At 37.4% G+C, this 72089-nt stretch overlaps 3 protein-coding genes across 3 annotated transcripts; all 3 read right to left on the reverse strand.

The window, feature by feature from the left end:
• Positions 1–24106: 24106 nt before the first annotated feature.
• LOC132226923 (olfactory receptor 4K2-like) lies at positions 24107–25066 on the reverse strand. Its single transcript, XM_059681500.1, has one exon. It carries the CDS (start codon positions 25064–25066, stop codon positions 24107–24109), a length of 960 nt encoding a protein of 319 aa, XP_059537483.1.
• Positions 25067–38985: 13919 nt separating this feature from the next.
• LOC132221802 (olfactory receptor 4N2) lies at positions 38986–39909 on the reverse strand. Its single transcript, XM_059676273.1, has one exon. The coding sequence runs from the start codon at positions 39907–39909 to the stop codon at positions 38986–38988; it is 924 nt and encodes a 307-aa protein (XP_059532256.1).
• A 15370-nt stretch (positions 39910–55279) lies between these two features.
• LOC132221854 (olfactory receptor 4N4C-like) lies at positions 55280–56206 on the reverse strand. The gene has a single exon (XM_059676409.1). It carries the CDS (start codon positions 56204–56206, stop codon positions 55280–55282), a length of 927 nt encoding a protein of 308 aa, XP_059532392.1.
• Between the last annotated feature and the right edge of the window lie 15883 nt (positions 56207–72089).

Consider the following 72089-nt stretch of genomic DNA (forward strand, 5'->3'; position numbering starts at 1 on the left):
ACCCATTTTTGATAAAAACTCCCAGCAAAGCAGAAATAGAGGGATCACACCTCAACATAATTAAGGCCATATATGACAAACCTATAGCCAACATCATACTCAATGGGCAAAAACTAAAAGAAAAGGAACAAGACAGGGATGTGTGCTTTCACCACTCTTACTCAACATAGTACTGGAAGTCCTAGCCAGTGATCAAGTAGGAAGCAAAAAATCAAAGGCATCTAAATTGGAAAGGAGGAATTAAAATTGTCACTATTCGCAGATAACATGATATTGTACATAGAAAACCCTAAAGACTCTGTGGGGAAGCATGGGACTTGGTTGGAAAGTCTGTAAGGAGGATTGTCTGAAAGGTCAGGGGTCTCTGGGGGAAACTTGAAGAAGGCAGCAGCCCCTACCTTGACTTTTCCAAACAAGTCCGAGCACTGGGAGTTTCGCTAGAATCTCTATGTTTAGTCTTCTACACCCAACCTTATAGAAGCATATGCTTTCTCAAGGATACTTACCCTGCTGATTAAGAGGTTAATTTTAGTTCAAGCTGTTGTTACAATAAAAGGCTAACAAGGCAGGCAATCAAGGCTATTTTTGGTGCCTAATGCCAACCAGCCCCTTAGCTTCTCTTTCACAGAAATGTGTGTCAGACTAATCTATTCATCCGTCACTCCGGGTCTCCTGGTCAGTTCCGGCAGCTAGTGCCCCCCGTGTGAGGAGCCAGGAATGCAATGAAATGCAGAAGAACCCTCGAAAACAAAGATGAAGAAAATGAAAGTAACTGCCAAGTAAGTCATTAGAGTCCGCTTGGGATTTCCAAGTTCGAGGGAATCCTTTCTCAACTAAGGTTTCATAATGGGACAATAGTTGTCTTCAGTACAGCAGCAATATATCACAGTGCTGGAACAGTTGTTAAAAGCAGATAGTGCCTCTGTTACAGAAGAACAATTAAAAGCTTATTAAAAATTATTATAATTTATAATCCTTGGTTCCCTGATGCTGGAACACTAGACCTTAATCTCTGGGAACAACTGGGCAGGACTTTAAAAAGAAATCAGGCCCAGGGGAAATGAGTGCCCTTATCATCATGAACTATGTAGGCTCTTGTTCGAGCTGCACAATGCCCATTTCATATAGAGAATCAAAAGCCTATAGAATGACAGGAGGATTTACTACTGCTCCCTCCTCCTGAAGCAGAGCCTGTAGAGCCTGTAATACCTAAAGCCCTTCCATTGGAGGAAGTATTTCCCAATCCTCCACCTCTGATGTGGGAAGGCTCATCAACTAAATCCTCAGTAATGGGGTCCCGTGTCAGGCAAGTCATGTTAGAAGGAAAGCTTTTGGCTTGCCCAGTTATACAAGATCAACAAGGTAATAAAATTAATGAGCCACTCTCCTTTAATACCTTTAAAGAAATAAAGAAAATTTGGTTACCAAAGAGATCAAAGAAGAAATAAAAAATATCATGGCAATAAATGACAATGAAAACACAATCCAAAATTTATGGGACACAGTGAAAGCAGTCTTGAGAGGGAAGTTCACAGATCTACAGGCCTATCTCAAAAAAACAAGAAAAAATGGTAATAAATTATCTAGCCCTACAACTCTAAGAGTTAGAAAGAGAGCAAGAAAAGCCCAGTGTAAGCAGAAGGAAGGAAATAATAAAGATCAGAGCAGAAATAAACAACATAGAGACCAAAACAAACAAACAAACAAGCAAAGAAAATGATCAACAAAACCAAGAGCTGGTTCTTTGAGAGAATAAACAAGATTGAAGACCTCTAGCCAGGCTCACTAAGAGGCAAAGAGAGAGGACCCAAATAAACAATATCAGAAATGAAAGAGGTGAAGTAGCAACTGATCCCATAGAAATAGAAAGGATTATGGAAAAATACTATGAAATCTCTATTCCAACAAAAATGGACAGCCTAGATGAAATGGACATATTATTAGAAAAATATAAGCTCCCAAAACTCAATGAGGAAGAATCAAAAAACCTGAATAGGCCGATAACTACCAAAGAAATTGAAACAGGGATCAAAAATCTTCCAACAAACAAAAGCCCTGTTCTGGATGGCTTTACAGGGGAGTTCTCCCAAGCATTCAAAGAAGAACTAAATCCTATCTTCCTCAGACTATTCCAAAAAAATTCAAGAAGAAGGCACACTTCCAAGCTCTTTCTATGAAGCCAGCATTGCCCTAATTCCAAAACCAGATAAAGACACCACAAAAAAAAAGAGGACTACAGGCCAATATCCTTGATGAACATAGATGCTAAAATCCTCAACAAAATTCTGGCAAATCAGATTCAGCAATACATTAGAAATATCATACACCATGACCAAGTGGGATTTATTCCTAGGAGCAAGAATGGTACAATATCCACAAATCAATAAATGTGATACATCACATAAAAAAACTGAGAGACAAAAATCACATGCTCATATCAATTGATGCAGAAAAAGCATTCGACAAAATCCAACACCCTTTCTTGATAAAAACTCTCAGCAAAGTGGGAATAGAGAGATCATACCTCAACATACTAAAAGCCTTATATGACAAACCTACAGCCAATATCATACTCAATGGGCAAAAACTAAACTCATTTCCCCTGAGAACAGGAACAAGACAGGGATGCCCACTTTCACCACTCCTGTTCAATATAGTACTGAAAGTGCTAGCCATAGTGATCAGACAAGAAGAAGAAATAAAAGGCATCCAAATTGGAAAAGAAGAAGTAAAACTGTCCTTATTCGCAGATGACATGATACTATACATAGAAAAACCCAAAGACTCCATCAAAAAACTACTAGACCTAATAAATGAATTTGGCAATGTAGCAGAATACAAAATTAACACCCAGAAATATATGGCCTTTTTATACACCAATAATGAACTCACAGAAAGAGAAACGAAAAAAACAATCCCATTTACCACTACACCAAAAAAATTAAGATACTTAGGAATAAACTTAACTAAGGAGGTAAAAGACCTGTACTTGGAAAACTACAGGACATTGAAAAAAGAGATAGAGGAAGACATAAACAAATGGAAGAACATACCATCATGGATTGGTAGAATCAACATCATTAAAATGTCCATACTACACAAAGAAATCTACAGATTTAATTCAATCCCCATTAAAATACCAACAGCATACTTCAAAGATCTAGAACAAACTCTTCAAAAATCTATCTGGAATAATTTCTCTGAATAGCCACAGCAATCCTGAGAAAGAAGAACAAAGTTGGAGGGATCACAATACCAGATATCAAGCTATATTACCAAGTCACGGCTCTCAAAACTGTCTGGTACTGGCACAAGAACAGACATATAGACTAATGGAACAGAACAGAGAACCCAGAAATCTACCCAAGCCATTATGCTCAATTAGTATTTGACAAAGAAGGCAAGAGCATACAATGGAGTCAAGACAATCTCTTCAATAAATAGTGCTGGGAAATTTGGTCAGATAGATGTAAAAAAAATGAACCTTGATCACCAATTTACACCATTCACACACAAAAACCCTCAAAATGATTAAAGGACTTAAATGTAAGACGGGAACCCCTAAAAATCTTACAAGACTCCATAGGCAGCAAAATAGCAGACATATGACATAGCAATATCTTTACAGACACAGTTACTAGGGCAATGGAGACTAAGGAGAAAATAAACAAATGGGACTACATCAAAATAAAAAGCTTCTGCACAGCAAAAGAAACCATCAACAAAACAACAAGAAAGCCCACTGCATGGGAGAACATATTTGCCAATGATATTTCAGATAAAGATTTAATCTCCAAATTTTACAGAGGACTCATACAACTTAAGAGGAAGATAAACGATCCAATCAAAAAATGGGCAAAGGACCTAAATAGACACTTTTCAAAAGAGGACATATAGAAGGCCAAGAATATGAAAACATGGTCAAGGTCACTAATCATCTGAGAGATGCAAATCAAAACAACAATGAGATACCAACTCACACCTGTCAGAATGGCAATCATCAACAGATCAACAAATGACAAGTGCTGGCGAGGATGCGGAGAAAAAGGAAACCTCGTGCACTGCTGGTGGGAGTGCAGACTGGTGCAGCCACTGTGGAGAACAGTATGGAGTTTCCTCAAAAAGTTAAAAATGGAACTCCCATTCAACCCAGTAATCCCACTTCTAGGACTATATCCCAAGAAACCAAAACACCAATCAGAAAGGATGTATGTACCCCTATGTTCATAGCAGTACAATTTACAATAGCGAAGATTTGGAAACAGCCTAAGTGCCCATTAGCTGATGAGTGGATTAAAAAATTGTGGTACATCTACACAATGGAATACTCCGCCACTATAAAAATGAAGAAACTTTTACCATTTGCAACAGCATGGGTGGAACTGGAGAGCATTATGCTAAGCGTAATAAGCCAGTCGGAGAAAGATAAATATCACATTATCTCACTCATATGTGGGATATAATGATCAACATAATTTGATGAACAAGAATAGATCCAGAGACAAATGGCAGGGGAAGGGAAGGGTTAGAGAGCAACCGAAGAACTTGTATGCATGCATATTATCATAACCAATGGACACAGACACTGGGGCAGTGAGGGCTTGCCTGGGGTGGGAATAGCTGGGGGTGGGAGATCAAGCAGGGAAAAAAGGAGACATATCTAAAACTTTAGATGGTAAATAAATAAAAATGCAACAGCAAAAAAAAAAAAAGAAATAAAGAAAAGTGTTAGAGAAAATAGGGCTAACAGTGCATTTACAAAAGGACTCCTTAATGCTTTGTCTGAAAATTATCACATGACTCCTTGGTACTGGCAGATTTTAGCCAAAACAACTGTAGATACCAGTTAATATCTATTATGGAGAGCAGAATATAATGAGATCTGTGAACAACAGGCTATTTGTGGGTGTTCACTGGCCACCCCACCTGGGAACCCTCTGGGCCACACCTAGCTATGAGTCCCTGGCCACTGTAAGACATCTTCTGAAAGATCCATAGGAAGAACTCTGATTTATTAAGTCTTGTCTGGCAGTTGTGCGTGCCTATAGATATGCATAGAGTGTCTCTTTAATTGCTGCTTTATGTCTTTGTTGTTTAGTTTAATTTGTTTAATGATGGGGCATATTTCACTTTGCTAGAGGCCCCAGATACTTATAATGGGCAGAACCCGAGGCAGGGATTACAGGAACTTCCCAGCAGCTGCCAAGAACTCTTAATCTTGGTCATCTTCCTGGTCTCCCTCTCAAGACATCAGCCACTAGAAACTCTCAGCTAGTAGAAGTTCTTGTCTGTCTGTAATGTAACTTGGCTACTGATTGATGTTTTTTGCTTGCTCTCTTATCTTTAGGGGACTTTGTTTACACTTCATCATTTTATGAATATAGGAAATCCTCTGTCTCTACTGTTTGGGTTTTGTGCCACTCAGAATCCATTTGCTGGGTGAAATAAGATTCTAAGGCTAATGTTCCAGTTCACCCTTTTGTGAGTACACATTCATTAACTGTAGGGGTTTGTTTGTTTCTATGTTTAAGATCTCTTCTTATATACAAGATTGCATATTATTGGTCTACTCAAAAATAAAAATATGGGAAATAATTATTTAAACTCCCCAAGTATTTATCCTACAGGGCTGGAGCTACAGAAGAACCCTTGAATAGCTGCAGAAGCGGCAGCATCAGGGTAGGGGGAGGGGAGCATTCTCCTCATAAACAAGTAAAAATGGTACTTTTACACTAAAGCCATTCAAGGCCCAGAAATCACTGCAGTCCTGGGGAAAAACCCCAGGACCTGCTGTCTCCCCACATACACACCAGCCTTTCTCCAGCCTCATGAGAGTTGACAAGGTCATGTTATCTTTATTATGCTTAAGAATATAAGTATATTTTCCATTAGAAAAATAAGCCTATTTCTAAAAGTAAAGGAAAAAAAAGTTTTTCCTGTATTTGCCTAAGAAGCAAAGGTTTTATATACATACTAGAGGCCCAGTGCACAAAAATTTGTGCACTTGGGAGGGTCCCTCAGCCCAGCCTGTGCCCTCTGACAGTCTGGGACCCCTCGGGGGATGACCACCTGCTGGCTTAGGCCCACTCCCCAGGGGACTGGGCCTAAGCTGGCAGTCAGACATCCCTCTGGCAGCCCGGGAGCCCTTGGGGGATTTCCACTTGCCAGCGGGGAGCAGGCCTAGCTGCAGTTGGACATCCTTAGTCCTGCTGAGGAGGCAAGAGAGGCTCCCACCACCACCACTGTACTGGTAGCTGTCAACCTGGCTTGTGGCTGAGCAGAGCTCCCCCTGTGGGAGCGCACTGACCACCAGGGGACAGCTCCTGCATTGAGCGTCTGCCCCCTGGTGGTCAGTGTGTGTCAGAGTGACCAGTCATTTCCAGTCGCTCTGCTGTTAGGGTCAATTTGCATATTACCCTTTTATTATATAGGATAGAGGCCTGGTGCATGGGTGGGGGCCAGCTGGTTTGCCCTGAAGGGTATCCCGGATCAGGGTGGGGGTCCCGCTGGGGTGCCTGGCCAGCCTGGGTGAATATGTGAGGGCCATTTTCAAACTGGCCACAACCCCTATAGGGGGGAATCCCCACTGGGGTGCCTGGCCAGCCTGGGTGAAGGGCTGAGGGCTCTTTTCAGGCTGGCCACACCCACTTCAGGGTGGGGGTCCCCCCTGGGGTGCCTGGCCAGCCCGGGTGAGGGGCTGATGGCTGTTTGCAGGCTGGCTACTGCCCCTTCAGGGTGGGGGTTCCTGCTGGGGCGCCTGGCCACCCTGGGTGAGGGGCTGAGGGCTGTTTTCAGGTTGTACACACCCCCTTCAGGGTGAAGGGTCCTGTTGGGGTCCCTGGTCAGTCTGGGTGAGGGGCTGATGGCTGTTTGCAGGGTGGCCACAGCCCCCAGCCATCCAAGCTCCCAGTGGAGGCTGGCTGGAAGCAGGTATCTGGGATTTATTTAGCTTCTATAATTGAAACTTTGTTGCCTTTTGCGGAGGCCACAGCCAGCCAGGGCAGGCGGGAAGCTTGGCTTCCTCAATAGCTGGGGCAACCAAGCCTCCTGCTTGCTCCAGCTCCGTGGCTGCCCACCACCATCTTGGTTGAGTTAATTTTCATACAGTTGCTCTGATTGGCTGGTGGGCGTGGCTTGGGCATAGAAAGGTACAGTCAATTAGCATCTTTGTCTTTTATTAATGTAGATTATTAAAATAATTGTTATATTAATCAGGAACTTAATTACTTTAAATAAATAAGTTACTTAATATTGTTTAATCTTACCTAATAATAAACAAACATGTAAATTGACCATACCTTCGCTATGCTAACCAGCTAATCAGGAGAATATGCAAATAACCTAAGAAAGATGGCGGTTAATTTGCATACATAGGCTCCAAGTGGAGCAGCAAAGCCTTATGGCCGCAGGACAGGCAGAGCAGCGAAAGCCTCATGGCTCAGGGGCTGGCTCCAGCTGGAATTCGGCTAGAGCGAAGGCCTGGGTGCCGGGTGCCGGAGGAAAACTGGTGCAAGCAGCCAGGGGAAAGGAAGGCCTATTGCATGAATCTCTTCATGCAACAGGCCTCTAGTAATAATAATAATATAATGTATTTGACTACCTTCCCAGGGTTTGAATTTTAAGATTTGCTTTCTCTCCTCATAAAGGAAAATTTTATACTTAAGGTATATGGGAAGCTCTCTGTCAAATAAGGAAATAATAATTATATTTTATTTATATATGCATTTGTTATAAGTTATAATGTTGTAGAATATTGTGTTTGACAGAAAGGACAAGATTCCATATCATTTACATTACTCTATAAAGTATTTGAATTTATAGAAATACTAGGAGGAAAAATCAAAAGAAACAACAATATTATTATAGAGCTGAATAAATAGAAAATAATTATATAGTTTTTGTAAATTTTATTGAAATTATTGCTAATTCTTAAACTTTTTGTTTTTCAGATATAAGGAAGCATTTTTAAAGCAATTTGGCAAATTATATATTTCTCTTCCTACCTGTCCCTCCCAATATCTATGCATTACCTCCTCCAATTCCTCTCTATCTATATATATAAAAGCCTAATATGCAAATGGTCCCCTCGGGAGTTCGACTGACTGGGAGTTCGATTGCTCACTATGACAGGGAAAAATAAAACTAGATCACCAACTTACATAATAATAAACTCAAAATGGATAAAAATCTTCAGTGTGAGTTGCAAACCCATAAAAATACTACAAGAAAACATAGGAAAATATCAGGCATATCACATAGCAGAATTTTCACCAATACATCTCCTAGGGCAAGTAAAACAAAGGAAAAAAATGAATAGCTGGAACTACATCAAACTAAACAGCTTCTGCACAGTAAAAGAAACCATCATCAAAATGAAATGGAAACCCACTGTATGGGAGAACATATTTGCCCATGACACATTAGATAAGGAGTTAAATTCCAAGATATATAAATAACTCATACAGATCAAAAAGAAGGAATACAAATAACCCAATTAAAAAATGGGCACAGGACCAGAATAGGAACTTCTCCAAAGAGGACATATAGATGGCCAATATACATATGAAAAATTCTCAACATTACTAATCATCAGAGAGATGCAAATTAAAACTACAATGAGATGTCACTTCACACCTGTCAGAATGGCTACCATCAATAAATCAACAAACAAATAAGTGCTGGTGAGGATGTGGAGAAAAGGGAATGCTACTACATTGCTGCTGGGAATGCAGATTGGTACAGCCACTATTTTAATTTACTCAAAAATTAAAATTGGAACTACCATTTGACCCAGAGATCCCAATTCTAAAAATATATCTTAAGAAGCCTGAAACACCAATCAAAAATAATGTATGCACCCCTTGTTCATAGCAGCATTATTTACAATAGCTAAGATCTGGAAACAGCCCAAGGGCCCACCAGTATATAAGTGGATAAAAAAAAAAGCTGTGGTATATTTACACCATAGAATACTATGCAGCTGTAAAAAAGAAGGATTTCTTACCCTTTTTCACAGCATGGAGGGACCTGGAGAGTATTATGCTAAGTGAAATAAGCCAGTCAGAGAAAGACAAATATCACATGATCTCACTTATAAGTGGAATCTAATGAACATAATAAACTGATGAACAAAATAGGCCCAGAGGCATGGAGACATGGAACAGGCTGACATATCTCAGAAGGGGGTTGGAGGTGGGGTGGGGGGATTGAAAGAGATTAACCAAATAACTTATGTACATATATGCATAACCAATGGACATAAACAATAGTGCAGTGAAGGCCTGGTGTTGAGCAGGGCTTGGAGGAGGGCTTAAAGGGGGAGGGGGAATTGGGGGACGTCTGTAATACTATCAACAATAAAATAAAATAAAATAAAATAAAATAAAATAAAATAAAATAAAATAAAATAAAATAAAATAAAATAAAATAAAATAAAATAAAATAAAATAAAATAAATATATATACTTGGAAATGTATGAAACCTTCAAGTTCTAACCACATTGTGTTCACCAGTCTCTGAAAAATGTATAGCCATGATGACATAGAACAAGGATCATTCATGTCTGCATAACTGAAATGAAGAACTTTCATTCTGGACAATCTGTATTAGAAAATTGAAACAGGTTATGTTCCTCTGTAGCCATTTTCCTTCCACTCATGACCTATTCCCTTTTTCTACCCACTATAAAGAGATCAGGGTCCATATTCCTTTCCACTATTGTGTTCCCACCAATAATCAATCATGATTTTCAAACATTGCTCACTCAGTCTTTCACTATCATCATGATGTTTTGAAAAAGGTTACTATTCCCTTTGTCTTCAAAACTATGATTTAATCATGTGAAATATAAAACTGGAAGCAACAAATAAGCAAGCAGGACAAATAAAAACTCATAAACTCAGACCGCAGTATGGTGGTTACCAGAGGGAAAGGGGGGTCGGGGTACTGAAGGGTGGAGGGGGTAGTATATGGTAACGAAAGGAGACTTGACTTAGGATGGTGGGCACACAATACAATATACAGATGATATATCATAGAATTGTACACTTGAAAGCTATATGTTATTAACCAACTAGAGGCCTGGTGCATGAATTAGTGCACCAGTGGGGTCCCTCAGCATGGCCTGTGGGATCAGGCCGAAACCAGCTCTCTAACATCCACTGAGGGGTCTCAGATTGCAAGAGGCCACAGGCCAGGCCAAGGGACCCCACCAAGCCTAGGGATCAGGACCAGGAAGGGCCACGGGAGGTTGGCCAGCTGGGGAGGGACCATAGGAGGGCTCCAGGGCATGTCCAGCCTGTCTCACTCAGTTCTGATCAGCCGCACCCCAGCAGCAAGCTAACCTACCAGTTGGAGCATCTGCCCCCTGGTGGTCAGTGCACGTCATAGAGAGCAGTTGAGCAGCCTTAGCATATCATTAGCATATTACGCTTTGATTGGCTGACCAGATGACCCGACGACCGGACACTTAGCATATTAGGCTTTTATTATATAGGATGCCACCCCAATAAATTTAATTTTAAAAAACTTGTTGGCAGGTAGCTGTGCAATTTTTAAAGTACTATTTCACAAACTGAAAGTAACTATTAAAGTAGCTTAATGATTATTTCTTTTTGTGAATATTTGCATTTACTTGTAAGAAAATTGCTAAATCATAAGAATCAATCTTGAATCAAATAAAATAAAATATCTGGAAAGACCATGAGGAGATATCTGACCCCTGCGAACAGGAGAGTGATAAAACAGGGAACTAGCTAGGCTGTTTTTAAATTATTTCACACCAAAAAAATCACACTTGGAGTGTAAGCACTGTATTTTTTCCTAGTTCTCCTCCTGTCAGAGTACTTCAAGAAAGCAGAGTGAATGGCCTGAAATAATTAGACAGTTGTAACTGAATTCATATTGCAGGGTCTGTCTTGGGAAATTCAGATCTTCTATTTCCTCTTTTTCTCCTTGGTCTATGCAGCCACAGTAAAGGAGAACCTCCTTATTTTGTTTACCTTTATGTCAGAGCCACACCTACACTCTCCCATGTACTTTCTGTTGGGCAATCTCTCCTTTATTGACATGACTCTAGCCTCATTTGCACACCCAAAATGACTGCAGACTTCCTTAGTGAGCACAAAGCCATCTCTTTTGAAGGCTGCATCACCTACGTATTTTTTTCTGCAAACTCTTAGGGGATTGTGCTGCTCTTATCCATATTTTTTGATGGCTAAGTGACTATATGTAAACCTCTTTGTTACTTAAGCAACCATCAGCTGGAGATTGTATGTTGGGCTTGTGACACTTTCCTAGATTTTTAACACCTTCCATGCTGAGACAGATAACATTTACTATGAATCTGCCTTCTGTGGACCCGATGAACTGGGTAGCTTCCTTTGTGACCACCTCTTGTTGATTAAACTTGCTTGCATAGATAGATACATTCTGTAGTGTTCATGATTTCAACCCTGATGTAATTGCCCTGATGTGCTTTATCCTCCTGGTGATCTCCTCCACCTGTCATCCTGGTCATCATTTGGCAACTTCCTCTGGTGGGTCCTCAAAAGCCCTTCCCACTTGCAGTGTCCACTTCACTGTTGTGACCCTTTCCTTTTGCCTGTGTGCTTTCACCTATGTGTGGTCTTTCTCAAGTTTCCCAGGAGACAAAGTGGTCTCGGTATTTTATACCATTTTTATTCCACACTTGAATCCAGTGAGCTATACCCTTAGCTCTATCTCCTCTTCTATTTCCTCTTTTTCTCCTTGGTCTATGCAGCCACTGTAAAGGAGAACCTCCTTATTTTGTTCACCTTTATGTCAGAGCCACACCTACACTCTCCCATGTACTTTCTGTTGGGCAATCTCTCCTTCATTGACATGTCTCTAGCCTTAGAAACAAAGACATCAAGAATTCCATAATACACTTACTTAGCAGCCATATCTTTAAGGCTGGGAAGACTGGTAACACTCCTTGATTTCTCCACACAAAAACGAAATACCTGTTCAGTATTTACCCCCCTCTTTCAGTTGGTCAACAAAGTGGTGCTATTGCAAGAAATCAATTAGTTCATGGTGGAACTATTTATTTAATCAGTCTCAGCATTCACTGAGTTCTGGTAATATTAATTGTTCCTCACATAACATAGCATTTACCACAGGGAATTATCAAACCTATACTCAATGTTTTACTAAACAAGGACCCACTTTTTAGAATATTCAACGTTTTCCAGTATAAGCATTTATTTGAATATTCCTCCCCCTAAAATATTCATGTTTTAAGAAAGAATAAATTCTTTCCCAGTCTCTTATAGTATCTTAGAGGCCCATGTGAAAGCACCAACACCTAGTAGTATAGTACCCTGTACACTAAAGTACTGATAGATTTTATTTTTTACTGCTGACAAAGATGCTGATGAATAAATTATTTTAGTTCAAAAATCGGAAAAAAAATGGAGAATTCTTGGTAAGTAAAAATATTTACTATTTAATATATTGTAATCCATCTTTGATTAGAATAAAAATATACAAATCTTATTTATCTTTAGTCTCTAAATTCCCTAGAGTGGCATTCACAATTTTAAAATAGTATAGTAACTCCAGGAAAAATCCTTTTAGTCTCTATTAAAGATTTTAAGGATCCCAGAGTCATATACAACACATCCCATCCAAACCCCCATTCCACATAAAATGAAAATAAGAACCAAAAACACAGTAGCTTTTTCAAGGTCATGCTAAAACGAAGCAGAATAGGTCGTTCATCTACAAATATAGCTATATATTTGTTTTCTAAGCAGTAACAAGTTATTTTGGTGCCATAACATTTAGTGTATCATTTTTGTAATCCAAAGCCATGTCATAAATAATAAGATTCAGAAGGATCTGAACCATTTTCGCCATGGTTTAAACACAGAATTTGACTTAAGGAACAAATTAAGAGTGGTCCTTCAACATATTTGATATAGCTAATAACTAGAGTTTTTAAAACAAAACATTTATCTAATAATATCTACTTATTTTATGGATGATGAAATTGAGAACCAGGAAATAAAGTGACTTTCCCATCATACAGCTGTATGATGACAGACTCTAGCCTAGAAGGTACCCCCTTTCTCTCTCCATTAAACAAAACCTAGGTCATCTTCAAGAGCATTTTGCTCATTGTCAATCTGAGAGCTACACATAAGAGAAATGATTAATGCAACAAGTGAACTACTGTAACCAAAACTAATTATCCAATTTGGGGGCATTATCAAAGTATATATATGATAAATAAATAGATTGTAAAGAGTTAAAAAGAGCCCTAACCGGTTTGGCTCAGTGGATAGTGTCAGCCTGCAGACTGAAGGGTCCCAGGTTCAATTCTAGTGAAGGGCATGTACTTTGGTTGCTGGCACATCCCCAGTAGGGGGTGTGCAGGAGGCAGCTGATCGACATTTCTAACTCTCTATTCTACTCCCTTCCTCTCTGTAAAAAATCAATAAGATTTTTTTTTTTAAAAAAAGTGTTGAAAAGATTTAATCATTAGCTTAAATGCATAGAAAGACAGATGGATAAGTGAATATATGAGCAGCAAGATAGAGATACAGTATCTTGATGATTATAACAATAAAAACAGTTCTCTAAATTGAATCTTTATCTATAATTATTCTTTCAGCTGAGGATTCATGGACTGTAGTATTATGCAGAAGGGCAAAGTGAAAAATGGTTTGGAGCCAAATAGACTTAAATTTGAGTTGTAGCTTTGCCACTTCCTGGGTTTTGAGAAGTTACCACAACACTCCAATCCTCAATTTACTGTAAAATGTTGAAGAGAAACAGAGAGGAAGAGATGGTGAGAGATCAAGAAATAGATAATAGATAAATATTTATGATCATAAAGAAATGAATACACTGCTTAATATATTGTGTCACTAGTCTGTATGTTGAATTATATAACTGTAAATTGCAACTCTATTACTTGTTTAAAATTCTTTGAAAAGTTATTGAATTTGGTAGAGTTGAAAACGTTTTTATATTATTAAAACATATGGTTAAATATGTTTCTTGTGATGAAGTACAACCAGTTTAATGTACTAATGTGTTTAATGATTACTGGGGAGATCTACTGATGAATTAATGTTAATGAAAAAAATAATTTTAAAATCCTTTGTTTGTTTATCACTCTTGAATATTATAAATCTGTCCTGTCACCTTCCCAACCCATACGCACCCCTATGTTCATAGCAGCACAATCTATAATAGGTAAGATTTGGAAACAGCCTAAGTGCCCATCAGCAGATGAATGGATTAAAAAGCCATGGTGCGTCTATACAATGGGATATTAGGCAGCTGTTTTCAAGTTGGGTTGTTTATATTTCATTCTGATCAATAGCATATGATTGACTGATCAGAGTAAGAAACGTTGCTTTTTTTTCTATGTCAAAGAATTTTGTGTTCCACTTTAGCATCCTAACATACACATTGTTAGAATGAAGGCAAATAAATGTCATGGGTTCTATTATATAAAAATTAACATGTGCTCTAAAATAAGGTTTCATGCATTAGGAATGCATGATTAAAGATTATTTGACTTTGGGTGGTGGGCACACATAGCAATATATAGATCAAATATCACAGAAATATGTACTGGAAACCTATATAATCTTATTAACCAATGTTAATAAATTTTATTAAAATTATTTTTAAAAAGTAGGAATGCAATGTGGAAAATTAATCCCAGAGACAAAATCTAGTTGAAATAAACACCAACCTAAGAAAATTTTAGTAAAGGGCTATCCTATTGATCAGGTCCTCTCCCTTCCTGCCTCATAATCGCGATTGACATTCAGTCATCTGCACATTCTCTTTTATTTTTCAACTAGAGGCCCATTGCATGAAATTCGTGCACTCAGGAGAGGGGTTCCAGAGCCCCGCAATCAATCACCCCAATGAGGGAGGCCCTGCCCACCCGTTGCAGCCTGCCAGTCGGTAGCTTGGGCCTCCTTCTTTGGGGCGATTGTGGAGCCCCCCAATTGATCGATTGCTTTGCCAGCCAGTGGCATGGACCTCCCTCTGCAGGGGCCCCCAACCAATCACATCGCACCTGCCTTCGCTGGCCTGGTGCCAGTGGATGTCATAGCGTGGTCTTCCAGAAGGTTATCCTGATGGTCGTTCTGTTCAGTTGTTCTGTCGATTTGCATATTACACCTTTATTATTATAGATTGATTGCCATAGAGAAGAAGCCTAACACTGAGTCCCAACGGTTGACTGTTAAAGATAAACTTAGCAAACAATTTCAGGATGCTGAACATAATTTCGTGATACTGTGTCTTCACCTCCAAGAGCCATTAGCCTAACTAAAACTGTCTGTAGTCATTGTGTTCTTCTCTTCCTCACTTTCTGTCTTTCTTTTTGATTGAGGATTCTTTGCAGTGTTATGCTTTGATTCTCTTCTCTTTATCTTTTCTTGTATCTGCTTTAGACCCTTTGGTTGTAGTCTCCATAAGTCTTGAAAAAAGAAAAAAAAATATTGTTAAAACAGTCTATTTTGAGCTGATAACAATGTCACTTCATTGCTTACAAAAATTCTACACTTTCACTTCCCACACACTCTAGAGTATTGCTGTCAGAATTTAAGCAGATAAAACAGCATGTGCAAACGCCCCAACAGAATCAAGCCCAGCAAATTGGTAGAAAAGGAAAATTGGTGTTCGAAGGGGAGACAAATGCAAAAGGGGGCTGAGGAGGTAAGCAGAATCCTGATATTCGTGTCCTACTACACATTGTAATACATTGTTGTATATTCCCCAATCACATTGGCATTCTTTTTCTGGGATCTAAAGAAATGAAGCATGTCACATTATAAGGCTTTAGTAATACATATTTGAGAATAATGCATATATCATCTTCATCAACAGTGTAATGAGCAATGTCAAAATCAGAATATTTCACTCTTGGAGAGACAAGTGCTGAGCAGTATTTACTTCACCAGGGATGTCCAGGTTTCTTCTGTAATCCTTCCTGCTGCTCCCCCCACCCCAGGTATTCTCAGTCACCTTAATGTAAAGGCTTCCAGCAACTTCCATGTCATCCCCCAATAAAAATTCATCCACATACCATCAGGGGAGCAAGCATCAATAAACCAATAAGGTCATTTCAGGGTATGGAAGGAGAAGGAATTCTGGGAAATAGCTTCAATGTGCAAGATGATGGAAAAAGAAGAAAAAAGGCAAAAAGGGCTCCTATTCCCAGAAATTGCTGGGCTAACAGTAGCAAGTCAGCTCTCTAAGTTTCAGTATGCTGGTCAATTGAGCTAATTAAAGGTTATACAGGAGAGATTGGAAAGAGATAAGAACTGGGATAACTTTTCTTCTGTAACTCCAATATAAAGTGCAGCCACATGTTTAGGATATTTTATCAGCCACCGAAAAAATAAACAAGAAAAAACTTCCATCAAAGAAGAGTTTTCATCATAAATGGGTGTTGGATTTTATCAATTTTTTTTTCTGAGAAGGCTGTAAAAGGTTCTCAAAATGGGAACTGGATAAAAGTTGTCCCGTTGCTTACAGCCTGCCCTCAGTGCTTCACCATTACCTCTGCAATATGTATCTAGCATCCAACCCGCTGGCCACTTTCAACACAATGTCTCTTTCCACTACCACCAATTTTACATCTTGTTCTCTAGAAAGAGAAAACGACATGAAACTCCTGAGTTCACTAGTATTTTTATCATTCTCTGCTTTTGTCTGTTCTGTTCCTGCCCTCTGGCATACTTCCCCCCAACTTGGCCTTTCCGGTCTCAGACTCAACACTTTGAGAAGATTTCTCCGACTTCTGTAGGCACATTTGGACATGTGTTTGCCAAAGTCTTCATATTACTGCAACCTTACATCATGTTAACTATGATACATTTTATTAGCTTTCTTCTTATTAGGTATAATCTCTTTAAGCATGGGTATAATATCTTATTATTCTCTTTATAAAGGACAGAGAAGTTCCTGATATGTAAAAAGGGGCAAAAAACATTTCTTGGATTATCTTTACTGAGAGAGGAGAATTGGGAGCTATCTATTTGACAAAGGCAGAACATTCTACTTATGACAATTCATCTTTACTGACTAATGCTGAGCTACTTCAATAAGAGGCTGATCTTATCCGGATGCAATTAAAGATACACTTGGAAGAACAAATGTAGCTTTTCAATGTATAATGAAATGCAAACAATTAAAAGCAGATTTCTATTGAAGTGCAGTCAAGGAAAGAGAATCAGGACAGAGAAGGAGAAAGACATTAGAAAAAAGAAGTATAGCTAGAACTTCTAGTACTATGCTGTATAAGAGTGGTGAAGGCGGATATCCCTGTCTTATTCCTGGTCTTAAGGGAAACACTTTTAGTTTTTAGTTTTTGCCCATTGGATATGATGTTGGCTGTAAGTTTTTCATATATAGCCTTTACTATGTTGAGGTATGATCTCTCTATTCCCACTTTGCTAAGAATATGATCTCTCTATTCCCACTTTGCTGGATTTTATAGAATGCTTTTTCTGCATTTACTGATATGATCATGTGATATTTACCTTTCATTTTGTTTATGTGACATATCACATTTATTGATTTGCAAATATTGTGCCAGCCTTGCATCCCTGGAATAAATCCCACTTGGTCATGTTGTATGATATTTTTAATGTATTGCTGGATCTGATTTGCTAATATTTTTTGAGGATTTTAGTGTCTATGCTCATTGGGGATATTGACCTATAATTTTCTTTCTTTGTAATGTCTTAAACTGGTTTTGGTCTTAGGATATAATTGACCTTGTAAAAAGAGCTTGGAAATCTTCCCTCCTCTTGAAATTTTTGGAATAGTTTGAGGAGGATAGGTATTAGTTCTTCTTCTTCTTCTTCTTCTTCTTCTTCTTCTTCTTCTTCTTCTTCTTCTTTTTTTTTTTTTTTTTTTTTTTGAGTATTTGGTAAAATTCACCCGTGAAGCCATCCAGTCCAGAATATTTTTTCTGAGAGTTTTTAAAATTATTATTACTGCTTCAGTTACATTAGTTGTGATTGTTCTGGTCAGAGGGAGCTCTTACCTTTATCAACAGCATGGATGGACCTGAAGGGTATTATGCTAAGCAAAATAAGCCAGACAGAGAAAGACAAATATCACATTATCTAACATGTGGTATCTAGTGAACAAAATAAACTGACAAACAAAATGGAACTGGTAGCATGGATTCATGGAACAGACTGGCCAGCACCCAAGGGGAAATGGGTGGGGGTGACAGGATAAAGAAGGTGAAGGGATTAGCTAAAGAACATATATGCATATTCCATGGATACAGACAATAGTTTGGTGAAGGCTGGGGATGGGGGTGAGGGAGAAGTGGGTGGCAGTAGGCAAAGGTATGGAGGTGGGGAGGGAGACACCTGTAATTGTGTCAACATTAGAAATTTTTTATTAAAAACAAAGAAAGAAAGAAAGAAAGAAAGAAAGAAAGAAAGAAAGAAAGAAAGAAAGAAAGAAAGAAAGAAAGAAAGAAAAGAAGTGTAACAGATTTTTATATTGCACTTTGGCTTATATTTCACAGGAATAATTTTTCAAAATATCAGCGTTCCCAAGTGTTCAATAAATGCTGCTTGTTAAGATTTAGCCGTCAAAGGTTGGAGGCAAGAGTGGATTATCTCAAAGTGGGGATTAGAGCTGGACAAGTTATAGGCATGGCAATGGAAAAGGTATATTAGACATTTTAAGTTCTTTATTAAGGGTGACAAATACTTGAGGTAATACACATGAATGGAGTGGTCTGGCGGAAAACAGGAGATGAGATATCTGGTACTCTCCTTATTGAAAAAGAGTTACAGCTTAGAATTGTGGCTCAATGTTGGAGGATTTATGTTTGTTTTTAGGTTTTTAAGAAAATCCATCAAACTATATTTCTAAAAATATTTTTATTGATTTCAGAGAGGAAGGGAAAGGAAGACAAAGATAGAAACATCAATGATGAGAGAGAATCATTGATTGGCTGCCTCCTGCATGCCCCCTATTGGGGACTGAGCCCACAATCTGGGCATGTGCCCTTGACCAGGAATTAATGCATGAACTCCTAATTCATGGGTCTCCACTCAACCACTGAGCCACATTGGTTGGGGCAATCAAGTTCTATTTTTTATGTGAAAACTCCCACTAATTTTATTAATTAGTTTTATCCTATCCTATATAATAATCCTATATAATAAAGAGGTAATATGCAAGTTGATCATCAAGGCCTCGCACAAGATGGCCGCCACAAGATGTCTGGCAGGGGAGGGCAGTTGTGGGCAACCAGGCCTGCAGGGGAGGGCAGTTGGGGGTGACCAGGCCTGCAGGGGAGGGCAGTTGGGGGCAATCGGCCAGCAGAGGAACAGTTAGGCATCGATCAGGCTGGCAGGGCAGTGATTACAGGTGATCAAGCTGGCAGGCAGGAACAGTTAGGGGCAATCTGGCAGGCAGGCAGGAGAGCAATTGGGAGCCAGATTCCGGATTGTGAGAGGGATGTCTGACTGCCGGTTTAAGCCCAAATCCTGTGGGATCAGTCAGACATCACCCAAGGGGTTCCAGATTGAAGAGGGTGCAGGCTGGGCTGAGGGACACCCCCCCCCCACACCAGTGTATGAATTTTGTGCATCAGGCCTCTAGTCTATACTAATAAAAGCCTAGGTGGTCCTCACACCCTCAAGCACAATGTCGTCACAAGATGGCTGCCACCAGATGGCCATGCGCACAGTGAAGGCAGGGCCCGGCAGATGCTCCGAGTGGTGAGGCCTGGGGGTCCCGTGGCTCCGCACGGTGCAGAGGAGGCCGGTCCTGGTTTCTCTGCCACCTCGTGCGGAGGAGGCAGGTTGCAGCAGAGAAGGGCAGTTGTGGGCGATCAGGCCTGCAGGGGAGAGTAGTTGGGAGCGATTGGGCTGGCAGGGGAGCAGTTAGGCGTCAATCAGGCCGGCAGGGGAGTGGTTAGGGGGCGATCAGGCTGGCAGACAGAAGGGGTTAGGGGCAACCAGGCAGGCAGGCAGGTGAGCAGTTAGGAGCCAGCAGTCCCAGATTGGAGAGGTTGCAGACTGGACTAAGAGACACCCCCGACCCATGCATGAATTTTGTGCACTGGGCTTCTAGTTTAATATAAGGATAATATGCAAATCAACTGAAAGGCAGAACAACTGGTCGCTATGATGCACACTGACCACCAGGGAGCAGATGCTCAATGCAGGAGTTGCCCCCTCATGGTCAGTGTGTTCTCACAGGGGAAGCACCGCTCAGCCAGAAGCCAGGCTCATGGTTGGCGAGTGCATGGCGGTGGTGGTGGGGGGAGCCTCTCCTGCCTCCAAGTCAGTGCCAGTGGGTGCATCCCCTGAGGGCTCCCAGACTGCAAAAGGGCACAAGCCAGGCTGAGCGACCCCCAACCCCCAGTGCATGAATGTCACCCACTGGGCATCTAGTTTCTTTATAAACCTTTGAGGGAAATGAAAACATACTGGGAATGCAGGCAGTTGCAGCTTGCAGCCTATTGACCTGCAAAGCTGATAAATTAACCTGCTACAAACCACAAACCCAGTAAGTGGTGCACAGCTGAATTCAGGTCAGGCAATCTGTCTTTCATGGGGCTACTCCCCATTCTCACTCCAGGAGTTCTTAGTAGTGTGATCGCAAGTATGTGCACACACACACACAAATGTACCACAGACCCCTTTGGAAGTTCAGTGAAGTCCAAAGTTTTCTCATTAGAATAATAGTCCAAAACCATGAAATAAAATACGTAAGAGCTCAAAGAAAACCAATTATATTGAAATATATTTATCAAAATGAGCAATGAGGACATAGGAATGAGCTTTATGACTGAGAAGTGCCCAGATAGGGACTAGATGTTAATCCTAGAACTTCAGAAATATTTTAGCCAGATGTAATGTCTGATGCTATAATTTTATGATTCCATTTTTAACAATTTCCTGGACAATACTTTCACCATGTCTTTAAATAATAGTTCTTTTATATTTTCATATATCTAAACAGTATTTCTGCCTTTAGATAAATGTATTTACTAATGTGCTGTATATAAAATGAATAGATAATTGTCATTATTCATTTTCCATTTGATACTTTTAATAAATCCAGTTATAAGAATTTAAAGCATTTTATTACTATATTTTGAATAGGCAAAAGACACAAAATATGTGAATAACACTTCACCACTTTTTACTTATGTACTTTTATTTTAAAATGTTATTGTAACAAAACAAAATAGTGGCCTATTAAACATTGTGTATTTATTATTTTTTTTCTTTCACACACTCTTGAAATATATTTCAACTTAAAATGAACAAGAAACCTCAAAAATATAATACTTCTTTTGAAAAACACAAGCATACGAAAGACAACATTAACTATAGAAATACACAAAAAATTAATAATTGGCAGAAATTCAATATTTCAACATTAGTTAATAGTAAATAAATTGACACATCCTATTGTAGTTTTAAAACCATGCCCTTTAAGTTCAAGTAAGCACATCTATTTCCATTTCCGTAACCCTATGATTTTTTACATAAAATTTAACACAATTACAATATTATTAATATTTATTAAGCCTTTAATGAGTGCCAAGTTCTGCTATTTTATTACATGTGTTTTGGCTTAATTTCACAAAATCTCTAATGATTAAATACTATGTGCACAGTTCATAGATTAAGAAACTGAGTCTTGGAAACATTAAAAATACTTGCTCAAGATTGCACAATGAGAAAGTGTAGCACTGGAATGCAACCTACAGCAGATTGATCCTATCTAATTGCTAAAAATGTGTCCTTAAACACAGAGGAACAATCTTGTACTTTAATGACACCCCAGAACCCAGCAAGGGCTTAAACAAAGAACGTGCTCAAGAAATAATTATTGAACTAAAAATTGAAATTTTAGAAGTGAGGTGTATATTTAAAACAAAGATGATAATTTTTGCTGAATAATGGGAATGCGGCATAAGTCCATTTCTAACTTACCTTTTTGCAGTCTTCTGACTGACTGAAGCAAGAAGGAATAGCTTATGATTTGATTAAAAAATGAACTAGTATTTCAAATTTCAAATGTGGTTTTATATGTAACATTACATTTCTGCATAAACTTCTGCATATTATTTAACCAAAGATATTAAATATTTGGCTTGGAGGTTATTTGACCTAAAACACATAGAGACCTTAAAGGTTGAAGAAAAATGTAAGAAACTATGAATGCCATTTCTGATTTTGCAAGAGAGAGGCTTGTGTTTTCCTCAAAGTACTTACAAAAGTGCCTGCATCCATGGTGACAGGCTGTTTCCTGCATCCTTTTCATATACTTCAGTCAATTCAAGAAGATACAGCCTATCAGTGTTGTTATCCATAGAAATCTCAAAGTTTCAGGCAATTAAATATAGTCCCACACCTCCATGCTAGCAATGGAAAACTGAAAAGTGTTCTATTTATTTTTCTGCCATATGTCTTAACAAGCTACAGTCTTAAAGACATGCTAAAACTAAAATATCAAATTTTGTGTGCTTGTGGATTGGTCTGAGTGCAATTATTCTTCAAAGGCATACTACTTAAAAATCAGATGCATTTTGTGTCACAGTCCATGGGGATGGGAAGGGAAAAGCTAATGATATTTTTAGAATCCATTCTGTCCACTTTATATAAAATAGTTACATCAAATAATTAACCCACTTTTATTATCCTTCTATTAGCTATTAAAAGGGGACAATGAGGTAAAGAGAATCTTCCAGAATAACACAATTAGGAAATGGCAGATCCAGGATTTAATTCTGAGGTCCATGTATGTTTGGAGCATTGATCTTTGCCCCTTACAGTGATTTAGCCTTGAGCTAGCTCTATAAAACCTCAGGACTTCAGGTTCTTTAGCTGTTAGGGAAATGGGTTGGTCAACTGATTTCCAAACACTGTCTCGTAATAAAAATGTATTTAACATATTAATAAACCAAGTTAGGGAGAATTCTACTCTATATTTGTTAAATTATTTTCTTCCTTGCCCTAACCTGTTTGGCTCAGTGGATAGAGCATCAGCCTGCGGAATCAAGGGTCAGGTTCGATTCTGGTCAAGGGCATGTACATTGGTTGCGGACACATACCCAGTAGGGAGTGTGCAGGAGGCAGCTGATCGATGTTTCTCTCTCATCGATGTTTCTAATGCTCTATCCCTATCCCTTCCTCTCTGTAAAAAATCAATAAAATGTATTTTTTTAAAAAATTATTTTCTTCCACAGGTTATGTTATATTGAAAATAAGACCCAAAACTCATACTAAGACTAATAATACTTTTGAATATTTTATTTGAGATAAAAATGTCACAAATTTAACAGTTAATAATTTTCCAAATGTTTTATCTTAGAATTAAATGAATTCATCATATCTATGATATTCAGCCAGGTTTTAATGACTTAAACTTTTAAAAGTTTGATTAATTATCTGCTATATCAATTATCAAGTGTGATAATTATGTGCCTATTAAGAAACCATATTGTTAAATTTCAGGACCTCCAAACTGTTCTCTTTTGTTCAAAGTTGACTCAGAACTCAAACAATTAGACCCATTAAATCAAGATTGTTCAACAATATTCAAAATAATCTGTTTATTATCTCAATTTTTTCATGAAAATATTCTGCTGCTATGGAAAAAAAACACAACTTATTATGCCCAAAACTCTAAGTTAAAGCTCTACATGTGGATACCATCAGAGTACCACAAAGTTATGCAGCTGAGTGATATGTTCTGAGTTAAAATACTAGTGAAGAATATTTTATCTCAGCCTTCTCTAAGTAGTCTTAATCTAAGTATGTTTATAGGGTTCGATCTATAAAACCTGAATTCATGTTCACAAATTTGATGTGTACATTTTTCTATGGGAAAAAAATAGATTTTTGACAGATTTTTAAATGGATTCATAATCTTAAAAGGATTGTAAACATTGCACTGACTTTTAAGCAAGATATTTTATATTTTTCAACCTTGGCTTTTTATTTTCATGAATTTAGACTAAATAACTGAAAAGGCAGCTAGTGAGTTTAATTTTTCTATTGCACCAAGGACAGAACTCAGGATACGAAATCTCAGACAGGAGGTCTCTGTTCACTGCACTGGATATCTTGGGGTCCTTTTCCCAAGATATAAATATTGATTACTTAGTTTCTTCATCACAGCTGTTTTCACTTCCTGATTTCTCAGAGTATAGATAAGTGGATTCAAAAAAGGGGTGAAGATGGTATAGAAAACAGAGAGAACTTTGTCCACTAGGAAGTTTGTGAAGGGCCACACGTAGATGAAGATGCAGGGCCCAAAGAACATTAACACAACAATGAAATGTGCAGTGCAGGTAGAAAAAGCCTTAGATGATCCTATGGAAGAGTGGTCCTTGATAGTAACAAGAACAATAATGTATGAGGTGAGCAAAAGCAGAAAACTTATAAGAGCAATCACACCACTGGTTGAGATCATGAAAACCCCAAGGACATATATATCTATACAAGACAGCTGGATGACCAAAGGAAGGTCACAGAAGAAACTATCTATAACATTGGGGCCACAGAAGGGTAAATAGAGAATAAAAGCTAACTGGCTCATTGTATGCAGGAAGCCCACCATCCAAGAAGTTACCACAAGCCCAACACATACTCTTTGGCTTATAATAGTTGAATAATGGAGAGGTTTGCATATGGCAATGTACCTGTCAAAAGACATGGAGATCAGCAGCACAATCTCAGTCCCAGTGAAGAGGTGCAATAAGAAGATCTGAGAAATGCAACCCTCAAAGGAGATGGTCTTGCGTTGAGCAAAGAAGTCCATGATCATCTTTGGAGTGGCAAAAGAGGACAGGCACATGTCAATGAGAGACAAATTGCTGAGTAGGAAGTACATGGGGGAGTGAAGGTGTGGGGTGGACAGGATCGTGAACAAAATCAGGCAGTTACCCAACATGGTCATTAAATAGAAAATGAAAAATATCACATTGAAGAAAATCTGGAGCTCAGGAGAATCAGTAAGTCCAAGTAACACAAATTCAGACACTCTGGAATGGTTGAACCCCTCCATTGATCTACAGACTTTGCTCTAAAATGACAAAATGGAACAGAATGATAGAGCTAGAAAATGTGACACTTCTATAAGTACATAATAAGGAGTTATGATATTAGTTAATACTTTACTAGAGTATTGATTATTGCCTAAAATCCAACTAATAACTATCTCAGTAACAATTTTTTCTTTTTGGAATCACTTAACAATTGCTATGAGATATCAATTCAAATGGACAACTTCTTGGTTTTGACTAGCATTAGTACATGTTGGTTTATATTCATCACATACCCACACTATAATTTCCTGTTCTGAATGTTATATAATCAATATTTATAGAGGAAGATTACACTGAGTTAGTGTGCTCTACATAATAAACCAGATAAATAAAAAAGTTAAATAAAGGTGGAAATAGCAACAGTTTCTGTTAAACCAAAAGAAAAAAGCAATTATATTGAATCCATTATTGTTGAGCACTGGATTTAAATAACAGTTTAACATGATTTCAGAGGACTAACTTAGTTTACAAGGGTGATAAATGATTTTTCATTTAAGTGAATTCCCAATCTTCTCAGCTACAGAAAAATCCAGTTTCATTCTCATTTCACTTGCCTACTTTCAAAGTGTTTTGTCAGTATTGATAAGTACTATTTTTATCTATTAAAATTTAAATGATAAATTAATTTCTAATTCCATAAAACTACTGATGACCAAATGATATATCCATAACATATGAGAGTTATTCTCAACCTTGTTACTTCATAATCTCATAGAAACATTTAAAAAAAGAAGAAATCCCTCTTTCAATTTTCCTCATGCTGCTCAAATACATTTATTTTTATTGATTAGGGAAAAAAAAAGTTTTAGGACTGGGCCAGGAAATGCATAAGATGAGTGCTGGGTATCTTGTAGTACCAGAATATAAGATGCTAAAAACAAAACAAAGCAAACAAAAAACCCACATTGATGGCAGCATGTCAAAGTGACACCAGAGCCAACTGAAAGAGGACTCATTTCAAAATTGACTTTTCAATTTAGAGCACATTTCAAGTTCTGCAAATATGTCCTATGGCACTTTTCATCTAGGCAACCTCCCTTTTTCCCATTTGGAAAAATATATGGTTTCACCCTCATATACTTTACATATTCAAATTGTTCTATCAATATTGATGAATATTTTTTTGATTTCTCAGAGAACAATATTCCAGAAATCTTAAAACTGAACTGTGGCAAAAGGGCTAATGGTTAAAGTATTCTTGACTTGCTCTGTGATCTTGATCATTCCTCAGTAGCCTCTCAGAGATTTGCTTCTTTGTCTGTGAGAATTAAATTAGGTGGTTTATATAAAGCAGTAAAAATATTTTCTGGGTAAGATTCATGAACTCTCCAGGTTTCCCAAAGCAAATTTAAGAATACTGTTCAAAAATAATCAGTTTGACTTATTGTATTAATACTAGTAGTAATAATTGCAGTAAAAATATTCTAAGTTTCAATTCATAAATTAGACACAGATATATGCTTCCAAAACAACTTCATCTTTTTAAAGTTAAATTACTTATTTTCATATGAAAATTATATGAGTACCTTAATGTATTAAATTCACTGAAAATTCTCAGCCTTATATATTTAAATATTTCTCCTACTTTCCTGACTTAATAATGTAGTTATTAATGAGAGCGTGGAAACTCTTACTATATCCAGTTTACATACATAATAAATGTATTATGTATTCATTGTCAGTGAATAGAGTTGTCAGGTTTTTACCTCCTCTCGTTTCAGAAGGGTACCTCCAGTACCTATTTAGTGGAATTATTCATCCTTATAGACAAATTATATATATATATATATATATATATATATATATATATATATATATATATATATAAAATTTTCTTTACTACTCCTCTATTATTTTTGCTTTATATAATTATAAACAAATATTTTTTGCTAACTGAAGAACACAAACTAAAATTGCTTCTCAAGATCCTTAATATTATTTCCAGCTGTTAACCTACCAGCTACTCATCAGGGATCAAAAACACCACATCCTCCAAGATTCACAAGCCTACTGAAATCACCATAGTCCTTAGTAAGCATCAGAAGTGTGGAATATGGATATATATTTTCTCTAGTCTTGGTATGAAAGCCACTCGAAGACAGCAACATTTAGGAGATCAGGGATTAGACACAACGATCTATTTGCAGTGGGAGTTATTAAAATGTTTAGCAACTTTCCCCAAAGTTGCAAGAACTGTGAGGAGTGTCTTTGCTATTGAAAGTGAAGATGCATATCATGTTGAGATAGTGTGATTACAGAAACAGCACAACTGGCACTGGACTAGGAGGAGAGCTTTGCAAAGCCATTTAAGAAGTATTTAAGGAGCAAAAAATTGCTTTGAATATGGAAATATTGCTACCTTTCTGCCCCAGTATTCTATGTGCCAAAGTTGGAAAATTACTCTTTTTATGGTAAGGACATTAAAAATTAGTACAGGCTAAAAGGTATGATAGCTGCTGCCACAGGTGGCTGAAATCTGAGGAAGAGGTAGGGCAAGTTGGAAAACCCAAAGTACCTGGAAGAAGTGAAACAGTTACTATGCAAGTACCCTAGAGGGATGATGTAAGAATTGAACTATACAAACAAATGTAAAGCATTCAGCACTATACCTGGCACAGAGGAATTGCTGGATAAAATATGGTAGAAGGAATAGCGGAGATTTTAATAATTATTAATATTATTTTTTGAAGTGTCCATGAAACATAATCCAGGAAAATACTAGATGTGGATTCTCAACTTAAAACCATAACTGAGAATCTTGCCATGTTTACCTGAAGGCCAATCATTTATCTGTGACTTGCTCTCCAAACCCAACTTTCTTCCCAAATAGCTCAGTGATTTGAACCCTTCACAACTACCATACCTACTCTACATTCCCCACAGGACTAGCAAACCAGCCCAATGTAGTCTTCCCAGCTGATCACATTCCTTTATGACTCTGAAATAAGAAAAAAAGTGACTAAATCTTTAAGATCTTTAAATGTTTTCATCTGTTAAAGAGAGAGAAAGGAAATGACTAAAAAGACCCCCAAAAAGAAAGAAAAATTAAAAAGCCAACCATCACACACAAAGATGTGGTAAAATGTAAAGTATTTGCCCTGGTTTAAAACAAAAGGTAAGTGTATATCATTATTACTGGAGTTATCATGGAAAAGGCAAGAAAATTAACAGAAAAATAAAAAAATTAAAGATAATTTAGGAAAACAAACAATCCAATTAAAAAATGGGCAAAGGACCTAAATAGACACTTCTCCAGAGAAGATATACAGAAGGCCAAGAGGCATATGAAAGAGTGCTCAAAGTTACTAATCATCCAAGAGATGCAAATTAAAATGACCATGAGGTATTACCTCACATCTGTCAGAATAGCTACAATCAATCAGTCAACAAAACAAGTGCTGATGAGTATGTAAAGAAAAGGGAACCTTAATACTCTGGTGGTGGAAATGCAGACTGGTGCAGTCACTGTGGAAAACATTATGGAGTTTCCTCAAAAAAATAAAAAATTGAACTGCCGTTTGACCCAGTGATCCCACTTCTAGGAATAAATCCTAAGAATCCCAAAACACCAATCAGAAAGAATATATGCACCTTTATATTCATAGCAGCATTATTTACAACTAGTGGCCCACTGCACTAAATTTGTGCACATTAAAAGGGAATTATTAGAGGAAATATTTTAATATTGCTATTTGCCCTTTCTCTATAATACAAGTGTCAGAGATGAAAGAAAATTAGTAAAATGTATATGAAAATCTCCCTCTTGTCAGAGTGTGGGGTGCGCTGTGGGGCCCAGAGTCAAGTCCCCACCCATCCACGCATGCCTTGAGATTGCACAAGACCCAGACCCAGCCGGCCCCACCCCCATCAAGCCCCGCAGGGTGGGGGGCACAGCCTCAGGTCACCCGGCCCGGTGACAGGCAGGGGGCACAGCTTCAGGTCCCCTGTCAAGTTCCACCACGTGGGGGGTGCAGCCTTAGGTCCCCCAGCCTGGTGCTGAACAGGGGGTGTGGCTTCAGGCCCCCTGAGTAGCCTCAGGTTCCCTGGCCCTGGCGCCAGGGTGGATGGCGCGGCCTCCGGTCCCCCGGCCTGGCCTCAGGTCTTCCGGCCCTGGTGCCAAGGCAGGGGCCACAACCTCAGGTCCCCCAGCCCCAGTGTGAGGGCGCGAGGGCACAAAGGCATGACAACCATTTGCATGTTAGCTCTTTATTATATAGGATGGCTAAGATCTGAAAACAGCCCAAGTGCCCATCAGTAGATTAATGGATAAAAAAAAGCTGTGGTACATTTACACCATGGAATACTATGCAGCAGTAAAAAAAAAAGAAGGATCTCTTACCCTTTGAGACAGCATGGAGAGACCTGGAGAATATTATGCTAAGTGAAATAAGCCAGTCAGAGAAAGACAAGTATCACATGATCTCACTTATATGTGGAAGCTAATGAACAAAATAAACTAACCAACAAAAGAGGTCCAGAGGCCTGGAAGCATGGCACAGACTGACAAATCTCAGAGAAAAGGTGAGGTGGGGGGAATAGATTAAACAAAGAACTTATATGTGTGTGTGCGTGGCCCATGGGCATGGACAATAATATGGTGGGGGCCTGGGGTGGACAGGGGCTGGGTGGAGGGAGGTGGTGGGGGAATAGAGGGGACATCTGTAGTACTCTCAACAGTAAAAATAAGTATAAATTTTTTAAAAGAGCATGAAGAGCTTCTGGGGCATTATGAAACGGTTCTGTAATTGGTTGTGGTAGTGGTTACATGATTTACACATGTGCTAAAATTCATAGAACTGCATACCAAAAGAAACTAAAATCAATTTTACTTTAAGATGATTTATAAAGTAGAATTTTAAAAAGCAAAATCAGGAAATTCAGTACAGTGGCCAGTTACAAAATAAGCAAATAAAACCGATAGCTTCTTATAAATCAATTACCTGTTAAAGTATATAATAAAACACAGCCTATTCAGATGAACATTAAGATATACAAATAGGAATAATATGAATCAGGACTATGTTGTATTTGTGTGACAACAAACTATATTACTTTATAAAAAAAAATAAAACAACTGGAATAAATTGAAACATATACTGTGTTATTGGATGGAAAAAATCAATAACATTCAATACATAAAGTCCTATAACCGCTATGTAAGTTTTTTGATTTAACAAAATAATTTTCAAAATATTTCTAGAAGAAAGTCAGATGTGAGTAGTAAAGAATTAGAAATAATATTTCTAATATGCAAAAGTATTATAAAGCCACAATATTTAAATGACTCATGAGAAGCATGTGATACAATGAAAAAATTAATGTAAGGGACCTGAGAGTACTGAAAAATAGATATAGATGCAAAAATATGTAAGAATTTATAATATTACTAGTGGCCTGGTGCACAGATTCATGCACATTGAAAGGAAATTAATTAGAAGAAATATTTTAATACCGCTATCCACCCTTTCTCTATAATAGAAGTGTCAGAGAGGAAAGAAAATTAGTCAAATGTATATGAAAATAATATATAAATTGATTAATAACTAAACAACATGATATAACAACAAAGACATGATATAAAAACAACAAAAACATGATATAAAAACAACATTGATAAAAAACAATGACTGATAAATTGATTAAACTTATTCTAATATCTCCCTGTATACCACATTAAGAGTAAAAAATACTTTCAGAGTGCTTGACTAACTTCCCTTGTGATAAAGTATTTACAAGTTTAACTTTAACATCACACGCTCTTCGAACTTGAAAGAAAGCAACATGTAACTGACCATGTCCGAAAACGGGGTTCAGGTAGGAATATTCCTACTCTGTCTAGAATTTGTCCTTGTGATTTATTTTTTTAAATATATTTTTTATTGATTAAGATATTACATATGTGTCCTTATCCCCACGTTACCCCTACCCCCCCCCCCCGCTCATGCCCTCACCCCCCTCCCCCGTTGTCCATGTCCATTGGTTAGGCCTATATGCTTGCATATAAGTCCTTTGGTTGATCTTTCCCTCTTACCCCCACCCTCCCCTACCTTCCCTCCAAGGCCCTACAGTCCAATCAATGCCTCTCCATCTCTGGATCAGTCCTTGTTCATCAGTTTATGTTGCTCATTATATTCCACACATGAGTGAGATCATGTGGTATTTATCTGCTCTCCAGTTCCATCCATGCTGTGGCAAATGGTAAGAGTTCCTTTTTCTTCTTCCTCTTCTTAAAGAATACCTTTCAGCATTTCATACAATGCTGGTTTGGTGGTGATGAAGTCCTTTAGCTTTTTCTTATCTGTGAAGCTCTTTATCTGACCTTCTATTCTGAATGATAGCTTTGCTGGATAAAGTAATCTTGGTTGTAGGTGCTTGCTATTCATCACTTTGAATATTTCTTGCCACTCTCTTCTGGCCTGCATGGTTTCTGTTGAGAAATCAGCTGACAGTCGTATGGGTACTCCCTTGTAGGTAACTGACTTTCTTTCTCTTGCTGCTTTTAAGATTTTCTCTTTGTCTTTTGCTCTTGGCATTTTAATTATGATGTGTCTTGGTGTGGTCCTCTTTGGGTTCCTTTTGTTTGGCGTTCTCTGCACTTCCTGAACTTGTAAGTCTATTTCTTTGACCAGGTAGGGGAAGTTTTCTGTCATTATTTCTTCAAATAGGTTTTCAATATCTTGCCCTCTCTCTTCTTCTGGTATCCCTATAATTCTGATGTTGGTACGCTTGAAGTTGTTCCAGAGGCTCCTTACACTATCTTCATATTTTTGGAATCTTTTTTCTTTTCTCTTTTTCGGTTGGGTATTTTTTGTTTCTTTGTATTTGAAATCTTTGACTTGATTCTTGGGATCCTCTTGTCTGCTGTTGGATCTCTGTATATTATTCTTTATTTCAGTCAGTGTATGCTTAATTTCTAGTTGGTCCTTTTTCATATCCTCGAGGGTCTCACTAGATTTCTTGAGGGTCTCACTAAATTTATCAGCGGTTTCCATAAAATCCTTGAAAAACCTTATAAACGTGGTTTTGAACTCTATATCTAGTCGTTTGCTTTCCTCCATGTCTGTCATTTGTGACCTGTTTCTTTGTCTCCGCATTTTTTTATGCTTCCCTGTGTTGGTAGAGTGGTTTTGTGTGCTAGGTGTCCTGTAGGGCCCAGTGGCTCAGCCTCCCCCGTTACCTGAGGTAGACACTCTTGGTGCACCCCCTTGTGGGTTTTGTGCGCAGTCTTGTTGTAGTTATGCCTTGATTGTTGTAGGATCACTGGGAGGAGTTTACCTCCAGGCCAATTGGCAGTGAGAATCAGCTGTCTGCAGTGGGAGAACTTCTGTGCTGAAGACACCCTTCTGGGGCAAGACTTGCTTCAGTGGGGCTTTGGTGCTCACTGAGTCTGCCCCCTGGGTGTGTCCCTTATGGATCTGAGGAGTTGTAATCCGGATGGTCCCCCTCTGACCACTGGGTACACTGGCTCTTGGAGGTTACCCAGCAGGAGCTATGAAGAGAACTGCAGATTCCCCTTCCTTTTTTGGAGTTTGGAGGTGCCCTGACGAGGCCCAGCTGTGAAGCAATGCAAGCTGCTGTGGGGCCTTGGGCCTTCTCTTGGAAGTTCTGGGTCTGTGGCCCAGCTGCGGTTTGTTAGTTAATTTTCAGGTTGCAAAGGGCCAGGGCATTCATATGCAAAAGCCTCTGCAGCAGCCTGCGTGGGGCGGGGTCTCAGGGAATCAAAGGGCGGAGCAAGGAACTATGGCGGATTCTCAGTCCTGCCCTATGGGGCCGTGCGCGTCTCAGTGTCCGGATAATTGCTGCAAGCACCTCTGAGTTCTGAGTTCTGCCTGCTGCCAGACAGTCCAGTATCTCCCCGAATGAGTCCTGGGTCCCCAGAGACTTCCCGGAACTGGAGTTCAGAGCAGTCGGGAGCTTGTGACTCCCTCCCGATTCAAAAAGACAGCCGTGTCCTCAGGTACCAGCCCCTTTCCACGCACTCCCGAGCCTCCGTACCTTTGCACTTTACTTCCGCAGCTCCTGACCCTCAATGTGCTTTTCTCTTTCCTTCTAGTTGTAGAATTTCCACTCTGCCAGCCCTCCTGTAAGTTCTGGACAAATGTCCGTTCTGTCCCTTTATTGTGTTTAGAAGTTGTTGTAGGAGGCAGCAATCTCGGCATTTCCCTATGCCGCCATCTTAGTTTCTCCCTTTCCTTGTGATTTATTAATAGTCATCGCAAATGCTGGCATCACAGGAAACTGTCTTCAAATTAATTTAAATGGGAGGCTGCGGGAAGCTACCGCTTGCCAATACTGTTAGTGCACCAAGGAACGTGGAAGGCCAATGGACCTTGGGCGTTAGCAGAGCTGATGCTAAGCACTGAGTGTTGAGATAGTGGTGGCTCAAGGCAGTTTCCTAACCTGATAATCCTTTTACTGTTTACCAAACTTTACCTTTGATATGCCTGTATGCATTGCTAAAGGGCAAATGTGTATTCCAGTAAATTAAAAGCGGACCGGCCAGAGGTCAGGGTGTCTCTTCAAGAAAGAGGTCTCTACCTGGCCCCCCATGCCTTCTAAATTCATATTTCTTGTATAGTATTTTCATTTGTGCATCAGCCCCTCCTTCAGATCCTGAAACCCACCATGCAGGTTGTGGCAGGAGGCCAGTGTCAGACAGGGACAAATAAATTCTTGGAATTAGAACAACCTCTCCTTCCACAGATCCTGTTAATACTTCAGCTTTGATTATATTAGGTCACAATCTTTTGATAATAAATCTAGTACGATTACAAAGATCCCATTTACTATTAAGATTTCTCAGTAGCATGATGATTGCACCTACTTTCAATTTTAATTTACGACACAGCATTCCTGAAGGAGTAATACTATTAAAATATTCATGGGAAATTTTCCCTTTTCCGCATCATCCATTGAATCGATGGAATCATCATTCAAATAGGTGTGAAAATCTCCATCGATTTTTAAATTGCCAGTGTCCATCATATGTACAGGCTGGCCAGTCAGTCACTTAGCCTTTTATATAGATAGATAATGTTTACAGTATTATAACCTTAATTGGCAAAAGAGATTTTTCAGATAAAATTAAGGCTGCTGATAAACTAAACTTAGAATAGGGAGATCATCCAGCATTATCCTGGTAACTCAATATAAACACAAGAGTCTTTAAAAGTGAAAGAGGGATTTTGTAGATATCAATGAAATAATTCTAAAATTTATAAGGGAAGACAATAATCTTGGAATAGCCAGCCCAGAACTAAAAAAAGCACAAAGTGGCAGGACTCACACTAACAACTTTAAGACATATCCTGAAGACACTTTAATCAAGACAGCACTGTATTAATGAAAGAATACATAGCTCAATGAAACACACTACATAGCCTAAAATAGACCCACACAAGTATAGGCAATGATCTTTGACAAAGGAGCAAAAGCAATTCAGTGAAGAAGAAGGTGTTTATTGTGCCGAGCCAGCTCAGCCAAGGGTTCCGCAAGCCTGAGGGAGGGTGGCACAGGATGAAGAAGTGACAGACAAAGAGAATAAGCTGGGTCTGGATCTTCCTGTGCCTGGCTGAGTCCACAGAGAGAGATCCAGAGGCAAGCTGAGCCTTTATTTTATAGCCAGAGGTAAACAAGGTAGTGGTCACCATAGTTACAATGTTCTTGTGAGTTTCACTTGTTTTGGCAGCACTTGCTACATCTCCCTCAGCCCATTAGCTTCCCAGATAAGATCTAGGGAGCATCATAAGGTCAAGCCTAATTATACTAAGAGGACTGTGCCCTCTAAGCTGGGACTTGTTTGTGGCTTTGCCAACAAGTCAGTCCAAGGCTTAACCCTATAGTCGGGCCCTACAGTTTATACCTGTAAAACTGACAAAATTTTAATATTAGATATTTCTGAGTGGTTGAATTGTATCTAATTTTCACATTATTTTAAATTCATTTATTTAATAAATATTTATGAGCACCTACTTTCTGCCAGGCAGTTGACAAATAACTCCCTGCTTTCATGGATATTGGAAAAAGACAGGCAATAAAATAAATATGTGGGACATATGTCATGTTAATAGGTGATAAATACTGTGGACAAAAGTAATGTAGGGAAGAGGGATATGGAGAATTGTGAGAGTGGGTTGCAACTTTTAAGAGGGTGGTCAGGGAAGGTCTCACATGGAAAGGTGATATTTAAGGAAAGGACTGAAATAAATTATGAAGTGAGTCATGCCAATCAACACCTTCAGAAAGCACATTCCAGACAGAGGAAACAGTAAATCCAAAGTCCTGGGAGGGGCTGGGACAACGTGGCACATTCTAGGAGCAGGAGGCCAGTAGGGCTGAACAATGTGGAATGGAGTAGGATGAGAGGTCAGAGAGAGGAACGGGGGAGGAGTTTTGATATAGAAAGGGTTGGGTTGTATGGATTTTTATGGTAGATAACAAGGAAGGACTTCAGCCCTTTAAGTAAGATGGGAGTTATTGAGGGTTTTGAGAAAAGGAGGGTGATGATGTGACTGTATTTTAAATAGGTGATTCTAGATGCTCAGCTAAAAATAAACTAAAATAGGACAAGAACAAAATTGAGACTAGTAAAGAGGCTACAGCCATAAAAGATGATGGTTTGGGCTCAGATGGTAGAATTTGAAGGAGAGATCATCTATTCTAGCAGTTTTATGATGGCAGAGCTAATCCATACTTGCTAATACATTGCATGTGTAATATGAGAGAAAATGTTTCTAAAATATTATGAATCCAATATTTTGGACTAGAGATTGGAAGGGTGGAATTACAATTCACCAAGATGGGTTGTGGGGTGGAGAGAAGGGTGTAGTAAAGATGAAGCGTCAGTCTGGAATATTATGTGTGAGGCGACACTAATACATTAAAGTTGAGCTGTTGCAGTGGCATAGGATGCTGGCTCTGGGACAGGAGCCTAGAGTTCACAAGAAAGATATGTATAGAGTTAATCAACATGTAGTTGAAATTAAAAGCTGGACAGCTAAGGAGAAACTCTCAAAGAAAAATGAGAAAACAGCTGGTTTAGTGGAGGGAGACTATGAAAGTGGATTCCTGAGAAGGCAGTGACCCACTGTGTCAGATGCTGCTCAGGAATCAAATACAAGACCTAAATAAAGATCATTGATATCATTGACGATCGTGACAAGAGCTGTTTTATTGGCCTGATCAGATGAGTTGAAAAGGAAAGAAATTGGAAGCAGAGGGCATAAACATGCCAGCCTGAAAAGGCTAAATACTGTATATTCCAACTATATAACATTATGCAAAAGGCAAAACTACAAAGAAAGTCAAAAGGTCAGTGGTCACCCGAGGCTTGAGGTAGAGGGAAGGGAGGGTGGAATGTACAGGCAGAGCACATAGAATTTTTAGGACAGTAAAACTATTCTGTATGATACTATAATGGTGGACATATGACAATGCTATTTGTCAAAACCTATAGAAATGTAAACCAATGACATTTTTAAATAATGTATCAGTATTAGTTCATCAGTTGTAACAAATGCTCCACACTAATGCAAGATATTAATAGGGAAAAATACATGGGTGTTGTGGGGGGCAGATTATATGGAAACTATATTTTCTGCTTAACTTTTCTATAAAGCTAAACTGTTCTTAAAATATCTACTACTTTTCTTAAGTATAAACAAGTTTGAGAGCTTTGCTGTAAAGAGGAGAGAAATGGGGTAATATGTGGAAGGAGAAAGGTGACAAAGGATTCTATTTAAGGTGAAAGAAATGAGCTTATATGCTGAGGGGGAAATTCAATAGGGAGAAAAAAAATAATGGTGCAGAAGAGCCAGAGGAGAATTACCAAAGTAAATGCCCTGAGAAGTAAAGAGTAGATGGATTCTGAAGCTCAGATGAAGGAATCGGCTTCTGTAGGAGAGTATTTGTCACCCAGTCTCAGGAGAGAGAAAAGGAAGCATGGTCCAGGTGCAGGTGTATGGGTAGATGTAGTGGTAGGAGCTTGTGGAATTTTCTTCTGCTCCTATTCTCAGTGAAATAGGAAGTTAGATGATAAGCTAAGAGTGAGGATGGGAAAGAAGAAATTAGAATACTTTCTATACTCTGAATATTTTTACCATGCACATGAATTATATTCATAAACACTGTAATTTTGATTATTTTTAAAAATAAAAATTAGTCCCTTGTATTTTTTGGTAACAGATTTTCTTTGGATGCTGCCCACTCAGTGTATTCATGAGACTTGATTTGGTTAAGTTAATTAGGCAGGGAGGCAGTAGCAGAAAAGGCTTTGTTTGGCTAGAGGAGACCTGATAGGTACACATTGGCTCTGGATCATCATCTTGACCCCATCCCAGTTCTGTGGCTAACGTGGTGGCATTTTTCTGACAACAGATAGCAAAGATTGTAGGCAAAACCACTGTCTTGATAGTCTAGGTCTTTGTATTGTTCTAGAAGTCATCTCTGGATGCCCAGCATACTGTATGTTCTTCCGGACTTTTCAACTATTTTGTAAGCACAAAACTGTGTATATTAAATCATACTGTGTTTAAAATAACTAGGATGCAATAGCTTCCCGACTGGTTCATTAAAGAACTATCATCATTATACTCAGTGCGAAATCAACAGAGGATGAGATCAACAAATAGCTATGAGTCATACAAATCTGCTAGAAGTAATCATGACATTCTGGAGAAAAGAAAGTGAAATGTTTCCATCACCTTTTCACATAAAAATGACCAGCTTGCCCTAACCGGTTTTGCTCAGCGGATAGAGCATCAGCCTGCGGACTGAAGGGTCCCAGGTTTGATTCCAGTCAAGGGCATGTACCTTGGTTGCGGGCACATTCCCACTGGGGAGTGTGCAGGAGGCAGCTGAGCAATGTTTCTCTCTCATCGATGTTTTTAACTCTCTATCCCTCTCCCTTCCTCTCTGTAAAAAATCAATTATATATATATATATATATATACATATATATATATATATATATATATATATATATATACACACACAAAAGAAAAATCCTGTAAAAAAAATGACCAGCTTTCTTTTCCCTTTCTCTAATTATGGGGAAAATATATTTATAAACATAATTTCCCCATTGGTAGGTTTACAGTTGTGAGGATGCAAAACACAAAGTTTATTATTATATTATTATTTATTAGTGATTGTATTTTTTTCCAAAGGAGGAACTGAAAAATCTACTTTTGCTCCACCCTTATTGATATTTGCACAGAATTACGTGTTTACAGCCCTAAGTAATTTATAAAACTATGTTAGAGAAATCACTGTTGCTTCAAACCTTAGAATGACATTATTATTACAAAAAAGTAACTCTATACTCAGTTTATAGACCCACATGTATGTTATACACCCAGCAGTATCTCTAACTTTAACTCTAATTGTTTACACATTCACTTATTATATATCAGTCAATTTGAATTTTGTTGTGTTTCTTAAATATACCTAGTTCATACTATCTTCAGATTGTTGCACTACCTGTTTTCTCTGCCTAGAATGCTCTGCCTGTAGATATTTGTATGGTTTGCTTTTTTGGATATCAACCAAAATATTACCTCCTCAAGAAGACCTGTCTTGATAAACTGAAAGTAAACTGATTACCCCCTCCGACTTCACACTCTCTATAAATTTTTCAGGACAGTATTCTTCCTGAAACCATGCTATTTATTTTCTATCTTAATGGCTGTCTATTTCCACCAGAAGTAACTTTAGGAAATCAGTAACTTTACTTATCTCATTAATAACTCTTTCTCCAGTGCCTAGAATAGTTCTGACAATGGGAGATGCTCAATAAATGAAATGTTTTGGGAATGTATACATTAATTTCAGAAGAAATTCTCCAGTCTTGATTTTCATATTCTTCCCTTCCTCCCTTTCATCAGGCTAAGTGCTGGTTAAGCAACCTCTTCATGGAAGCTTTTATTTCCTGATTGCGAAGAGTATAAATCACAGGATTCAATAAAGGGAAGATCACAGTGTGGAAGAGAGAAACCACTTTGTCAGCTGGGAAGGCTCTGAAGGGGCGAGTGTAGATGAAGATGGCAGGTCCAAACATGATAAGTATAATAATGACATGAGTAGTACAAGTGGACAGGGCTTTGTTCTTCCCCTCAGCTGGCGACCGATGGACCCGACAGATGATGACTGCATAGGAGGCCAGAAGGCCCAGGAAGCACAGAAGAGTGAGCAGGCCACTGTTGAAGACCATCAGGAGTTCCACCACAAAGATGTCTGTGCAGGCCAGCTTGATGACCTGTGGCACATCGCAGAAAAAGTTATCCAGTTGGTTTGGGCCACAGAAGGGCAAGCGGAGGATGAGGGCCACCTGAATGATGGAGTGGACAAAGCCTCCTAGCCACAGAGCCAACAGCAAGGCATAGCAGGCTCGGGGGTTCATGACAGTTGAATAGTGTAAAGGACGGCAGATGGCGATGTAGCGGTCAAGGGCCATCACAACAAGGAGTAGCCCTTCCCCCCCTCCAAGGAAGTGCAAGAAAAAGAGCTGAGTGATGCAACCCTTGTAAGAGATTACCTTCTTCTCAGAGAGGAAGTCCACCAGCATCCTGGGAGCCACAATGAAGGAGTAGGATGCATCCAGGAATGCCAAGTTGCCCAGGAAGAAGTAGAGGGGGGCTGTGAGGCCAGGGTCTGATCTGATGGTGAGAATGATGAGGAAATTTCCAGGGAGGATGATGAGGTAGAAAATTAAAACTAGCACAAAGACCAGCAGCTGAATATTTTGAGACTGGGTCAGACCAAGGAGGATGAATTCAGTGACCACTGTGCTATTCTCAATTGCCATCTCCTCTGCCTGCAGTACATTAAGAAGCAGAATTTATTATTATGATTATTTCTTCCATAGACTCTAGTTTTTCTCCAGTAAAATATTTTACATGTCTATTGCTTCAATTAAAAACAACATGTTTCAGCCCTCTCCAATATCCTGGTTAAACTCTGAACCTTTCCTTCTTCCAGACTTAAAGCAGGAAAGCAAATAAAAATGCCGTTCTTAAAGCCAGACTCATTCCCATTCACCAATGGGCTTCCATAGAACTGCTCTCCACTTTAAGAGTCTGGCATTCTAAACCTTGTGATTCCTACCTTTTTGAGTTATATGAGAAGCTTCTGATTGATATACAACATAACTCCAATTAGCAAGGTCTTTGCTCTTTTGTGGTTGTACTGTGCTTGAGGCTTAGCCAGTTTCTTGGAATTAGAACCCTCATTCATTAACTCAAAATTTTTACTAAGTATTTTCTCTCCTCAGTTCCTCTGAATTTCATGTTCTGCCAGCTAACTCTTTGCTTTGCTCTCTGTGTTCTCTTAGTAATAATCTTTTTGCCCTTCCTCTGGTATCATTGTACTACCCTAACTCCAAACTGATCATCAGGATCCCAACAAATACTCTACTTTTCACCTAACTTAGAGGTAGTAACCTATCTGTATCCCTGATTAAGTACCACCGTGTAACCATTTCATAACTTGTTCATGTAGCTTAATGGTCATTATCTGAATCTCAATTAGTTATTCTGTACTCCAAATCTTCTTTCTCTGAGTCTCAGTATGGTACCCAAGGGAGAGTCTTTCAACAAACCATTTAGTATAATATAAAATTTTCCAGTATAAAAATATTAAATTAATTATCTCAAATCATAAAAATTATAGCATAAAAGAAGTGGAAGTAATAATAAAGAACCTATAGTCTAATCCATTCCTTCCAAAAAAAGAAAAATAAGATGACTGTGGTTACATTATTTAAGTTTAGAATGAGATATTTTTCATTATATTGACCAGTAATAGAAGAATGAAAGAGTTTACTATTTAGTTTAAACAAATAAAGAAATTATTTACACAGCTTTATTAATTGATGATTTTGCATGTTTGAATAACTAAAGATAATATTTCTAGTCTAAAATCACTCCTTTACAGAGCTTAGAATTAGAAGTTGAACCGTATATAAAAAATAGAACACTAGTTATTGTGGGGAAAAAATCACATTTAAGGCTCAGTCTGTTTAGTGCTGGGGGCTAATTCCAGAAGGGCCATATGATTATCCATTGATGGGTGAAAAGAAAATATTATTTTATAAATATTTATTACATGTATATAGTTAATCACATCTATGCATATCAGTGCATTTTAATTTTATTCTTTTTAAATATTTATAATATATATTGGTTATAATGATATATATATGCCTTATAAGTAAATATGCATATATCTTAGGTACATACTCAAAATATTTTTTGTTATGGGTATGAAATGTTCTTAAAGTTTGCAAATTGATAAACTACAGAAAAATACAATATAATGTATACCAATGTTCCCCATACTATTTAACTAAATAGTGCAGTTGTTTTAAGTAAGTTCTATGGAACATAAGGTGCAAAGAGGAGGGAAATCTTTGACAGAAAATGTTACTGAGTCAGTACTTATAAAATAAAGAAAAAGAGAAGGCTGAGGGTGAGAAAAAAAAGAAAAGAAAAAAGCAGTAAGTCTGTATAATGCATTGTTTTAAAGTTACATCTTTTAGAAAACATTAAAAGTATCTACATTAACTATCCCTAGTTCTGAACAGAGTGGTTAATATATGTTCTCATGTACTACTACTAGCAATCAGAGGAACTTATGAAAGTCATACCTCAACATTTCAACAGATATGAATACAAACACTATGCGCGTGAGCGTGCACACGAGAGAGAGAGAGAGAGAGAGAGAGAGAGAGAGAGAGAGAGAGAGAGAGAGAGAGAGAAGTGAACCCTACACAAAATTTAATTTAAAAAATATTTTGTAGGCTCTCCAATTAGCTTCTCTGCTTACTTCTTTTCTCCATTGAGACAGCCATTTGTCTCAACATTGTTCCATTATCTGCCTATAAAAAATACACTTAGGAATGTTAGTCAAGAGCCCTCTTCTTGTGAATTCTATAAGCTCACTCAGAGTGGTATTTCATGATGTGTTTGTATTTAATAATATCTCTAAGACATCAGAGGATTTTTGAAGGGCTTTGCAATTGAAGGTTATAGGCTCTTCCATTCTCCCCTATTTTTCACCTGTTTTTTCCACTCCTATCTAACCAATGGGATTCCATACTACCTAACATACTTGATCCATTTTCTTTCCATCTCCCATGCTCATCTATGTACCTTCTGTACCTGTGATTCTGAAATGGTGGTTGTCATAGAGAGAATTTTTCTAGGTAAAATAAAATGTTTCTTTAAAAAAGTTGACAAATTACAGCCCTCTTCAGAATAAAATACACAATTTTTACCAAATTAATGGGAAAAGTTTTGTCAGAAAAGGCTGAAACAGAAATCAAAATCCTTGCTACTATATCTCTAATTTTCATTGCCATTTAAGCTAATTCTGAGATTCATCTGACTCTGGCAATAAAGATACAGTAGAGGAATAGAAAGGTGAGGGAGATGGGCTCTCCTTATTCTTAGGATGGAGACAAAAACATTTGCAGGCAACACTGGGCATGCCTGGAGTACAAACAAACAGTGGTCAGACCAGCTCCTGGAACCAGGTGTTTAGAAGAGACCCAAGGAGTACATTTCTCCATTTCTGTGAAACATTTCTTCATGCGTCCTTTCTAATTTTTCCTCTTCCCTTTCACTCATCAATAAGCCTATATTTTACTAATTTATTTTTCTGTTTGGTTATATTTTCCCTGTTGATTTATTGTCTCTTATAGTCCCCTAATTTTCTTTCTCTATTTGTTTTGTTTTCTTTAAATCTAGCTCTATCATTTTCTCTTCCCTCTCCCTCACAGAAAGTTTTTCACTCTTTCCACTTGTCCTCATGTTCATTGCTACTCAATTATATCCCATGCCTATCTTGTCATCATTTCTGAAAACAGAAACAAAACAAACTTTACTGTTGTTTGCTTTCAAGCAAGAATGAGCAACATGTGTGCTTTCCACCATCTCCCATTCTAAACATTTGGTCTATAAAATAAAAATGTATAATTCATTCTTCAATACTTACCTTTTTCTCTTGAATGGTATTTTTCCTGCATATAAGTGAAACCCTTAAAATGAGATGATTTTTTTCCTTTTTTTGTTTGTTTTTGGACTTTATTACCATATTTAGAGTCTAGCTTATTATTTGTTGGTAGCATCTGTATGGTAATTCACACACCACACCCTTCACACATTTTAAGTACACTTGAATAGTTCAGCATTTTCATATGAAAAGTAAATTTCAGTATTATTCTAATGAAATGAATATATGTAACAAATTTTCCAAAAATTTGAGTATAGTATCTATCAGCATGTTGATTGAAGCTTGTACATTATTTAAGTATAAATTAACAAGTTCTATATATACTTAAAAACCTGGATAAGGTTGAATAATATGATCAAATATTTAATTAACACTGATGCTGATGATAGACATATAAAACACTGAGCAAATGTATAGGTCTTGAGCCAGGAAATTCCCACATCAATAAAATGGAATGGTTAGAGTAAATTATCTCTGAATGTCCTTCAAATGCTAGCTTTTAAAGCAATGTTAGAAATATCCTTGGTTTGGGATCATTTTATCTGATCCTAATGCCTTGGCTCAGCAATTCATTAACTTTATGACCCTAGAAAAGTCACTTACCTTTCAAAAGTCTGAGTTTTCATCTATCAAATAAATAATGTGTTGACTCTATTTGATAGATGAGGATCTATTTGATGAGGATCAAATGAGGTGACAATGGTAATAATAAGTAATTCATTCAAGTATGTTTCAACCAAAACCGAACCTGAAAACATTTAGCTGTTAAGAGGTAGCTCCATTAGACACATATCTCCAAAGAAGACATACAGAAGGCCAACAGAAATAAGAAAAGGTGCTCGACATCACTAATCATCAGGGAAATGCAAATCAAAACCACAATGAGATATCACCTCATACCTGTCAGAATGGCTATTATCAATCAACAAATAAATGTTGATGGGGATGTGGAGAAAAGAGAACATTTGTGTCTTATTAATGGAATTGTAAATTGGTGCAGCCACTATGAAGAATAGTATGGAGGTGCCTCAAAAAATTAAAAATGGGCCGAAGCCGGTTTGGCTCAGTGGATAGAGCGTCGGCTTGCGGACTGAGAGGTCCCAGGTTCGATTCCGGTCAGGGGCATGTACGTGGGTTGCGGGCACATCCCCAGTGGGAGATGTGCAGGAGGCAGCTGATCGATGTTTCTCTCTCATCGATGTTTCTAACTTTCTATCTCTCTCCCTTCCTCTCTGTTAAAAATCAATAAAATATATTTTTTAAAAAAATTAAAAATGGAACTACCATATGACCCAGAAATTCCACTTCTGGGTATTTATCTAAAGATATCCAAAACAGTAATTTGAAAAGATATATGCATCTCTATGTGCATTGCAGCATTTATTGACAATAGCCAAGATATGGAAGCAACCTAAGTGTCCATTGATAAGCAAATGGATAAAGAAGTGGTAAATATATACAAAGGTATATACTTAGCTATAAAAAAACAACAACAAAGAAATTTGCCTTTTATAACAACATGAATGGACCTAGAGGTTATTATGTTAAGTGAAATAAGTCAAATATATAAAGATATATACCATATGATTTCACTTATATGTTAAGTCTAAAAAACAATATAAGTTAACAAAGCAGAAACAAACTCATAGATGCAGAGAACAAACTGATAATTTCTAGATGGAAGGGGGCTTCGGGGGATGGGTGAAAAAGATGAAAGGGATTAAGAAGTACAACTTGCCTGTTATAAAAAAGAATAGTCACAGGGATGTGAAGTTACAGCATAGAAAATATAGTCAATAGTATTGTAATAATTATGTATGGTGTCAGATAGGTACTAGACTTACCAGGTGATCACTTCATAAGTTAAATCAATAGCCCCTATGTTGCACACATGAAACTAATATATTGTATTCCAACTGTTACTGAAAAAATAAATTTTAAAAATAAGTAAATAAAAAAGCAAGTGAATAAATAAATAAGAGGCAGCTCTATTGAATGGAAAGATTTGCCACTAGGTCTTTTCTCAATGTCTTTAGAGTAAACCTTTGGTAATGGTAGCGGCATAAATCTGAGCAATTAATAGAAGAAATTGTGGCAATGCATTAAAGCCTTGATGTAAAATTACCAAATGCAGCCAGCTATTTGTCCACAAAGTTTTTCTCAGTTTCACAACTTTCTCTCTAACTGCCAAAGTTCTATGTTGATCAATAATAGAACCATAGGCAATAGAAGAAACACAAACATATTGGGTGAAAATTCAGAGATCTGGGCTAATCTGCAAAACTATAAAATCTGTTAAATTTTTCTCTGGAGCCTTTAGCCTAACCTGTCTGCACCTTCCTCCCTTCCATCTGTACTTTACAAAGAAAATAAAACATGTCAGTATTTGTATGCTCCTTGGTTTTAACACCAGAGATCAACTCTCTGAAGCCTATTGATACTTTACTTAATTGTGGTAATAGAATGGGAGTTTTGTCCACCATTAAAGTAATTCTAAGGAATCAATAGCAGACAGAGATCTACTTGGGGAAGGGGAGTTGAGAATGCCACACTACTAAATTTTAGACCTTAGCCTCTGGCTATACCTCCTGAAACTCTCACCTCTATTGCATTGCATTCCAATGCAGCCAGTAGAAAAGTTGCAATCTTCTTATATTGTCTTCTCCTTCTTGTTTCAAGTCTCCTTCTGAAAATTCGAGTCTCCAAAAGTTTTATATAATTCTCACAAAATAGCCATCCTCCCATCCTGATGAAACATTAACTGACCATTCTTGTCATTGTTCATAAATATTTATTCTCACATAGGGGAACTTAGATTTTGAAATCTCCTTTACCTCTTTAAGATGCAGTGGAGAAAGTTCTTTGGAGAATTGAGACTACCACTACTATACTGAATACCTCCAAAGGGAGTTATTAGAATGTCAACTAAATTAGGCAATTTTAGACCTTAGCCTCTGGCTATACCTCCTGAAACTCTCACCTCTGGCTATACCTCCTAAAACTCTCAATAATATTGAGTGCAATATATTTTAAAAATTAAAGTTAATGTAAAAATTATAAACCCATTATCAAATTTTTTCAAATGAAGACATCAACATGGCAGATTTTTTCTTTTCCCTCAGGTTCCAACATGGCTCAGCATGACACTATTACTGATCCTGCCTTTATTTAAAATTTGGCATTTATGCCCAGTTAGTGTGGCTCAGTGGTTGAGCATTGACCCATGAACCAGGTTATGGTTTGATTCCCAGTCAGGGCACATGCCCAGGTTGCAGGATCAATCCCTGTAGAGGGCATGCAGGAGGCAACTGATCAGTGATTCTCTGTGAGCATTGATATTTCTCTCTCTCCCTCTTCCTTCCTCTCTCTGAAATGGATAAAAATATATTTTAACAAATTAAAAATAGCCATAACCGGTTTGGCTCAATGGATAGAGGGTCGGCCTGCGGACTGAAAGGTCCCAGGTTCGATTCTGGTCAAGGGCATGTACCTTGGTTGCAGGCACATCTCCAGTAGGGAGTGTGCAGGAGGCAGCTGATCGATGTTTCTCTCTCATCGATGTTTCTAACTCTCTATCTCTCTCCCTTCCTCTCTGTAAAAAATCAATAAAATATATTTTTTAAAAATTAAAAATAATCTTTTAAAAAGTGAGAAAAGCAAACATATTGTTTTCTTCCAATTGGAAAATGAAATGTTTAAAAATGGTATTTATTTTGTTCATCATGGATTTTTAAAAATTAATTTTAATTTTTTAATGTTGACCCTAAAAAAAAGTAATGTGGCCCAGTCAGTAATGCATGTGTAAGATTCAGGAGATGGAATATAAATAATGCTCATGATGATTTTCAAGGCATAATTCTTCTTAAAGAAAATGGAATATTAAAAACCTCAATTAATATTTGAAAGAAGGAAGAGAAATGCAAAGGAACAAAGAAGAGATGGGATAAACAGGAAACAAAAATTAATGTGGACATAAACTCAAATATGAACAATTATGTATTTTACATAAGTATTTTGCAAAAATATAAATTTTTATCTTCTTTTAAATCCTTTGTACTATTGTTGTCACATATTTAACTTCTACATTAGTTATAAGTCTCATGGTACTTTATTATTTTTAATTTAAGCAGTAAATTATCTTCATAAGTAAAGATAAAGATAGACTTTTTTCCATATTTACATACTTACTACCACTTCCATATCTTTTCATTTCTGCCCATAAAATCAGATTTCCATCTGGTATATTTTCCCACCAGCATGAAGAATTTCCTTTAACACAACTCTTGTGTAGGTCTACTCACAATGAATTTTCTCTCAGCTTTATGAATATTAAAATGCCTGCTGCACTTTATTGAGAAATATATCTTTGTTGTCAAAAGTATTATAGATGTCCCCTTCCCCACCCCCACCATTGACCACCTCCACCCAGCTCCAGGCCTTCTCCACATGTCTGTCCATGGGCTATGCATATCTATATACATAAAAACCTAAGCTACTCTTCGACTGTTTGACCATTCGACCAGTAGCTATGATGCACACTGACCACCAGGGGCAGACACTCAACACACAGGCATGGAAACATGGAACAGAATGATGAATCTCAAAGGGAAGGGAGGAGGAGGAGGGTGGGAAAAGATTAACCAAAGATCTTACATTCATACTAAAGTCCTCGTGTACAGATTCATGCACTAGTGGGGTCCCTTGGCCTGGCCTGCAGGGATCAGCTGAATCCGTGCACCAGGCCTCCGACATCCCCTGAGGGGTCCTGGATTGTGAGAGGGCGCAAACCAGGCCGAGGGACCCCAGTGGTGCATGAATCCATGCACCGGGCCTCTAGTATGCATGTAAGTCCTTTGGTTAGTCTCTTCCCCGCTCCTTCTCCCCCTCCCTCTGAAATATGTCAGTCCTCTATAACCTTCAATGTCTCTGGATTTATTTTGTTTGTCAGTTTATTTTGTTCATTCGATTCCACATATAAGTGAGATCATATGATATTTGTTTTTCATTGACTGGCTTATTTCGCTTAGCATAATACTCTCCAGGTCCATCCATGTTGTCTCAAAGGGTAAGAGATCCTTCTTTTTTACAGCTGCATAGTTTTCCATGGTGTAAGTATACCAGTTTGTTTATCCATTCATCTACTGATGGGCACTTGGGCTGTTTCCAGACCTTAGCTATTATAAATAATGCTCCTATGAACATAAAGGTGCCTATATTCTTTCTGATTGTTATTTAAGACCTCATAGGATATATTCCTAGAAGTGGGAGCACTGGGTCAAATGACGGTTCAATTTTTAATTTTTTGAGGAAAATCCACACTGTTTTCCATAGTGGTTATACCACTCTGCATTCCCACCAGCAGTGTTGTACTAGGGTTCCTTTTTCTCCACATCCTCACCTGCACTTGTTTCTTGATATATTAATGGTAGCCATTCTGGCAGGTGTGAGGTGGTACCTCATTGTCATTTTAATTTGTATCTCCCTGATAATTAGTGATGTTGAGCATTTTTTTCATGTCTCTTGGCTATTGGTATGTCCTCTTTGAAGAAGTGCCTATCAGGTCCTCTGCCTGTTTTTTGATTGGGTTGTTTGTCTTCCTTTTGTTGAGTTGTATGAGTATTTTTTACATTTTGGAATTTAATCCCTTATCAGTTGTGTCATTGGCAGATATGTTCTCCCATACAGTGGGTTCCACTTTCATTTTGATGCTGATTTCTTTTGCTGTGCAGAAGCTTTTTAGTGTTACGTAGTCCCATTTGTTTATTTTTTCCTTTGTTTCTCTTGCCCTAGGACCGTGGTTGGCAAACTGCGGCTCACAAACCACATGCGGCTCTTTGGCCCCTTGAGTGTGGCTCTTCCTAAGCTTTAGGAGTACCCTAATTAAGTTAATAACAATATACCTACCTATGTAGTTTAAGTTTAAAAAATTTGGCTCTCAAAAGAAATTTCAATCATTGTACTGTTGATATTTGGCTCTGTTGATTAATGAGTTTGCTGACCACTGCCCTAGGAGATGTATCTGTGAAAAGTCTGATATGTGAGATGTCTAATATTGTGCTACCTATGTGTTCTTCTATGATTTTTATGGTTTCTACGCTTACATTAAGTCTTTTATTCATTTTGAATGTATGGTGTAATTTGGTAGTCTAGTTTCATTATTTTGCTTTTATCTTTCCAATCTTCCCAACACCATTAATTGAAGAGACTGTCTTTACTCCATTGTCAAATATTAATTGAGCACAAATGCTTGGGTTGATTTCTGGGGTATCTTTTTTGTTCCATTGATCTATATGCCTGTTCTTGTGTCAGTACCAGGCTGTTTTGATTATAGAACTTTATAGTATAGTTTACTATCCAGTATTGTGATCCCTTCAACTTTGTTCTTTTTTTTTTCCTCTCAAGATTGCTGCGGTTATCCAGGGTCATTTTTGGTTCCATATGAATTTTTGGAGTGTTTGTTCTAGATCTGTGAAATATGTCATTGGTATTTTAATAGGGATTGCATTGATCTATAGATTGCTTTGGGTAGTATGGCCATTTTAATGATGTTAATTCTACCAATCCATGAACACAGTATATTTTTCCACTTGTTTATATATTCTATCTCTTTTTTTCAATGTCCTGTAGGTTTCTGAGTATAGGTTTTGTTATCTCCTTGGTTAAGTTTATTCCTAAATATGTTAATTTTTTGTTACTGCAATGGTAAATGGGATTATTTTCTAGTTTCTCTTTCTGAAAGTTCATTATTGGTGTATAAAAATGCCATCCATTTCTGGGTGTTAATTTTGCATCCTGCTATGTTGCCAAATTCATTTATTAAATCTAGGGTGGTTTTTTTTTGGTGGAGTCTTTAGGATTTTCTATGTATATTATTATGTCATCTGTGAATAATGACAGTTTTTCTTCCTCCTTTCCAAATTGAATGCCTTTTATTTTTATTTCTTGTCTGATTGCTGTGGATAAGACTTCCAGTACTATGTTGAATAAGAGTGGTGAAAGCAGACATCCTGCCTTGTTCCTGTTCTTAGGGTGAATGCTTTTAGGTTTTGCCCATTGAATATTATGTTGGTTGTAGGTTTGTCATATATGGCCTTTATTATGTTGAGGTATGATCACTCTATTCCCACTTTTCTGAGAGCTTTTATAAAAAACTAGAGGCCTGGTACACGAACTCATGCACCAGTAGGGTCCCTAAGCCTGGCCTGTGGGATCGGGCTGAAACTGGCTCTCTGACATCCCCTGAGGAGTTCTGGATTGCGAGAAGGTGCAGGCCAGACTGAGGGACTCCACCAGTGCACAATCAGGGCCAGGGAGGGATGCAGGAGGTTGGCCAGCCAGAGAGGGCCCATCAGAGGGCTCCAGGACATGTCTGGCCTGTCTCACTCAGTCCTAATTGGCCAGATCCCAGCAGCAAGCTAACCTACTGGTGGCAGCATCTGCCCCCTGGTGGTCAGTGCATGTCATAGTACTGGTTGACCAGTTGACTGTCTGCCACCTGGTGGTCAGTGCACATCACAGCGAGTAGTTGAGCGGCCTTAGCATATTATTAGCATATTATACTTTGATTGGTTGAACGAAGGACCAGACTACTGGACACTTAGCATAATAGGCTTTTATTATATAGGATGGATGCTAGATTTTTGTCAAGTACCTTTTCTGTATTTATTAATGTGATCATGTAATTTTTGTTTTTCAATTTATTTATGTGATATATTACATTTATTGATTTGTGAATTGTATCAGCCTTGCATCCCTGGAATAAATCCCATTTGGTCATGATGTATAATCTTTTTAATATATTGCAGATCCAATTGCTAATATTTTGTTGAGGATTTTAGCATCTATGTTCATCGGAGATGTTGGTCTGTAATTCACTGTCTTTGTAGTGTCTTACCTGGTTTGGAGATTAGTATAATGCTGACATTGTAAAAAGAGCTTGGAAGTGTTCCTTCCTCTTGGATTTTTTGGAATAGTTTGAGGAGAATAGGTGTTAGTTCTTCTTTGAATGTTTGGTAAAATTCTCCTGTAAATGCATCCAGTCCAGAACTTTTGTTTGCTGGAAGTTTTTAAATTACTGCTTCAATTTCATCAGTTGTTATTGGCCTACGCAGGTTTTCTGATTCTTCCTGATTGAGTTTTGGAAGATTGTCTTTTTCTAGAAATTTATCCATTTTTTCCAGATTGTTCAGCTTGTTGGTATATAGTAGTTCATAATATTTTCTTACAATCCTATGTATTTCTGTGTTGTCAGTTGCTTCTTCACATCTTTCATTTCTGACTTAATTTATTTGGATCCTCTCCCTTCATTTATTGATGAGTCTAGCTAAAGATTCATCAATCTTGTTTATCCTTTCAACCAGCCCGTTTAACCAGCTCTTGGATTCATTGATCTTTTGTATTTTTTTTTTTATCTCTATGTCACTTATTTCTGCTGTGATCTTTATTATTTCCTTCCTTCTACTTATTCTGGGCTTTTCTTGTTCTCTTTCTAATCCTTTCTAATAAACTGCCGCGTTCGATAGTTTATTAGAGCTTTTACTTATTTCTTGAAGTAGGCTTGTAATGCTCTGAACTTCCCTCTTAGGCTGCTTTTGCTGTGTTCCATAAATTTAGGGTTGTCATGTGTTTATTTTTGTTTTTTACCAGGAAGTATTTTATTTCTTCCTTGATTTCATTGGTAACCCATTCATTGTTTAATGTAATTTTTAAAATTTTGTTTTCACTGGATGTAGAATTCTAACTTGACAGTTTGTTTTACTTTAATAATTTTTAAAATGTAATTTCATTGACATGGTTTCCATTGTTTCTGATTTAAAAAATCAACCACCATTCTTATTGCCATAGCTCTTAACTGTCTTTTTATCTTATGGCTACTTTTAAAGGTTTTTTCTTAATCATGCTCTTATTTGTATTTATATTGCTTGGATTATCCTCAGTTTCCTGGATATTTGGGTTAATGTTTTTATGAAATTTGGTGAAATTCTTGGCAGTTATATTGTTATTCTCTTTGTTACCTTCTTTCCTCTTCTTAGTTAATTATTTGATATTTCCCCAAAGTATATTAACACTATTCATGTTTTTTAATCTTTTCTCTCTGCCCTTCACTTTGGGTTATTTTTAAAAACCTATCCTCAAAATCATTAGTCATTTTATCTGTAGTCTCCAAAATGTTGTTCAACTAATCTAAGGAACTTCTTTTGATTTCAAATATTGTTCTCTTCAGTTATACCATATTCATTTATATTTAGGGTTTGCACTTCCCTCCTGAAATCCTCATCTCTTTATATATTATATATATTTATAATACTCTTCAAAAGGCTTTGTCTGATAATTCCATTATATGGTTCAACTGACAGTCTTTGTCTACAACATTTTTCTATTATTTATGAGATAGTCTTCTCTGTTTTATTTTCGTGGCATCGCTTCTAATTTTTTAAATTATATTCTTTACACAATAATTTAGTGGAAGATAAAGAAAAATACTTACTTTATTTTGCTCAGTTTTTCACATAGTTAAATACCCTTCTTCTGTCCTGAAATTAAAATGCTCATCTAATCATTAGAATTCCTTCACGCTCTAGTTGAGCTGAGGCTTGGAATCATCTTAATTATATTAAATTTAGCTCAGATTAGTTTTATCTCCAACATCTGCCAAGTGCCACCAAGGAACTAATATCTTTGATTTTGTCAGTATTTGCAGCTGGGAGGGATTTCAGTCACAATTTAGATAATTTTGTTTCCCTTAGGATTCAGCTCTGTAGACATCAACATTGAATCACTACAATAATATCTAAGGATGCGCAAATTTCCTCTGGTTTTCATTTCTTCCTCCACTGCCCCTTTACTGAGCAATCACTGATAAAGATGTCTGGGGGCAGGAATTTTTAAGTGAGCTCTTTATTCTTGTGTTTGAAACTTTTTATAAGATTCTAATCTGGCTAAATCCCACGTGTCATTAAAATTCAGCTTGTTTTTTTCTCATTCCTAAAAAAATATCTCAATCGATGGCAGGATCACTTTTCCATCTGCCAATATCCAGACAGATAATTTCCTGCTGATATGGAAGCTGCCATGGATCTCTGTTCATCTATACAGGCCTTGTCTCTCTATGGAGCTCAAGACAATAAGGCTTCCTTGCTTCATTCACTCTTTGATCGTCTTATAAAAAAGTACAATTTTGATTTTGTGCTTCTCTTTTTTAAAAAAAAAAATTTATTGAATTCAGAGAAGAAGGGAGAGGGAGAGAGAGATAGAAAAATCAATAATGAGAATCACTGATTGTCTGCCTCCTGCACACCCCCTACAGGGGATCAAGCCTGCAACCGGGGCATGTGCCCTTCACCGGGATTGAACCTGGGACCCTTCCGTCCACAGGCTGATGCTCTATCCACTGAGTCAAACCAGCTAGGACAATTTTGTCCTTTCCTAATTGTTGCTAAAGCATGAGCAACATTCTTCTACAAACTTACCAGAATCTGTGACCTTTATTCTCATGGTTGGTTTTTGAGAATAAAATTGTTTTTATTTTTATATTTACAAACCTTTCCATTTTTCCTTCATTAATTCATTATTAGTTTTGATTGCACATATTTCCTTCTGAGCATGTATCTACTTCATATTCACTTATAAAGCATTAAGTGAATTAACTTCTTATCATTTATATTAATTTTCGTAGTTAATGGGGTTTTTAATTTTAATTTTTATGTATGGATGCCTCCTTGTACCATCCTGTGGTAGGAAATGAACATTCAATTCCATTTCCATTCAAACCTCTATAATTGTGCAGATATTAATCCACACATCCATATGTGGTGGGCAGAATTTCATCACTTTTTTACCTTGGCCTATACATATATTTTTTAACATGTCAACTGTAACTGTTTTTCATTTTCTATTTTTATATTATACTTCTCTGAATTTTCTCATTTATAAGATTATAAATCTACCAATGGACATAGACACCAGAGGGGTGAGGGCATGAGTGGGGCAAGGGTGGACAATGGGAGATAAGGACACATATGTAATACCTTAGTCAATAAAGAAAAAGAAAAAATATTATAAATCTATAACCCTATATTTACCACTATTTTTTGCCTTGTTTAGTTTTCCAAAGAAGCTGTGAACATATGAACCTTTGTATCTAAGGTTCATATCAAATGTTTTCATGTGAAACTTGAATTTAGAAAAAAAATTAATTGGAAAGAGGCAATAACATGAAAGGCATATCATGCTCCTGATCCCAGACCACAGCTAAGTGATATGTTCCTTCAGTCAGGAGCTAGCAAAGTGGCGTCTTGTTTTCCCAGACTTATAACTATTGGAGGTATAGATCACTGGGCAGCTTAGTTTTATTGGCAGTTATGTGTATTTTTTGGCAATTATGTCTGGGTGCCCAGCATAGAGAGTGATTTTCTACCTCTTAAGACAATTTCTATATACCTAATTTCCTACATTAAACCCTATTGTAGTAAAAACTAGTTTGATTTATGTAATCTCCAATAGAATCTGTAGTACTAATTAACTATCACTATCATAATCAGAGTGAAATTAATTAAGGACAAGTTTTAACATCCAGGGAGTATTTGTAAAAACCCACTAGTAATAATCCTGAAGCTCTAAAAAAATTAATAAAATCAATGTCATAGTATTTTTCCATAAAATCAATAATCTTTGTATCTTATCCCTCTACTAAATTTGAGCAGAGGGGAGGAAAATAAATATAGAAAAACCATATATAGGTCTGCAAATAATATTTTGTTCTTACTGATGTTTTTCAGCTTATTGATCTCTGTCCAGAATCTAATGTTGCTCAGTCTAAACCAATGAAAAGATCATTGTGAATGAGTGACTTTCTTGCGTAAAATATTAAGATGAACTCTTACTGCAATTAGAATAGAATAAAACTTCTTATCTTATCCTAAAAGACCTTTGTGATTTGATCCTTATAGTCAGATGAAATTTAACTCCTCTATCACCCTTTATACATCAACCACTCTGGTGTTTCTTTTATAGTCTTCAAACACATCATGTTTTTTCATAACCTTCCCTCATTGCCTATAATAATACCTGACAAATGGGAGGGAATCAATGAAAAAATTATATTTATTAAATTAATAAATAATGTACAGCCAACTTCCCCTGTTCTGACTTATTATACAATCCATTCAGCAGACTACATATTGACTCAATAACCTCCTCATGGCAGATTTCACTTCCTGGTTGCGAAAGGTATAAATTACAGGATTCAACAAAGGAATGATCACTGTATGAAAAAAGGAAACCACCTTATCCACAGGTAAGGTCCGAAAGGGGCGAGTATAGATGAAGATGGCAGGTCCAAACATGATAAGTATAATAATGACATGAGTAGTACAAGTGGACAGGGCTTTGTTCTTCCCCTCAGAGGACGACCGATGTACACGACAGATGATGACTCCATAGGAGGCCAGAAGGCCCAGGAAGCACAGAAGAGTGAGCAGGCCACTGTTGAAGACCATCAGGAGCTCCACCACAAAGGTGTCTGTGCAGGCCAGCTTGATGACCTGCGGCACATCGCAGAAAAAGTTATCCAGTTGGTTTGGGCCACAGAAGGGCAAGCGGAGGATGAGGGCCACCTGAATGATGGAGTGGACAAAGCCTCCTAGCCACAGAGCCAACAGCAAGGCATAGCAGGCTCGGGGGTTCATGACAGTTGAATAGTGTAAAGGACGGCAGATGGCGATGTAGCGGTCAAGGGCCATCACAACAAGGAGTAGCCCTTCCCCTCCTCCAAGGAAGTGCAAGAAAAAGAGCTGAGTGATGCAGCCCCTGTAGGAGATTACCTTCTTCTCAGAGAGGAAGTCCACCAGCATCCTGGGAGCCACAATGAAGGAGTAGGATGCATCCAGGAATGCCAAGTTGCCCAGGAAGAAGTAGAGGGGGGCTGTGAGGCCAGGTTCTGATCTGATGGTGAGAATGATGAGGAAATTTCCAGGGAGGATGATGAGGTAGAAAATTAAAACTAGCACAAAGACCAGCAGCTGAATATTTTGAGACTGGGTCAGACCAAGGAGGATGAATTCTTTCACCACTGTGCTATTTTCTATCTCCATTTCCTCTGCCTACAGAACATCAAGGAGTAGAGTTTAGTTCCATCTTTTTCATCTAGGTCATACTTCTTCTATAACTAACATCAGTGTATGCCTCATCTATATGATGTCCTCATTTTCCCACAACCTAAGACATATTTTTCCCTTTATTTTTTTACATTATTTAACTTCAAGAGTGTGGTCTTGAAGCCACACGCTTTTTCTGCTTCAGTCCTATGCTTCTATTTATGTTCCCTCATTTGGGAGTCTGGAATGCCTCTGTCCAGGATTGATTACTTGCATTAAGCAAATGAAAATTTTTCTGATTGAGAAAAACGTAACCACAATTATTAAGTTCTTTAGGTTTCTTTTATTTAAATGGTGCTGAAGTGGAGATTGATAGCAAAGAGAAATGACAGAGCTTTTTAAGGTGACAGATTTGTTCTATACCTTAATTATAATGGCACAAGTCTCTATTTGCCAAAATTTATTGAACTATTAAACTATACAGATATTTGAACATTTAGTCAATTTGAATTATACCTTAGGAATACCTACCTAAAAAGCTAGGAAAAAAAAAACCCAAACCTGTATTTACCTGAAATATTTCATTTTTCTCTATAGAACATCAGCCTTTCAACTTAATCTACATAAAAAGAATCTGGACATCTGTAATATTTTCAACAATAAAGATAAATCTTTTAAAAAATAATCCTGATTATTCTGGAGAAATTAAAATCTGAGGCTCACCTGTACAGTGGTCTCCATATTGAGAATGTGCTCACCCAACAAACATTATAAATTACTGGTATGAAAACAATAATAGTAAAATTTCTATACATATATTGTTATATCCCATTATTTAAAGTTTATTTTTAGAAAATTCTACAGCTTATATAGAAACAATCAATATAATTGAATATAAAATATACAAATTATATATATGTATATATATATATATATATATATATATATATATTGCTAGTGCACACTCAAAATGGCTTATTATTGAGATAAAAATTTTAAAAGGTTGACAACTCAAATTAGAACAAAATATAAAACAATATTTCTCATGCTTTCAGTTACATGATACACTTGGGGGTTTTTTGTTTGTTTTTTTAAATATATTTTATTGATTTTTTTACAGAGAGGAAAAGAGAGGGATAGAGAGTTGGAAACATCAATGAAAGAGAAACATTGATCAGCTGCCTCCTGCACACTCCCTACTGGGTATGTGCCCGCAACCAAGGTACATACCCTTGACCAGAATCAAACCTGGGACCCTTGAGTCTGCAGGCCGATGCTCTATCCACTGAGCCAAACTGGTTAGGGTGGCACACTTGTTTTTAAATCGTGTTGTGGAACATGGAGTGTAGAGAGGAGGGAAAATAAGGTTCCACTCACTAATTGCAAGGGGAGCCAGAATAAAAGAGAAGAGATGGAAAGAAGGAAAAGAAAAATAGAAAAGTCTCAAATCAAAAAAATATTTACAATAACACATATTTAAAACAAAAATATCTGCTTTGTGTATGTTAAAATCTAAATATATTAATAGTAGAGGTTTTCTTGTATAGTCAAAATTAGGAATTATGAAAAACATATTTTACATCACAAAGGCACATATATGTGAGTACAAATTTATGTGCACACACATGCATACACCTATACACCAGCACACACATTGCTTCCTAAGCAAAACTGAAGCATGAAAATTTACAAATGGAAGCATTGAAATTAGCTTTTCTGTTCCCTTCATCTTCTCTCCCCCCCCCCCATTTCCTTCCTTCCTTCTTCCTTCCTTCTTTCCTTAGGCATTTATTGGCTTTGATATTTATCATTCCTTCCATGTATAAAACTTGCTGTTAGATAAGTATCAGGAATCCCTCTGAACTTACTCCTAAGTATTGTACATCTTGAAAACTATTATACTGTTAGTTTTTGCACACTCTTGCAAACATTGAGACTGTCCTTAGAACATAGAAGAAACCTTTAAGTACCTCTAAGATTAAAAGTTGCAGACTCTTCCACTGTGCTTTGTGTTTTATTTCTTATCATGTATTTCTGTTCTATTTCTTTTTCCACATTATTTAACGGTCAGTTAAATAACTCACTCTTTAACAGATGGGATTCATTACCATCTAACATCCCTCACTTCTTTCAATTTATATATGATATATAAACTTAAGGCCAAGTATTACATCCCTAAGACAATTGATATTTTTATAAGGGCTTTATAAAAGTCATTCTAACTATTAAGAGGAACTAGAGCTATACTACTAAAAAAACAGATAAAAGGCGCTGTTATATTGTTGAATTCAGATTTCATATAGTGGTCTCTTTCTCCTGTCATTCTGATCATTTCATTTCAAGACAGCATATGTCCCACCCAAAGAGTTGTATATGTTTCCATTTATTTCTTCTCTTTGTTCCTTATAAATATGAAGAATGACAAAAGCATTTACCTCTCTAGCAATGTCACCAGATAGGAACCAAACCCAGAGCAGGTCTGCTTCAGGCCAGCCTGTAGAGTGTGGCTTCTTGACTTTGTGCAGGAAATAGTTCATAATATGAGTCCAGGTGGTTTTGAGAGTATATTTATTAAAGTTGGGGACAGTAAAACTAAGGAAGGACTTAGGGTAGAAGAAGCAACAGGAGAGAGCCTAGGAAGTGCTCTGCTTCTGCTCTCTGGAAACCTTAGAGGAAAGAAGCCAAGGCTGGGCTGTTTTGGCTCACTGGAAAATCAGAGAAAAGGGGGGCCTTGGAAAAAGGTTCAAGGGAGGAGCCTGGGACAAGCTGCCTCTCGCCGATCCTCTGATTGCAAGTCTCATGGGGATCTTTAGAGTTTAGGAGAAGAAAAATAAAAAGTTCATGCCTTTAGAGAAACATCGATCAGGTTGTCAAACCTCAGAGGGAAGGTAGGGGAGGGTGGGGGTAAGGGAGAGAGATCAACCAAAGGACTTATATGCATGCATATAGGCCTAACCAATGGACACAGATAACAGGGGGGAGAGGGCAAGAGTGTGAGGGGAGTAACGTGGGGATAAGGACACATATGTAATAACTTAATCAATAAATTTTTTAAAAAATAAAATACAATATAACCAACATTTAAAAAAAAAAAAAAGTTCATGCCTGAGAACAGTCATGGGCATGCTCCAGAGCGAGCCTGTGCTGGTATCCTTTGTCTTGAGGGTTTTTATCTTTCTTCTGCAGGCAAGAATCTTAGGGGAGGGTTTCAGCAGAATATTCATTAGCTTTCCAAGATCGTTTCCAATATGCTGATGCATCCAAAGGAGCATATAGGGGCGTTTGGATCGTTCTTCGGTTGGCTTTACTGTTTTACTTTTATCTTGGGTCTGTCTGGCTCTAATTGGGTTTTTGTTATTTGTTTCCTTGACTTCATCTTCTTGGGTTTGGCTGGCACAAATGACATTAATTGGGTCTCTGTCCTCTATCTCCCTGACCAGGGTGATTAAAGCTATGTATTCTCTGGTTAGGGAGGACAAGTATAAACTATTTGCTCTCAGGTGTGTTAGGGGAGATAAGATATTGTGATTCACTAGCTGGCTGTAAATTGGTCAAATTGTTTGACCTTGTTTAATTATCTAGTGCCAGTTTCCCTATTCCACTCACCTAGGATTTTTCCTAGCTTCTAACTATCCTGCCCCAACAATCTAACACCACTCGCACACAGCAGACATCACCTTCTAATAGAAGGGACAATTGCTAGTTATTCCTACCTTTGCTCTTAAATATCTTTTGAAATACACAACCAATTTGTGATGCAACGAAGAATGTGCTTTGGGAATTTGAAGACTAACAAAGCTATAGAACACTTTCAATGGGAATTATTGGAATACCAACAAGATATAGTAAAAAAAAAAAATTAGACTAGCGATCTGTTAGGTACAAATATACAAATATATATTAGTTAAAAGACACCATGTCACTTGGGGTTCTAAAATCAACATTCCATCAGTGACTGAGATAATGGAATATCAAGCATGTTTACTAGTATTAGGTCTGAGTAAGTGGACTGCTAAAGGAATTGATTTATGTTTTACACAGCAATTCAAAAAGAGAAAAAAAATAGTATAATTGAAAGGAAATCATTGATATGTTAAGAATGAAAATAAAGTGGTAAAGTAGGTAGTAAATATGTTAGATTCGACATATTACTGGTGAAGAGATAGACAAAAAGAATTTAAATGATGCTCACAAAGACTTCTTTACATAATCCTTCTTAGGAAAAAAGAACTGCATGTTGTAAGACTGACACTTCCTGTAGGGGAGATGTCCTCTAAATAGACCCTATTGCAGTCTTGGTATTTGTGTCTTTCATTTTAGGAATAATTGCCTCCTTTGTTCTGCTAGAACAATGATGAGGAACTACTTCTTGTTTAATTAAATCATTTTAAACAGAAGAAAGTTATTTAAGAATCGTGTAGCAGAAGGAAACATAATTTAAATTTTAGTAGATTTCATTTTGTTTTAAAGAGGTTTTCTAACTAAAAAGTAAATGTTTGACATAAAATTTTAAAAATACATACAATGCATAATAAAACATATTTCATCCTAATTTATGTCCAGTTAAAAGTCAAATGGGAGTAAAAAATGGAAGCGAGAGAGAGCTAAATATAAAGAGAAGTGGGAAATTAAAGTACAGGAACAAATACAGACTATATTAGGAAATTAGGAAATGAACAGGAGAAGACAGGCATAGAAATACATATTCTATAAAATATAAATACAATTAAACTCAATACAAATAAAAGAAAGATTTTTATTAAAAATCAAACCTTGGAGTACGTTGCAATCTTTATTGCCACCAAAATGTAATTTTTGTTCATAATTATAGACATAATCTGGGACCTTGCTCCCTAAAGTTTGCCACAATACTTAAAATTAAAGTTTTCTTCAGAATGAAAACTTTTTATTTCTGCTTGAAAAAATTATCATTTTAGACAATCTTATAAGCTAAAAGCAGCTGTATTGTATGTAGTACTTTCTAATGTGGTAGCCATTAACTGTATGTGACTATTGAGCACTTGACATTGGCTATGAATGAGGAAATAAATTTCATTTTTTATTTTCTTTCTTTTTTAATTGCAAGTTACATTGGTTAATAAAATTATATATGTTTCAGGTACACAATTCTATAATACACCAACTGTATATTGTATTGTGTGTTCATGACCCCAAATCAAGTCTCCTTGCATCACCATTCATTCTCCCTATACCCTTTTACCTTCACCCAGCCCCTTTCCCTCTGGTAATCACCATGCTGTTTTCTATCTCTATGATATGTTGTTTGTTTTTGTTTAATTCCTTCACCTTTTTCACACTGTTAATTAATTTTAAAAGTCACATGTAGCTACTCTATTAGTATATCTCTAGAATAATACAAGAATCTTACTCACTTAAAATAATAGTTTTTCTAATTTATATGCTATTTTTTCTGTTAACTTTTTTCTATTTTTTTTGTTATGGAGAGTTACTCAAACCAGCAACAGGCTTTGCATAATAAAGAAATAAACTTTTCACGTATAAAACCAATGAAATTTCATGGATTGAAAGAATCAGCATATTACCTACCCAAAGCAATATACAGGGGTGTTTTTAAAAAATATTTATTGTTGAAAGTGTTACATAGTTTCTCTTTTTTCCCCCCATTAACCTCTTCCAGCCTGCTCCTGTCCTCCATCCCCCCACCCAGGCCCTCACCATCCCATTGGTCATGCATATATGCATACAAGTTCTTTGCTTGATCTCTTCCCATCAATCCTCCCTTGCTTTCCCTCTGAGGTTCAACAGACTGTTCATGCTTCTATGACTCTGAGTCTATTTTTGATCATCAGTTTATTTGGTTCATTAGATTCTGCATATGAGTGAGATCATGTGATATTTATCTTTCTCTGACTGGCTTATTTCCCTCAGCATAATACTCTCCAGGTTCATCCATGCTGTTGCAAATGATAAAAGTTCTTTCTTTTTTAAGCACTATACAGGTTTTTTAAAAATATTTTTTGTCTAAAGTTTTACATATGTCTCCTTTTTCCCCAGTTAACACCCCCCTCCAGCCATTCCCACCGCAGGCAAGCCCCCACAGCCCCAGTGTCTGTGTCCATTGGTTATGCTAATATGCATGCATACAAGTCCTTTGGTTGCTCTCTAACCAGCACCCCCCACCCCACCCCCAGCCCACATCCAGTGCCATTTGTCTCTGGATCTATTCTTGTTCATCAAATTATGTTGATCATTATATCCCACATATGAGTGAGGTCATGTGATATTTATCTTTCTCCAACTGGCTTATTTTGCTTAGCATAATGCTCTCCAGTTCCATCCATGCTGTTGCAAATGCTAAAAGTTCTTTTTTTTTTATTAATAGCGCATAGTATTCCATTGTGTAGATGTACCATTGGTTTTTAATCCACTCATCTGCTGATGGGCACTTAAGCTGTTTCCAAATCTTAACTATTGTAAATTGTGCTGCTATGAACACAGAGGTGCATATATCCTTTCTGATTGGTGTTTCTGGTTTCTGGAAATATAGTTCTAGAAGTGGGATTACTGGCTCAAATGGGAGTTCCATTTTTAACTTTTTGAGGAAACTCCATACTGTCTTCCACAGTGACTGCACCAGTCTGCATTCCCACCTGCAGTGTACAAGGGTTCCTTTTCCTCCACATGCTCACCAGCACTTGTCATTTGTTGATTTGTTGATGATAGCCATTCTGATAGGTGTGAGATGGTATCTCATTGTTGTTTTGATTTGCATCTCTCAGATGATTAGTGATTTGGAGCATCTTTTCATGTGTCTCTGGGCCTTCTGTATGTCCTCTTTTGAAAAGTGTCTATTTATGTCCTTTGCCCATTTTTTCATTGGATTGTTTATCTTCCTTTTGTTAACTTGTATGAGTTCTCTATAAATATTGGAGATTAAACCCTTATCTGAAATATCTTTGGCTTTCTTGTTGTTTTGTTGATGGTTTCTTTTGCTATGCAGAAGCTTTTTATTTTGATGTAATCCCATTTGTTTTCTCCTTAGTCTCCATTGTCCTGGGACAGTGATGGCGAACCTTTTGAGCTCGGCGTGTCAGCATTTTGAAAAACCCTAACTTAACTCTGGTACCGTGTCACATATAGAAATATTTGATATTTGCAACCATAGTAAAACAAAGACTTGTATTTTTGATATTTATGTTATATATTTAAATGCCATTTAATAAAGAAAAATCAACCAAAAAAAATGAGTTCACGTGTCACCTCTGACACGCGTGTCATAGGTTCGCCATCACTGCCCTAGGAGCTGTGTCTGTAAAGATATTGCTATGACATATGTCGGCTATTTTGCTGCCTATGGAGTCTTGTAGGATTTTTATGGTTTCCCTTGTCACATTTAAGTCCTTTAGGCATTTTGAGTTTGTTTTTGTGTATGGTGTAAGTTGGTGATCTGGTTTCATTTTTTGCATTTATCTAACCAAATTTCCCAGCACCATTTATTAAAGAGACTGTCTTGACTCCATTGTATGCTCTTGCCTCCTTTGTCAAATATTAATTGAGCATAATGGCTTGGATCGATTTCTGGGTTCTCTGTTCTGTTCCATTGGTCTATATGTCTGTTCTTGTGCTAGTACGAGGCAGTTTTGAGAACTGTGGCTTGGTAATATAGCTTGATATCTGGTATTGTGATCCCTCTAACTTTATTCTTCTTTCTCAGGATTGCTGTGGCTATTTGGGGTCTTTTTAAATTCCAGATGAGATTACGCAGTCAGCTCTGGGCAGTGAACTTCCACTGGACAGAGAGGCCCTATAGCCTCAGAGGCCAACCCCAGAACACTGCCACCCAGAGGCTGACCCACAAACTGACTCTTTGCTAAACACAAAATAAGGCAGTCTGGGAAATAAATGCGGCATGCTTTAAAATAAGGACTGTGGTTTACAACACAGAGGAACAGTATATCGCAGGGAATCTCAACACTCTCCTGAATACCTGGAAGGTCTAAGGCGAGCCACACTGAAGAATAGAAGAAAAGAAGGACATTCACTACTGCAATTTTTTTTTCTTTTTTCACTTTTTAACTAAGAAACCAATTTTTTTTTAAATTTTTTTTTTCTCTTCTTTTTTTTTTTTCTTCTTTTTCCATCACCTGATTTTACCCTTTTAATTACTACCTTCTTATTTTTAACCAGTATTATTACTGCTACCATTTTACCATTTTTTAAAGTGCCATTTTATTTTTTCTTTATTTTATTTTGGGATTAGTGTTCACCATTCTATTTTCATCGTTATATTATTGGTTGTTTCTAGTTTGCATTCATATCCAGGGAGCTGTTGCTGGAATTTGTTGGGATTAATGGCTGTTCTATAGGAGTATTCTCCTCATATAAAAAGTCTCTTCCCCTCTTCCACTTCATTCTCTCTTTTCGCTCTTTTTTTTTTTTTCTTTTCTCGCTTTTATTTTCCCCCTTCCTTTTTCCCAATTTCATTTTTGCACTCCCTTTTTTTGGTCCCTACTTTTCTTTTCCTTTCTCTCTTTTATCTTTTTCTCTTCCTTCTTCCTTATCCCCTAATTCTCTTAATTCAGGTGGTCACCTTTAATTGGGGTTATTAATATCGTAAATATATTTGTGTATAGTGCCTGGTACGTGGTGCCTTGTTGTATTGTATTTTGTGCCTTTAAATCAACACAGCAGATCCAAGCAACAGCAACCTCCTGAGCACCACATCCTCTGCTGAGGAACAGCAGCTGTACGTGAAACCTCGCCCCACCAGCCAGAAGAGCCACCACAGCTGTGAACAGCACCCACCAGAGGAGCTGCTGACAACTGAAGAGCAGCTACTACCGCAACCGCCCGAAGAGCAACCACAGACCAAGGAGTCACTGCCACCAAGGGAGCAACCACTGAACAACTCAACGTCTAGATATGTCAGTGAGATCAAACATGGGTAGACAAAGAAACCCCCAAAGGAAAGAGAAGGAGGACTCTCCAGAAAAGCAGCTAAGTAATACAGAGGCATGCAACATGACAGATAAAGAATTCAGAATAAGGATCCTAGAGTGCATAAACCGGATGGAGGAAAAAATCGACAACCTCTTCAAGAAGCAAGAAGAAACAGATGAAAAAATCGATAACATATGGAAGAAGCTAGAAGAAACAGATGAAAAAATCGATAACATATGGAAGAAGCTAGAAGAAACAGATGAAAAAATCAACAACCTAAGTAAGACCCAAGAGGAAATGAAGAGTGATATAGCTGCAATGAAAAACTCCATTGAAAGTATCAACAGTAGACTAGGAGAAGCGGAGGACCGAGTAAGTGAATTAGAAGACAAGGAAGCAAAACACACCCAAAATGTACTGCAATTGGAGAAAAAAATTAAAAGACAGGAGGAGAGCCTAAGGGAGCTTTGGGACAACATGAAACGAAACAACATACGAATAATAGGAGTACCAGAACAACAGAAGGATGAACAAGGATTAGAAAACCTACTCGAAGAAATAATATCAGAAAACTTTCCTGAGGTGGGGAAGAAAAAAGTCACACAAGCCCAGAGAGTCCCAAACAAGGTGAACCCGAAAAGACCCACACCAAGACACATCATAATCACCATGGCAAATGTTCAGGACAAAGAGAGAATCTTACAGGCTGCAAGAGAGAGATGGAAAGTTACATACAAGGGATCTCCCATTAGATTGTCAAATGACTTCTCAACAGAAACACATCAGGCAAGAAAAGAATGGACTGAAATTTACAAAGTGATGCAAAGCAAAGGACTGAATCCAAGAATACTCTATCCAGCAAGGCTATCATTCAAACTTGAAGGGGAAATAAGAAGCTTCACAGACAAAAAAAGGCTAAGGGAGTTTGTCACCACCAAGCCAGCATTGCAAGGAATGCTAAAGGGACTGATATAAAAATAAGAAATAAAAAGCTCAGAAAGAAAACAGCCACACAAAAAAAGAAATGGCTACAAACAAGTACCTTTCAATAATAACTTTAAACGTAAACGGACTAAATGCTCCAACCAAAAGACATCGAGTGGCTGAATGGATAAAAAAACATGACCCATACATCTGCTGTCTACAAGAAACCCACCTCATTAGAAGGGACTCACACAGACTGAAAGTGAAAGGATGGAAAAATATCTTTCAGGCAAATGGAAAGGAAAAGAAAGCTGGGGTAGCAATACTTATATCGGACAAAATAGACCTCAAAGTGAAGGCCTTAACAAGAGATAAGGAAGGCCACTTCATAATACTAAAGGGATCAATACAACAAGAAGATATAACCCTGGTAAACATATATGCACCCAATGTAGGAGCACCCAAATTCATAAAAAAACTCCTGGAAAATATCAAAGGAGAGATCGACAACAATACAATCATAGTAGGGGACTTTAATACACCATTGACAGCACTGGATAAGTCCTATAGACAAACAACCAGCAAAGATATAGCAATCCTAAATGATTCACTAGATCAGATGGACTTAATAGACATCTTCAGAACACTTCACCCCAAAGCCAGAGAATATACGTTCTTCTCAGGTGCTCATGGGACATATTCAAAAATAGACCACATACTGGGTCACAAGCAAAGTATCCCCAAATTCAAGAAGATTGAAATCATAAAAAGCGTCTTCGCAGACCACGATGGCATAATATTAGAAATAAACTACAATAAAAACAACCCAAAATACTCAAACACCTGGAAGCTGAATAGCATGCTATTAAATATTGATTGGGTTACCAATGAGATCAAAGAAGAAATTAAAAACATCCTGGAAACTAATGACAATGAAAACACAACAATCCAAAACCTATGGGACACATTGAAAGCAGTCCTGAGAGGGAAGTTCATAGCTCTACAGGCCTATCTCAAAAAACAAGAAAAAATGGTAGTAAATCATCTAACTCTACAACTCAAAGAATTAGAAAGAGAGCAACAAGAAAACCCCAGAGTGAGCAGAAGGAAGGAGATAATAAAGATTAGAGCAGAAATAAATGACATAGAGACCAAAAAAACAATACAGAAAATCAATGAAACCAAGAGCTGGTTCTTTGAAAGGATAAACAAGATTGATAAACCTCTAGCCAGACTCACCAAGAAGCAGAGAGAGAGGACCCAAATAAATAAAATCAGAAACGATAGAGGCGAAATAACAACAGACCCCACAGAAATACAAATGATTGTTAAAAAATACTATGGACAGCTCTACTCCAACAAACTAGACAACCTGGAGGAAATGGACAAATTCCTAGAAAAATACAGCATTCCAAAACTCAATCAGGAAGAATCTAAAAATCTCAACAGGCCAATAACTATGGAAGAAATTGAAGCAGTCATCAAAAAGCTTCCATCAAACAAAAGCCCAGGACCAGACGGCTTCACAGGGGAGTTTTACCAAACATTCAAGGAAGAACTAAAACCTATCCTCCTCAGACTACTACAAAAAATTCAAGAGGAAGGAACACTTCCAAGCTCATTCTATGAAGCCAGCATCACCCTAATACCAAAACCAGGTAAAGACAACACAATGAAAGAGAATTACAGGCCAATATCCCTCATGAACATAGATGCCAAAATCCTCAACAAAATCTTAGCAAATAGGATCCAGCAGTACATCAGAAAGATCATACACCATGACCAAGTAGGATTTATCCCAGGGATGCAAGGATGGTACAATATCCGCAAATCAATAAACGTGATACATCACATAAACAAATTGAAAGAAAAAAACCACATGGTCATATCAATTGATGCAGAAAAAGCATTTGACCAAATTCAACACCCATTTTTGATAAAAACTCTCAGCTAGGTGGGAGTAGAAGGATCATACCTCAACATAATAAAAGCCATATATGACAGGCCCACAGCCAACATCATACTCAACGGACAAAAACTAACACCATTTCCCCTAAGAACAGGAACAAGACAGGGATGCCCCCTCTCACCACTCCTGTTCAACATAGTACTGGAAGTGTTAGCCATTGCAATTCGGCAAGAAGAAGAAATAAAAGGCATCCAAATTGGAAAAGAGGAAGTAAAACTGTCCTTATTTGCAGATGACATGATATTATACATACAAAACCCTAGAGATTCCATCAAAAAGCTACTAGACTTAATACATGAATTTGGCAATGTAGCAGGATACAAAATTAACCCCAAGAAATCTGAGGCATTTCTATACACCAATAGTGAACTTTCAGAAAGAGAGATTATAAAAACAATCCCGTTTACCATTGCACCAAAAAAATTAAGCTACCTAGGAATAAACTTAACTAAAGAGGTAAAAGACCTCTACTCAGAAAACTACAGGACGTTGAAAAAAGACATAGAGGAAGACATAAACAGATGGAAGAACATACCGTGTTCATGGATTGGTAGAATCAACATCATTAAAATGTCCATACTACCCAAAGCAATCTATAAATTCAACGCACTTCCCATTAAAATACCAACAGCATACTTCAGAGATCTAGAACGAACTTTCCAAAAATTCATCTGGAATAAAAGAAGACCCCGAATAGCTGCAGCAATCCTGAAAAAGAACAACGTAGGTGGGATCTCAATACCAGATATCAAGTTGTATTACAAAGCCACTGTTCTCAAAACTGCCTGGTACTGGCACAAGAATAGGCATATAGATCAATGGAATAGAATAGAGAGCCCAGAAATCGGCCCGAACCAATATGCTCAATTAATATTTGACAAAGGAGGCAAGAACATACAATGGAGCCAAGATAGTCTCTTCAATAAATGGTGTTGGGAAAATTGGACAGATATATGCAAGAAAATGAAACTAGACCACCAACTTACACCATATACAAAAATAAACTCAAAATGGATAAAGGACTTGAATGTACGACAGGATACCATAAAAATTCTAGAAGAATCCAAAGGCAAGAAAATTTCAGACATATGCCGAAGCAATTTCTTCACTGATACAGCTCCTAGGGCACTTGAAACTAAAGAAAAAATGAACAAATGGGACTACATCAAAATAAAAAGCTTCTGCACAGCAAAAGAAACCATCAACAAAACAACGAGAAAACCCACTGTGTGGGAAAACATATTTGCCAATGACATATCTGATAAGGGCCTAATCTCCAAAATTTATAGGGAACTCATACAACTTAACAAAAGGAAGATAAACAATCCAATCAAAAAATGGGCAAAGGACCTAAATAGACACCTTTCAAAAGAGGACATTCAGAAAGCCAAGAGACATATGAAAACATGCTCAAAGTCACTAATCATCCGAGAGATGCAAATCAAAACAGCAATGAGGTACCATCTCACACCTGTCAGACTGGCTATCATCAACAAATCAACAAACGACAAGTGCTGGAGAGGTTGTGGAGAAAAAGGAACACTTGTGCACTGCTGGTGGGAATGCAGACTGGTGCAGCCACTATGGAAGACAGTATGGAGTTTCCTTAAAAACTGAAAATGGAACTCCCATTTGATCCTGTGATCCCACTTCTAGGAATATATCCCAAGAAACCAGAAACACCAATCAGAAAGGATATATGCACCCCTATGTTCATAGCAGCACAATTCACCATAGCTAAGATCTGGAAACAGCCTAAGTGCCCATCAGTAGATGAATGGATTAGAAAACTGTGGTACATCTACATGATGGAATACTATGCTGCTCTAAAAAGGAAGGAACTCTTACCATTTGCAACTTCATGGATGGAACTGGAGAGCATTATGCTAAGTGAAATAAGCCAGTCAATAAAGGAAAAATACCACATGATCTCACTCATTCATGGACAATAGAGACCATTATAAACTTTTGAACAATAATAGATACAGAGGCAGAGCTGCCTCAAACAGATTGTCAAACTGCAGCGGGAAGGCCGGGGAGGGTTGGGGGGCAGGAGGTAGTGGGGTAAGAGATCAACTAAAGGACTTGTATGCATGCATATAAGCATAACCAATGGACATAAGACACTGGGTGATAGGGGAGGCTAGGGGACTGTCTAAGGCGGGGGGATAAAATGGATACATATGTAATACCCTTTGTAATACTTTAAGCAAAAAAAAAAAAAAGACAAATCAATGTCTTGAGGTCTCAAGCCAAGAAATAAATGGACAAGCCAACATTTGAAGGTGAGTCTTCTCAATGCCAATCCCAACACAGCAGGCTGTCCTTAAACAGAGAATAGTATGTTCATCATACAATGGAGACAATAACAATGGACTCTAATGAAATGAGCAATCTCTGACTGATGATGATAAAGGATAAAAGATGAGGGGAAGCACAAATAAAAATGAGAAAGAAAGTGAATCAGATGGTTGAAGGAACAGTGAGTAGGAAAAGTTGTGGTCTGAAGGGACACACAAGCATTCTAGAACATAGGGGAACTGGGATAATTACTTCACATTCTTCAAACCCGTATGCATCTGTCAATTCTACTTATGCCCTTTACTAAGAAATGGCATTTGGCAGAAATCAGATGGGCCATTAATGACAGGAGAGGCTGGGTTCGGCAGGAATATGGGAGAACCAAGATTGTGATGATGTGACTCTTGACTGAAGTGTGACCGGAATTAAGGAAACCAAAAGGAGAACCAGTAAGGGGTGCTGAAATACTCAAGGACTAACAACAGCAGAACAATCACCTGCCTCAGGCCAATGACCACTGGGGTTATTGAAAAGGCTTCACCTGTGGAGAAATGTAAAAAAATAAAATTAAAAAAAAAAAGAAAAAAAAAAATTCCAGATGAACTTTTGGAGAGTTTCTAGATCTTTGAAGTATGCTGTTGGTATTTTAATGGAGATTGCATTGAATCTGTAGATTTTTGGGGGTAGTATGGACATTTTAATGATGTTGATTCTACCAATTCATGAACATGGTATGTTCTTCCATTTGTTTATGTATTCCTCTACCACTTTTTTCAATGTCCTGTAGTTTTCCAAATACAGGTCTTTACATCCTTATTTAAGTTTATTCCTAGGTATCTTAATTTTTTTGGTGCAGTGGTAAATGAGATTGTTTTTTGTTTGTTTGTTTGTTTGTTTGTTTCTTTTTCTGTGAGTTCATTATTGGTGTATAAAAAGGCCATAGATTTCTGGGTGTTAATTTTGTCTCCTGCTACATTGCCAAATTTATTAGGTCTAGTCATTTTTGGATGGAGTCTTTGGGGTTTTCTATGTATAGTATCAAGCACTATGCAGTTTTAATGCAACCCCCCTCAAAATTTCAGTGGTATTGTTTAAAGCAAATGATGAAAAAAAAATCCTCAGATTTATATAAAACCACAAAATATCTCAAACAGCCAAAACAATCCCAACAGAAAAGAATGGAGCCTGATGTATCACACTCCCTTACTTCAAACTATACCACATAGTGACAATAATAAAAACAGCATGGTATTGACAGGAAAACAGACACACAGATCAATATAACAGAATTAAGAGCCTAGAAAGAAAACCATATGTAAATGGGCAAATACTTTTCAACAAAGGAACCAAAAACATACAATGGAGAAAAGAAAGCCTCTTCAATAAATGGTGCTGGAAAAATTGGAAAGTCACATGCAAAAGAATGAAACTAGAGTAGTCTGTCCCCATGTACAAAAATTCATTCAAGATGGATCAAAGACCTAAATACAAGATCTGAAACAATAAATTACATAGAAGAAAACATAGGTGCTATTAAACCTTGGTCTTAGAGAATATTTTTGTGAATTTGGTACCAAAGTCAAGGGAAGTAAGGCAAAAATTAAATAAATGGGACTATATCAAACTAAAATGTTTCTCCACAGCAAAAGAAACCAACAACAAAACAAAAAGGCAACTGACCAAATGGGAGAAGACATTTGCAAACAACAGTTCCAACAAGGCATTAATATCCAAAATATATAAAGAACTCATACAAGTCAACAC

The sequence above is a fragment of the Myotis daubentonii genome, chromosome 1 (genome assembly GCF_963259705.1).
Source record: "Myotis daubentonii chromosome 1, mMyoDau2.1, whole genome shotgun sequence".
Lineage (NCBI taxonomy): Eukaryota > Metazoa > Chordata > Mammalia > Chiroptera > Vespertilionidae > Myotis > Myotis daubentonii.

Bases quoted from the DNA above. Each gene is read 5' to 3' on its own strand.
- LOC132226923 (XM_059681500.1), bottom strand. From the start codon at position 25,066: ATGGAGGGGTTCAACCATTCCAGAGTGTCTGAATTTGTGTTACTTGGA.
- LOC132221802 (XM_059676273.1), bottom strand. From the start codon at position 39,909: ATGGCAATTGAGAATAGCACAGTGGTCACTGAATTCATCCTCCTTGGT.
- LOC132221854 (XM_059676409.1), bottom strand. From the start codon at position 56,206: ATGGAGATAGAAAATAGCACAGTGGTGAAAGAATTCATCCTCCTTGGT.